This window comes from Natator depressus, chromosome 6 (genome assembly GCF_965152275.1).
Source record: "Natator depressus isolate rNatDep1 chromosome 6, rNatDep2.hap1, whole genome shotgun sequence".
Classification (NCBI taxonomy): Eukaryota; Metazoa; Chordata; order Testudines; family Cheloniidae; genus Natator; species Natator depressus.
In genome coordinates this window covers 2,380,571-2,450,920 of record NC_134239.1, presented here as the reverse complement: position 1 = coordinate 2,450,920, position 70,350 = coordinate 2,380,571, and the positions used below count along the sequence as shown (strand labels likewise).

General features: G+C 53.6%; 1 protein-coding gene across 1 annotated transcript; it reads right to left on the bottom strand.

The window, feature by feature from the left end:
- Positions 1-21,290: 21,290 nt before the first annotated feature.
- On the bottom strand, positions 21,291-40,822 carry LOC141988810 (RING finger protein 112-like). The gene is made up of 13 exons (XM_074954792.1): positions 40,453-40,822; positions 37,185-37,400; positions 36,631-36,768; positions 36,202-36,306; positions 35,848-35,898; positions 34,726-34,782; positions 33,888-33,974; positions 32,899-33,028; positions 32,612-32,742; positions 32,352-32,405; positions 30,505-30,579; positions 24,722-24,994; positions 21,291-21,818 (listed from the first exon to the last, which is right to left on the bottom strand). Exons 1-13 carry the CDS (start codon positions 40,699-40,701, stop codon positions 21,291-21,293), a joined length of 2,094 nt encoding a protein of 697 aa, XP_074810893.1. The 5' UTR covers positions 40,702-40,822.
- Between the last annotated feature and the right edge of the window lie 29,528 nt (positions 40,823-70,350).

Sequence of the window (70,350 nt, the reverse complement as noted above, 5' to 3'; positions counted from 1 at the left end):
TCGTGCCCTTGGCCTGCTCTCAGACCGAGCCCCCCATGGATATACAGTTGTGTCCTAGCGGAACCAATGGGGTTAGCACGTGCTGTCTTGCCCTTCAGGAGTCTGTAACCAGCCGTATCCAGTGACCAAACAACTGAAGCATTGTTTATTTAGCAGCAGAAATGTAGCATAAGAGAAAATGTTGTTAAAACAACAGCCTATTGCATGTCTGTCTACCTAGAGTCCTACCATCCCCTGATGTTAGCCCAGGAACGTCTGGCTTCTCCAGCAGCCTCCTGTGCATGAGTCCAGTTGCCTCCTATTGCTCCCCCACCCGCCCCAAGAGTGGGGCCCCATTTAACACCTTCTGGGGTCCTTTCTTCTTCTGAATTCACAGGCATTGGCCATTCCCAATTAAAACAATTTTGTAGGTTTGCGGGAGACCAGAATGAGAACCAAAGCTAATAATTCTGGCTTTGATAACCAAAGCTAATAACTCTCCCTTTAACGTTGGAGCTGGCGGAAGCTTTTGGGCCCAAACTCCCCTTCTTACCCCCCCACCCCCACCCCCGTGAAAAAGTAGCACGAGAGACAACAAAACAGGTTGAAATTTTTTTGTTAGTTTTGCCAACTTGTTCATTTGGGGAACAAACAAATAACAGCCAAAATTCCAAAAATCCCATGTTGACATTTTCAAAATGGAACATTACCATTTTACCAGTTCCAAATGATGTTCAGTTTTTAAATTTACTTCCATTTTTTAAAATTAAAAATTAAAGAAAAAAATAAAAACAAAAACCCCCTGCTTGAAACTGAAAAAAAAAAACCCTTTAATTTCAGCTCAAACAAAACTTTTCATTTGATCCTAAATGGAATTTTTTCGACTTCTCAATCTGCCAATTTTTTTTTCAATTTTTCAGAACAACCAGATGTCACGGAGTGTGGGGGAGTCAGGGCCCTGCACCCCCAACTTCCTGTGATTCACTGTGACTCTCAGCCAGCCAGGAAAACAAATGGTTTATTAGACAACAGGAACACAGTCTAAAACAGAGCTTGTAGGTCCAGAAAACAGGACCCCACAGTCAGGTCCAAATTAGGGTGGGGTGGGAAGCGCAGACCCAGGTTCTGGGCCTTCCCCCATCTCCCCAGCCAGCTCCAAACTGAAACTGCCTCCAGCAGTCTCCCCCAGACACACACCCTAGCTGCCCCGCCAGCCTTTGTCCAGTTTCCAGGCAGAAGGTGTCACCTGGCCCCAACCCCCTCCTGGGCTCAGGTTATATGCTGGCCATCAAGTATCATCCCTCAGTGAAGTCACACCCTTATATCCCGAAAAACATCTAGTATTAATGCAGACAGTAAACTAGTAAAAAGAACAGGAGGACTTGTGGTACCATAGAGATTAACAAATTTATTAGAGCATAAGCTACTGTGAGCTACAGCCCACTTCGTCGGATGCATAGAATGGAACATATAGGAAGAAGATAGATATATACATGCAGAGAATCATAAAAAGGTTGGAGTCGCCATACAAACTGTAAGAGGCTAATTAATTAAGATGAGCTATTATCAGCAGGAGAAAAAAACTTTTGTCGTGATAATCAAGATGGCCCATTTAGACAGGTGACAAAAAGGTGGGAGGATACTTAACAGAGGGAAATAGATTCAATACGTGTAATGACCCAGCCACTCCCAGTCTCTATTCAAACCCAAATTAATGGTATCTAGTTTGCATATTAATTCAAGCTCAGCAGTTTCTCATTGGAGTCTGTTTTTGAAGCTTTTCTGTTGCAAAATTGCCACCCTTAAGTCTGTTACTGAGTGGCCAGAGAGATTGAAGTGTTCTCCTACTGGTTGTTGAATGTTATGATTCCTGATGTCAGATTTGTGTCCATTTATTCTTTTGCATAGGGACTGTCTGGTTTGGCCAATGTACATGGCAGAGGGGCATTGCTGGCACATGATGGCATAGATCACATTGGTAGATGTGCTGGTGAACGAGCCCCTGATGGTGTGGGTAATGTGGTTAGGTCCTATGATGGTGTCACTTGAATAAATATGTGGACAGAGTTGGCTTTGTTGCAAGGATAGGTTCCTGGGTTAGTGTTTTTGTTGTGTGGTGTGTGGTTGCTGGAGAGTATTTGCTTCAGGTTGGGGGACTGTCTGTAAACGAGGACTGGTCTGTCTCCCAAGATCTGTGATAGTGAGGGATCATTTTTCAGGATAGGTTGTAGATCTCTGATGATACGCTGGAGAGATTTTAGTTGGGGGCTGAAGGTGATGGCTAGTGGTGTTCTGTTATTTTCTTTGTTGGGCCTGTCCTTTAGTAGGTGACTTCTGGGTACTCTTCTGGCTCTGTCAATCTGTTTTTTCACTTCAGCAGGTGGGTATTGTAGTTCTAAGAATGCTTGATAGAGATCTTGTAGGTTTTTGTCTCTGTCGGAGGGGTTGGAGCAAATGCAGTTTTATCGTAGAGCTTGGCTGTAGATGATGGATCGTGTGGTGTGGTCTGGATGAAAGCTGGAGGCATGTAGGTAGGCATAGCAGCCAGTAGGTTTCCGGTATAGGGTGGTGTTTATGTGACCATCCCTTAATAGCACAGTAGTGTCCAGGAAGTGGATCTCTTGTGTGGACTGGTCCAGGCTGAGTTTGATGGTGGGATGGAAATTGTTGAAATCATGGTGGAATTCCTCAAGGGCTTCTTTTCCATGGGTCCAGATGATGAAGATGTCATCAATGTAGAGCAAGTAGAGTAGGGGCATTAGGGGACGAGAGCTGAGGCATCGTTGTTCTAAGTCAGCCATAAAAATGTTGGCATACTGTGGGGCCAAGCGGGTACCCATAGCAGTGCCGCTGATTTGAAGGTATACATTGTCCCCAAATGTGAAATAGTTATGGGTGAGGACAAAGTCACAAAGTTCAGCCACCAGGTTTGCCGTGACATTATCGGGGATACTGGGTTTTTTTTATTTTTATTTTATTTTATCTTTATTTGCGTGAGGAGTTGAAACAAACTTTAGGGGGTTACTAAACAGGAACTGTTCAAGTCAAACAAACTAAAGTTAGCAGCTGACTGGGGGAGGCCCAGCAATCCTGGGGAAGGCAGAGGTGCAGGGGGGCAGAGGCTGATGTCTTTCTACAACATGTGCACACACTATACCTGTGCATGAATATGCCTCTCCTCCTGACACGCTCACCAACCACTGAGCTATTTGCTAAACCTCTTCAGAACATTGTAAATGTAAAGCTGAAGGTAAATGAAACCACGACTTTCCTCTGCCAGCACAGGAGGAATTTGCTTTTTTGTTTTAGAAAAAGATTAATAAAAATATTGAAAAAATTCTTCTCCTTTTATATATTTTAACCTAGTAGAATTCAGAAATTTGGCAGAAAACTATGGTACCCTGGAAAGAACATTCAAGTTCACAACCAGCTGCAAAGAGGATACACACAATGCCTACAAGCAGATAGTAAAATACCTACAAGGAGATTAGTAAAACTCCCATGTAACATTAAAAGGTTAATGCTCCCTATTCCCTACTCCCTCATACCAGAGAACAAAAATCCCCATTGTTCACCCAGCTCAACTAAGCTCTGAAGTGCTAGCTGACAGGTGTCTGTCTTAAGCCATTCTTTTCCTTCCTACTGTATTCCAGAGTGTGGGAGGATAACTACTGGGACTAACTTCTGAGGGCAGAGGTGAATTTTCTGTGCCTTGATGGCTTCCCATCCTGGCTGGAGGCCTCCCTGGAAGGTGTTTTAGTGGAAATCACAGAGCAGGGGCTCACGGTCCAACTGTTGTGTCGATGGTGATGCCCTTTCGATGTGGGCAGCTGCAGCTCTCGCGGTTTCCTGCTGCCCGATGTTGCTACCCGCCTCCCTGCACACGTACATCCTGGCTGTAGTGTCCAGCCCACTACCACCCCCAGCCCCACCCTAACAGCTGCTGCTTAGCTCTCCAGCCTCAGTGACGAAAACTTTACTTCGCTGCAAACAACAATATCAGCCCCTGCCCCAACTTCTGGCCCAGATCGGTTAAGTGACACAGATAGCGCTTTCTGTAGGTCTCCAGGAAGATGTTGGCCTCTCGAGTCAGCTCCTCCTCTAGCGCCGTCATCAGGGTCTCCTCCGGCTCCTTCATCTCCTCCCGGCACCGCTCCAGCAGTGACCTGCGCTTCTCCATGAACTGCTCCGCCATTGCGCTCGGCGTCACCCTCAGACAGCTGAACATGTGCTGGGACAGGGCATCCTACATTGTGTGGGAGTGGAGGGGGGGCCCAAGGCGGTTAGAAGGAGGGGTGTGTGACCCCATCTTACTGGAGGACCCTCTACTTCCCCCCTCCCCTGCACAGCAACTTCCCACCTCCCCTGTGACTGAGATTGGGTCCTGTGTTGTGCCGGGCACTGGCCAAAACTCCCTGACTGAAATCAGAGCCCCCATTCTACACTGGAGTCTCCCATCTCTGCAGCCATCCTGGGAGCCAGACGTATGAACTCCTGTCTCCTGCCCCACAGCCAATAGCCCCTGGGACTGGCCTGGATTTTTCTCTGGGGTTCCCTTAGCTGCGGCCCAGCCCCCCACCCCACAGACTCACCTTCTCCCTCAGAAAGTCAGCGTGGTCTTGGCGGGCCCTGTCCATGGCTCTGTCGTTAAAGGCGTGATGCTCATAGCGCCTTCTGTACGTCTCCGGGAAGGTCTGGGCCTCCTTAGTCAGCTCCTGTGTTGAGCGGGAGAGTAGGGGGCCCAAGGCTGTTAGAAAGGGCAGGTCTGCAACCCTGTCTCACCCATGGACCCTCTGGCTACAACGCAGCAACTTCCCTCCACCCCATTCACTGAGATCAGGGCCCCCCATGCATGGGTTGGAATCTCCCATCTCTGCAGCCACCCTGGAAGCCAGAGATAAGCACTCCCATCTCCTGCCCCAAAGCTTGTGGGGATGGCTGTGATGTTTCACTGGGGGTTCCCCGGGCTGGGGCAAAGCCTCCCACCCCTGACTCACCTTCACTCCCAGAAAGAGAGTGTGGTCTTGGCGAGTGCTGTCCATGACACTCTGGTTGTTGGCATGACACTGATAGCGCCCTCTGAAAGTCTTCAGAAAGGTCTTGGCCTCCCGAGTCAGCTCCTCCTCTAGCGCCATTAGCACGTTCTCCTCCGGCTCCTTCAGCTCCTCCCAGCACCGCTCCAGCAGTGACCTGCGCTGCTCCTCGAACTGCTCCGCCATTGCGCTCGGATCCACCGTCAGACACTCGACCATGCGCTGGGACAGGCCGTCCTGCGTTGAGTGGGAGAGGAGGAGGAGAGAAAGATTGGCCCAAAGTTGTTAGAAGGGGCAGGTGTGTGACCCTGTCTCACCCATGGACCCTCCGGCTACAGAACAGCAACTTCCCTCCAGCCTCCTGACCGAGATCAGGGCCGCAAGTGTACTTGGGTTGGAGTCTCCCATCTCCGCAGCCACCCTGGGAGCCGCAGATATGAACTCCCATCTCCTCCATAAAGCCCAGATCCTGAACAGGATTTTTCCCGGAGTTTCCCCTGGCTGGAGCACTGATCCCTCCCCCCTCCACCCCCAAAGCACCTTCTCCCTCAGAAAGTCAGCATGGTCTCTGCGGGCGCTGTCCATGACTCTCTGGTTGTTGGCATGACACTGATAGCACCCTCCGTAGGTCTCCAGGAAGGTCTGGGCCTCCTGAGTGAGCTCCACTTCCAGCACCATCAGCAGGGTCTCCTCCGGCTCCTTCATCTCCTTCCAACACCGCTCCAGCAGCGACCTGCACTGCTCCACAAACTGCTCCGCCATAGCGGTCGGTGTCACCATCAGCCACTTGACCATGCGCTGGGACAGGCCGTCCTGTGCTGAGCCAGAGAGGAGGGGGCCCAAGGCTGTTAGAAGGTGGGGGTTGAACCCCGTCTCACCCATGGACCCTCTGGCTACAGCACAGCAACTTCTCTCCACCCCCCTGACCGAGATCAGAGCCCCCCCTCTGCATGGGTTGGAGTCTCCCATCTCCGCAGCCACCCTGGGAGCTGGAGATATGAACTCCCGTCTCCTGCCCCAAAACCCACAACCCACGGGGCTGGCCGGGATGTTTCCCTGGGGTTCCCCGGGCTGGAGCACAGTTTCACCCTGTCTCACCTACTCCCTCAGAAAGTCAGCGTGGTCTTGGCAGGCTCTGTCCATGACTCTCTGGTTGATGTTGTGACTCTGATAGCGTCTTCGGTAGGTCCCAAGGAAGGTCTCGGCCTCTCGAGTCAACTCCGCCTTTAGCACTGTCATCAGGGTCTCCTCTGACGCCTTCATCTCCTTCTGACACTGCTCCAGCAGTGACCTGCGCTGCTCCATGAACTGCTCCGCCATTGCACCTGGATCCACCGTCAGACAGTCGGCCATGCGCTGGGACAGGTGGTTGAGTGGGAGAGTAGTGGGAGAGGGGGGACACAAGCTGTTAGAAGGTGTGCGTGTGCGGCCCCATCTCACCCACGGACCCTCTGGCTACAGGAGAGCCACTTCCCCCGAACTCTGTGCCTGAGATCAGGATGTCCGCTGTGTGGGGTTGGGGGTCTCCCATCTCTGCAGCCACCTCAGAAGCTGATACGAGGTCCCGTCTCCTTCCAAAAAAACATAGGCCATGGGGATGGCTGGGATGGTTCCCTGGGGTTCCCCTGCATGGGGCCACAACCCGTCCCTCACCTTCTCCCTCAGAAAGTCAGCGTGGTCTCTGCGGGCTCTGTCCATGACTCTCTGGTTGGTGGTGTGACGCTGATAGCGCCTTCTGTAGGTCTCCAGGAGAGTCTCGGCCTCCTGAGTCATCTCCGCCTCTAGGGCCGTCAGCAGGGTCTCCTTCTCCGGCTCCCTCATCTCCTCCCAGGACCACCCCAGTAGCCACATGCACTGCTCCTTGAACTGCTCCGCCATTGCGCTCGGATCCACCGTCAGACCGTTGACCATGCGCTGGGACAGGCCGTCCTGCGTGGAGCGGCAGCGGAGGGGAGAGGAGGGGCCCAGGCTGTTAGAAGGGGCGGGTGTGTGACCCTGTCTCGCCCATGGACCCTCCGGCTACAGGACAGAAACTTCCCCTCACTCCTGTGACTGAGATCAGGGCCTCCACTGTACATGGGTTGGATTCACCAATCTCCACAAGCACCCTTGGAGCTGGAGATATGAGCTCCCATCACCTCCCCAAAGCCCAAAGCCCATGAAGTTGGCTGGGATGTTTCCCTCTGGGGTTCCCCTGGCTGGGGGCGCAGACCCTTCCACCCCCTTTTAATGTTGCATGGGAGTTTTACTAGTCTACTTGTCGGCATTTTACTAGCTGCTTGTAGGCATTGTGTGTATCCTCTTTGCAGCTGGTTGTGAATGTGAATGTTCTTTCCAGGGTACCATAGTTTTCTATGAAACTTCTGAATTCTACTAGGTAAAAATATATAAAAGGAGAAGAATTTTTTCAATATTTTTATTAATCTTTTTCTAAAATAAAAAAGCAAATTCCTCCTGTGCTGGCAGAGGAAAGTCGTGGTTTCATTTACCTTCAGCTTTACATTTACAATGTTCTGAAGAGGTTTAGCAAATAGCTCAGTGGTTGGTGAGCGTGTCGGGAGGAGAGGCATATTCATGCACAGGTATAGTGTGTGCACATGTTGTAAAAAGACATCAGCCTCTGCCCCCCTGCACCTCTGGCTTCCCCAGGATTGCTGGGCCTCCCCCAGTCAGCTGCTAACTTTAGTTTGTTCGACTTGAACAGTTCCTGTTTAGTAACCCCCTAAAGTTTGTTTCAACTCCTCATGCAAATAAAAATAAAATAAAATAAAAATAAAAAAAACCCAGTATCCCCGATAATGTCACGGCAAACCTGGTGGCTGAACTTTGTGACTTTGTCCTCACCCATAACTATTTCACATATCGGGACAAAGTATACCTTCAAATCAGCGGCACTGCTATGGGTACCCGCACGGCCCCACAGGATGCCAACATTTTTATGGCTGACTTAGAACAACGATGCCTCAGTTCTCGTCCCCTAATGCCCCTACTCTACTTGCTCTACATTGATGACATCTTCATCATCTGGACCCATGGAAAAGAAGCCCTTGAGGAATTCCACCATGATTTCAACAATTTCCATCCCACCATCAACCTCAGCCTAGACCAGTCCACACAAGAGATCCACTTCCTGGACACTACTGTGCTATTAAGGGATGGTCACATAAACACCACCCTATACCGGAAACCTACTGACTGCTATGCCTACCTACATGCCTCCAGCTTTCATCCAGACCACACCACACGATCCATTGTCTACAGCCAAGCTCTAAGATACAACCCGCATTTGCTCCAACCCCTCAGACAGAGACAAACACCTACAAGATCTCTATCAAGCATTCTTACAACTACAATATCCACCTGCTGAAGTGAAAAAACAGATTGACAGAGCCAGAAGAGTACCCAGAAGTCACCTACTAAAGGACAGTCCCAACAAAGAAAATAACAGAACACCACTAGCCATCATCTTCAGCCCCCAACTAAAATCTCTCCAGCGTATCATCAGAGATCTACAACCTATCCTGAAAAACGATCCCTCACTATCACAGATCTTGGGAGACAGACCAGTCCTCGTTTACAGACAGTCCCCCAACCTGAAGCAAATACTCTCCAGCAACCACACACCACACAACAAAAACACTAACCCAGGAACCTATCCTCGCAACAAAGCCAACTCTGTCCACATATTTATTCAAGTGACACCATCATAGGACCTAATCACATTACCCACACCATCAGGGGCTTGTTCACCAGCACATCTACCAATGTGATCTATGCCATCATGTGCCAGCAATGCCCCTCTGCCATGTACATTGGCCAAACCAGACATTCCCTATGCAAAAGAATAAATGGACACAAATCTGACATCAGGAATCATAACATTCAAAAACTGGTAGGAGAACACTTCTACCTCGCTGGCCACTCAGTAACAGACTTAAGGGTGGCAATTTTGCAACAGAAAAGCTTCAAAAACAGACTCCAATGAGAAACTGCTGAGCTTGAATTAATATGCAAACTAGATACCATTAACTTGGGTTTGAATAGAGACTGGGAGTGGCTGGGTCATTACACGTATTGAATCTATTTCCCTCTGTTAAGTATCCTCCCACCTTCTTGTCAACTGTCTAAATGGGCCATCTTGATTATCACGACAAAAGTTTTTTTCTCCTGCTGATAATAGCTCATCTGAATTAATTAGCCTCTTACAGTTTGTATGGCGACTCCGACCTTTTCATGATTGTCTGTATGTATATATCTATCTTCTTCCTATATGTTCCATTCTATGCATCCGACGAAATGGGCTGTAGCTCACAAAAGCTTATGTTCTAATAAATTTGCAAAAAGAAAAGGAGTACTTGTGGCACCTTAGAGACTAACCAATTTATTTGAGCATAAGCTTTCGTGAGAAAGTGTCACAGTATGCATCCGATGAAGTGAGCTGTAGCTCACGAAAGCTTATGCTCAAATAAATTGGTTAGTTTCTAAGGTGCCACAAATACTCCTTTTCTTTTTGCGAATACAGACTAACACAGCTGTTACTCTGAAAGCTCTAATAAATTTGTTAGTCTCTAAGATGCCAAAAGTCCTCCTGTTCTTTTTACTAGTTTACTGTCTGCATTAATACTAGATGTTCGTGGGATATAAGCGTGTGACTTCACTGAGGGATGATACTTGATGGCCAGCATGTAACCTGAGCCCAGGAGGGGGTTTGGGGCCAGGTGACACCTTCTGCCTGGAAACTGGACAAAGGCTGGAGGGGCAGCTAGGGTGTGTGTCTGGGGGAGACTGCTGGAGGCAGTTTCAGTTTGGAGCTGGCTGGGGAGATGGGGTAAAGCCCAGAACCTGGGTCTGGGCTTCCCACCCCACCCTAATTTGGACCTGACTGTGGGGTCCTGTTTTCTGGACCTACAAGCTCTGTTTTAGACTGTGTTCCTGTTGTCTAATAAACCATTTGTTTTCCTGGCTGGTTGAGAGTCACAGTGAATCACAGGAACTTGGGGGTGTAGGGACCTGACTCCCCCACACTGTGTGACATCTGGCTGTTCTGAAAAATTGAAAAAAAATGGCAGATTGAGAAGGCAAAAAAATTCCATTTAGGATCAAATGAAACATTTTGTTTGAGCTGAAATTAAAGGGTTTTTTTTCAGTTTCAAGCAGGGGTTTTTTGTTTTTATTTTTTCTTTAATTTTTAATTTTAAAAAATGGAAGTAAATTTAAAAACTGAACATCATTTGGAACTGGAAAAATGGTAATGTTCCATTTTGAAAATGTCAACATGGGATTTTTGGAATTTTGGCTGTTATTTGTTTGTTCCCCAAATGAACAAGTTGGCAAAACTAACAAAAAAATTTCAACCTGTTTTGTTGTCTCTCGATCTACTTTTTCACTGGGGGGGGGGGGTAAGAAGGGGAGTTTGGGCCCAGAAGCTTCCGCTAGCTCCAATGTTAAAGGGAGAGTTATTAGCTTTGGTTATCAAAGCCAGAATTATTAGCTTTGGTTCTCATTCTGGTCTCCCTCCAACCTACAAAATTATTTTAATTGGGAATGGCCAATGCCTGTGAATTCAGAAGAAGAAAGGACCCCAGAAGGGTTTAAATGGGGCCCCACTCTTGGGGCGGGTGGGGGAGCAATGGGAGGCAACTGGACTCATGCACAGGAGGCTGCTGGAGAAGCCAGACGTTCCTGGGCTAACATCAGGGGATGGTAGGAATCTAGGTAGACAGACACGCACATAGGCTGTTGGTTTAACAACATTTTCTCTTATGCTACATTTCTGCTGCTAAATAAACAATGCTTCAGTTGTTTGGTCACTGGATACTGCTGGTTACAGACTCCTAAAGGGCAAGACAGCACGTGCTAACCCCATTGGTTCCGCTAGGATACAACTGTATATCCATGGGGTCTCGGTCTGAGAGCAGGCCAAGGGCACGACTCCACCCCAGAGGTAATGGGGACAAAGCCTGCAGGGACGCACTGGGGTGCAGCTAGCCCTGTACCCCACATGTCCAAGGGAGGCTACCAGGTGGGGAACCCCATGGGGGAATCCTTCTTCCTCCTTCTCCTGATGGTTGCCCACCATGTGCATGCCTGACCTGCTGGCATCAGCAGCTCCCCTCGCTCCATGAAGAGCTTTGGAATCTTCCATGACAAAAGGTCTCAGAAAGACCTTTGAATGGGCAGGTTCCCAGGGAGGTGATCCTGGGTGTGACAGCCAGGATACTGGGGATAGGTTCCCAGGGAGGTGCATGACCAGGCCACGAGGGATTAGCTGAGATCCACCTGTGCAAATTGCTAGAGCAAACTCCCAGGCCCCTCTGGTGAGTGGAAACCCAGAGCTGTCCCTCCCAGGCAGTGAAAGGAAGGGCAGGCTGTGTGTTTGTCTGTGCTATGAATGGCAGGTGCCAGGGTGCACCCAGAGGTGGTGTCAGAGCAGCAGCGAAAGCGAAACCATGACACTTGGGAAAACAAAGTCTTTCCCTCTCCTAGCCTTATTGTCGGCAACTCCTGGCCTATTTTAGTGGAAACTTTCTCCAAAATTTCAGCTGGAGGCACACACCCCCAGGTCAATGTCTGCAACAGCAGTAGAGGATCCAGTCCCAGAGACCCAGACAGAACCAGTCCCAGAACCAGAACCAGCGGAACAACCAGCACCAGACCCATTGCCAGCACTGAATCCAGTACTTGCAACCTCAACACCCGAGGGCCCCACAGAACCTGAACCGGCAGCAGCCCATAACCCTACACAAGAGGCTCAGCTGGAGCCTGAACCCCAACATAGTGCCGCAGCGGAGAGAGGTTCACAGTCAACGGAAACAGCCCCATCCCCTACATCGCTTCCAGAGGGATCAAGCCTAGGTCCACAATCCAACGCGGAACTGATGTCTCCAGCATCAAGGGAACAGTTCCAGACTGAAGAGGACGCAGATGAAAGCCTCCAGAGAGCTTGGACCACTGCACGGAGCAACCCACCGCCTCTCAGCTCTTCTAATCGATCCAGGTTTGTTGTAGAAAGAGGACTTTTATACAAGGAAATTCTTTCTGGTGGACACCAGGAAGACTGACATCCTCAGAGACAGTTGGTAGTTCCAACTAAATACCGGGCCAAGCTCTTGAGCTTAGCCCATGATCATCCTAGTGGCCATGCTGGGGTGAACAGGACCAAAGACCGTTTGGGGGGATCATTCCACTGGGAGGGAATGGGCAAGGATGTTTCCACCTATGTCCGGTCTTGTGAAGTATACCAAAGAGTGAGAAAAACCCAAGACCAGGTCAAAGCCCCTCTCCAGCCACTCCCCATCATTGAAGTTCCATTTCAGCGAGTAGCTGTGGATATTCTGAGTCCTTTTCTGAAAAAGACACCCAGAGGAAAGCAGTACATACTGACTTTCATGGATTTTGCCACCCGATGGCCGGAAGCAGTAGCTCTAAGCAACCCCAGGGCTAAAAGTGTGTGCCAGGCACTAGCAGACATTTTTGCCAGGGTAGGTTGGCCCTCCGACATCCTCACAGATTCAGGGACTAATTTCCTGGCAGGAACTATGGAAAACCTTTGGGAACCTCATGGGGTAAATCACTTGGTTGCCAATCCTTACCACCATCAAACAAATTGCATGGAACTTTGGGGGCCATGATACGTAAATTTGTAAATGAGCACGCCAATGATTGGGACCTAGTGTTGCAGCAGTTACTCTTTGCCTACAGAGCTGTACCACACCCCAGTTTAGGGTTTTCCCCATTTGAACTTGTATATGGCCATGAGGTTAAGGGGCCATTACAGTTGGTGAAGCAGCAATGGGAGGGATTTACACCTTCTCCAGGAACTAACATTCTGGACTTTGCAACCAACCTACAAAACACCCTCCGAACCTCTTTAGCCCTTGCTAAAGAAAACTTACAGGATGCTCAAAAAGAGCAAAAAGCTTCATATGATAAACATGCCAGAGAGCGTTCCTTCAAAGTAGGGGAGCAGGTCATGGTCTTAAAGGCGCTCCAGACCCATAAAATGGAAGCTGTTAATTATCTCATAGCATTCCCCACCTCCAACCGAAAGCCTAAGGTGTACCATATTAATTCTCTAAAGCCCTTTTATTCCAGAGAATTAAAGGTTTGTCAGTTTACAGCCCAGGGAGGACATGACACTAAGTGGCCTGAAGATGTCTACTACGAAGGGAAAAGTGCTGGTGGCGTGGAAGAGGTGCACCTCTCCATGACCCTTGGGTGTATGCAGTGACAGCAGATCAAGGAGATGTGCACTAGCTACGCGCTAACATTCTCAGTCACCCCAGGACTGATTGAACAGGCATACCACTCCATTGACACAGGTAATGCTCACCCAAATAAAGTCCAACCTTACCGGGTGTCTCCTCAAGCTAAAACTGCTATAGAATGGGAGATCCAGGACATGTTAGAGATGGGTGTAATCCACCCCTCTGGAAGTGCATGGGCATCTCCAGTGGTTCTAGTTCCCAAACCAGATGGGGAGATACGTTTTTGCGTGGACTACCGTAAGCTAAATGCTTTAACTCGCCCAGACAACCATCCAATGCCACGCACAGATGAACTATTAGAGAAATTGGGACGGGAACAGTTCATCTCTACCTTGGACTTAAAGAAGGGGTACTGGCAAGTACTGCAAGATGAATCTGCCAAGGAAAGGTCAGCCTTCACCACAAATCTCGGGCTGTATGAATTTAATGTCCTCCCTTCCGGGCTGCAAAATGCACCCGCCACCTTCCAAAGACTTGTAGATGGTCTCCTAGCGGGATTAGGAGAATATGCAGTCGCGTACCTTGACGATGTGGCCATATTTTCGGATTCCTGGGCAGAACACCTGGAACATCTACAAAAAGTCTTGGAGCGCATAAGGGAGGCAGGACTAACTGTTAAGGCTAAGAAGTGTCAAATAGGCCTAAACAGAGTGACTTACCTTGGACACCAGGTGGGTCAAGGAACTATCAGCCCCCTACACGCCAAAGTGGATGCTATCCAAAAGTGGCCTGTCCCAAAGTCAAAGAAACAGGTGCAATCCTTCTTAGGCTTGGCCGGTTATTACAGACAATTTGTACCGCAATACAGCCAAATCGTTGCCCCACTGACAGACCTAACCAAAAAGAAAGAGCCAAATGCTGTTCAGTGGACCGAAGAGTGCCAGAAGGCCTTTAAACACCTTAAAGCAACACTCATGTCTGACCCTGTACTAAGGGCCCCAGACTTTGACAAACCGTTCCTAGTAACCACAGATGCGTCCGAGCATGGTGTGGGAGCAGTTTTAATGCAGAAAGGACCTGATCAAGAATTCCACCCTGTAGTGTTTCTCAGCAAAAAACTGTCTGAGAGGGAAAGCAACTGGTCAGTCAGTGAAAAAGAATGTTGCGTCATTGTCTATGCCCTGGAAAAGCTACGCCCATATGTTTGGGGACGGTGTTTCCACCTGCAAACCGACCATGCTGCGCTACATTGGCTTCATACCGCCATGGGAAATAACAAAAAACTTATTCGGTGGAGTTTAGCTCTCCAAGATTTTGGTTTCAACATCCAACACATCTCAGGAGCTTCTAACAAAGTGGCTGATGCACTCTCCTGGGCGATGCTCTGGAACTGCTCCCTACGAAGCCAGAGGGTCCTGCACCCCAACTCCACAGTCAGACGTGACTCTCAGCCAGACAGTAAAACAGAGGTTTATTAGATGACAGGAACATGGTCTAAAACAGAGCTTGCAGGTGCAGAGAACGGGACCCCTCGGCTGGGTCCATTTTGGGGGGCAGTGAGTCAGACAACCACGTCTGCACTTCACTCCATGTCCCAGCCAGCCCCAAACTGAAACTCCCTCCAGCCCCTCCTCCCCTGGGCTTTGTTCCTTTCCTGGGCCAGGAGGTCACCTGATTCCTTTGTTCTCCAACCCTTTAGCTCTCACCTTGCAGGGGGGAAGGGCCCAGCCCATCAGTTGCCAGGAAACAGGGTGTCGGCCATTCTCTGTGTCCAGACCCCTGCACACACCTGCCCTCTAGGGCTCTGCAATGATCATACACCCTTATCCCACCCCCTAGATACTTAAGAACTGCATAGGGGAAACTGAGGCACCCCCCACACTATTCAGAGGAAACATTAAGAACAGTCCCACTTCGTCACAGCACTCTCCTTTGAAAGTTTCCCAGAATCAACTGGTTAAAATCGTCCTTGAGATGTGGAAAATATTGTTAGTCTTTCTGTACTTGGTAGTATATTTAGAGGTGCATGTGCCTTATTAACTCTGTTTTTTCCTAGAGCTCCAGAAAGAAATACCAGCAGGCTTTTCACCCTAGCTGAGATTTGGGGGGCGTGTCATAAATATAAATGGGAGGGTAAACCCCTTTAAAATCCCTCCTGGCAGAGGAAAAATCCTCTTACCTGTAAAGGGTTAAGAAGCTAACGGTAACCTCACTGGCACCTGACCAAAATGACCAATGAGGAGACAAGAGACTTTCAAAAGCTGGGAGGAGGGAGAAAAACAAAGGGTCTGGGTCTGTCTGTATGCTGCTTTTGCCAGGGAAAGAACAGGAATGGAATCTTAGAACTTTTAGTAAGTAATCTACCTAGGTATGTGTTAAATTATGATTTATTTAAATGGCTGAGAAAAGAACTGTGCTGAATAGAATGACTATTCCTGTCTGTGTGTCAGACAAAGAAATGGAGGCAGCGAAAGAGGCAGAAAAAACCCAAGAGGCTGCCCACAGGAGAGCTATGGAGGCAAGGGACAAAGAACTAGAGGAGAAGGAAAAAGAGAGGAAGCATGCACTGGAGATGGAGAAGGCAAAGGCTCAGCAGAATATACCAACAAACGCTAGCAATCCTTCTCCAGGTACCACTTCCCATCCCAGAAAGTTCCCCACTTACAAGGCAAGCGATGATACCGAGGCCTTCTTAGAAAACTTTGAAAGGGCCTGCCTTGGGTACAGCATCTTTACCGACCAATACATGGGAGAGCTGAGGCCGCAGCTCAGTGGACCCTTCGCTGAGGTGGCGGCTGAAATGCCTAAGGAACACATGAACAAGTATGAACTGTTTAAAACCAAGGCAAGAGTCAGAATGGGCTAACACCCGAGCATTCCCGTTGATGGTTCAGAGCTCTAAGGTGGAAACCAGACGTGTCATTTACCCGACATGCCTACCACATTGTGAAACATTGGGATGCCTGGATATCAGGAGCAAGTGTTAAATCTCCAGAAGATTTGCCCTTCCTAATGCAAATGGCGCAGTTCTTAGAGGATGTTCCTGAGGAAATAGAAAGATACATCCTAGATGGGAAGCCCAGAACTGTAATCGAGGCAGGGGAGATTGGAACTGTCAAGGTTCCTTCCCCACTCTGAACTCTAGGGTACAGATGTGGGGACCTGCATGAAAGCCTCCTAAGCTTATTTTTACCAGCTTAGGTTAAAACTTCCCCAAGGTACAAATTAATTTTACCCTTTGCCCTTGCATTTCCACTGCCACCACCAAACTTTATATGGGTTTACTGGGAAATGGAGTTTGGACACGTCTTTCCCCCCAAAATCCTCCCAACCCTAGCATCCCACTTCCTGGGGAAGGTTTGGTAAGAATCCCCACCAATTTGCATAGGTGACCACAGACCCAAACCCTTGGATCTTAGAACAATGAGAAAGCATTCAGTTTCCTTACAAGAAGACTTTTAATAGAAGTAAAGGAATCACCTCTGTAAAATCAGGATGGTAGATACCTTACAGGGGAATAGATTCAAAACATAGAGAATCCCTCTAGGCAAAACCTTAAGTTACAAAAAGACACAAAAACAGGAATATCCAATCCATTCAGCACAGCTTATTTTCTCAGCCATTTAAAGAAATCAGAATCTAACGCATATCTAGCTAGATTACTTACTAAGTTCTAAAACTCCATTTCTGTTCTGTTCCCAGCAAAAGCATCACACACACAGAGAGAGCCTTTGTTTCTCCCCCCCTCCAGCTTTGAAAGTATCTTGTGTCCTCATTGGTCATTTTGATCAGTTGCCAGCAAGGTTATCCTAGCTCCTTAACCCTTTACAGGTGAAAGGGTCTTTCCTCTGGCCAGGAGGGATTTTAAAGGGGTTTACCCTTCCCTTGATATTTATGACAGTCCCTGTCGGACAGCACACCTGGTAGTTCTCTGCGTGTCCAGTGGATCAGGGCTGGATGCTCCAGGGGGACACTCAGAGAACACAGGGGGTCAGGGGCTACCTCTCACTAACCGGCCCACACAGGCCGAGGCCTGTGGGGCCCAGGCAGGCAGTGCTTGTGAGGGTGGAGGCTGGTGGTTTCGAGGAGCTGATCCACACTAGCCCCAGACAAAAATGCTTAGGTGGTGGGAGACGTTAGCACGAGAAAGTTAGGAAAAACTGACAGAAGGACAATAAGGGGGTTTTTTGGCAACTGAATCACATTCTTGACTCATATTCAATTTGTCATCCACTGTACCTCCTGATCCTTTCCAGCCGTACGACCACCTAGCCAGTTATACCCCAGTCTGTAGCCCTACCTTTGATTTTTCCTTCTTAAGTGCGGCACTTGGCCCGCGTCTTTATGGAATTTCATCTCATTCATTTCAGACCAATTCTCCAATGTGTCAAGATCACCTTGAATTCAAATCCTGCCCTCCACATAGCTCAGAAGAAACCAGCCACCATTGAGAGCTGGAATGGCCTAGCAAGGAAGCGTGAGGATGGGTGTGTTATAAACACCTAGCTAACTAGTTAGAGATATCTATAGACTATGCTCTGTCCAGCTATCCAACCACGTACCCTCTCTACAATCCCTGTCTCCGGTTACCGTATAAGCTCTGTCTCGAGCTCTATATGCTTTATCTCTATCTCTTTATAGGTAAGGATGGTAGAGATGCCAGTAACCAAGGCTGCCTGACACTTTCTATTTTAAGACCTTGGTTTCAGTTGCCTGTAACTTTGCTGAACTGTAACCACTGGGGCTGAAATTTCCCAGGCCAGGTGTCTGCCTCCATCCAAAGTTTTGGGGAAAGTTTCTCTAAAATGGGTCAACAGTTGCTGAGAATGAGGCTAGGAGAGGGAACGACTTTGTTTTGCCATGTGTCATGGTTACAGGGCTCTCACTGCTCCTCTGACACTGTCTCTGGGTGCGTCCCATTACATGCCATTAGCAGACACACACAGCCTGCCCTTCCTTTCACTGGCTGGGAGTGGGAGGGACAGCTCTGGGTTTCCACTCACCAGAGGGGCCTGGCACTTTGCTCTAGCTCTTTCCACAGATGGATCCCAGCTGATCTCTCATGGCCTGGTCATTCACGTGCACAGGAAACTGCCCCCCAGTATCCTGGCTGACATGTCCAGCATCATATCCTTGGTAACTTGTACATTTCATGGCCTTTCTGGAACCTTTTGCCCTGGAAGATCCCAAAGCCCTTTATGGAGCTAAGGGAGCTGCTGTTGCCAGCTGCTCAGCCAGGGACGTGGTAGGCAACCGTCAGAAGAAGGCGGAAGAGGGATTTCCCCATGGGGTTCCCCACCTGGTAACCTCCCCTGGACATGTGGGGTACAGGGCTGGGTGCACCCTCAGTGCAGCCCTGCAGGCATCATCCCCATTACCTCTCATGGGGTGGAGTCGTGCCCTTGGCCTGCTCTCAGACTGAGCCCCTCATGGCTGGGTAAGTTTCCATTGGGCTGCTGTGAGTTGGCCACTCCAATTCTCTGGCGAATGCCAATGAGAAGGCACTTCCCGCTGTACCCGCTGTTGGTGGGGTTTTGGGTTGCCTGGGGACCCGAGAGGGCAGCACCCCAAACTGTAATGGGAATGATACAGCTGTTACTGAGCTCAGCCCGCTGGAAACACCCGACCCACCGGGCAGTCTCAGAAATGCCAGGTGCCATTGCTCCTGTTCTTATTGCAGGCGGGCTGCCTTGGGCATCCTGAATCTTTCCCCCAGCTCACAGGGCCCCGGGGCTCCTGGACAAAGCGCAGCCGGCCAGAGAGCACCGCCCCGGCCAGGCATTAGCCACAGGCAGGGAGAGGGGATTGACGGAACGTCACTGGAGCAGATCTGGGCACCGAGCCTGGCAGTTCTGATGGCCAGAGCCAGCCCTGCTCCGCCTCCTGGCAGATCTCGGACTGTCCTGCTGCTGAGATACCCTCAGCCATGGATCTTAGCTCAGCCAGTGCCCCTCAAACCCAACCCCCAGCCCCCTGCTAGCCCAGCCCTGGGCTCCTGCTTTCCCCACCACAGCTCTGCTGCTGTAGCTCACCCTGGAGAACAGACTCAAGTGCAGACCCGTTTCTCTCTGATGTTTTCCCTGCCTCCCTTGCTCTCTGCATCCCTCTCTGCACAGAGTAACGGGCTGGCTGCTCCCACCTCAGTTTTTATTTCAGGCTCTGGCTTTGGTCACTGGATGCCCTGGACGTGGCTGAGGAATCTTGGCTCATCTCCCTTGAAATATTTTTGGAGGGGACAGTTGGTGCAAGGGTGGAGCCCTGGGCAGGTTCCCTGGACCCTTGGCCAGGGCCTGGACCCTCAGCACTGGTGAGGGACATTGGGGTATACTGGGACCAAGGTTTGTACTTGGAGTCCATATTTTTGAGCTTACCCTGCGGGCAACCCGCCTGGACAAGAACCAGGTGTGGGGTCACTCTGATGACGTGGATGTTGGCCAAGGTGGGGTGAGAGCCCTGGACGGAGATGTGGGGCAAAGATGGAGGGGCTTCACAGCCGTGGCGGGAATAACTCTTTGGGTGGTAGAGACATGGCTGGTACATAAAAACCCGCAACCCCCTTGCATCTAGAAAGTTGAGCGAAGAGCTGGAATTGCCTTGGCTAGGCAGAGCTCACCACAAAGGCCAGTTGTCCGGCCCGGGACAAGTAGACTGAATGGCAGAGCAAAGCAGCAGCTGGATTCAGCCATAGCCCAACAGGGTTTGGTGGGGGAACCGCCATGGGAGAGCCATGGCGCATACTATAGCGGGAGCAGAGGAGTTCACGGCAGCCATCCATGGTAACCTAGCGACTCCCGTGAGGCCTCCCTGTCCTAGCTGCTGGAACCGCGATTGCTGGGCAGGTGATAGACCCCCAGAGCTGCTCATGGGCCAGAGGCCCTGATTTTCCTGAACTCCCAGAAACTCAAACTGTGAGCAAAGAAGTTGGGGAGCCATGAGCTGAGGGTGGGGGCAGAACAAACTGCGTTCAGGGTCCAACTGTTGGGACTGTGACTGATGCGTCCTGAGGTACACAGCGGTGGAAGGCGTTAAACTGTAAATATACGTCCCCAGTTCAACCCAGCCCTTCCCTTCCCTTTGCTGCCCCCAGCAAAGTTCATTTCTTCAAACCTCTGCAATGGTGAGTGAGTGGAGACTTGCCTGGCAAAGGTGCCCGGCGTGGTTACAGGTTCCTAGATGACTGGGGGCAGAGACAGGAAGGGCTCGACCTCGACCTGGCCCTGGTAGTTGCCGATGCCGCTGGCAGAAGGGTGGCACATACAGCAAAAGTGTAACGTGCTTCCTTGAGTCCAAATGGAACAGGCTAAAGTAGGTTACCCCACCTAAACCAAGCTCCTTGCATCTCGTACGAGCACCGCTGGGCCCCCTCTTGCCGAATCGCTGCCCCTTTGCTTCAGCGGTGAAGGATACAGGGGCATCTGTTTACCTTCTCCTTCTACCCGCTGAAAGTTTGTTTGGCCTGAACGTCAGGAGCACGTTCCCCTCCCGCCGTGGTTTATTCTCCAGCATGATGACCCCCTAGCTTTGTGTTACCTTCGTATGTCCATGGGGCATGCATGAGGCTGGTTTACAAAGTTTAATTGACGTCAACTGAGGTGGACTGACAAATGTACGTCCTACATCTGTCAGAAACTTGTCTGCTGACCCTGCCTTTATTCAGACTTGAAAACGTGTTTTCCATATGCACATATGCGTGTAGCTCCTCACCTCATGACAGGGCCTACATTTCACACAGATATCAATACCGTGTGCTCCTGGGATGCATTCGATGCATTACAAGACACTATTTGTGGCTAAATACCATGACAGCGGTGTGTTAGGTGCAGCGAGTTGGTCCGGCCTCTTAGGAGTTGCTGACACAGGGCACTGAACCCGCTGCCAGCAGGTACCGATGGGCCTGGGTGTCACACAGTCATTGGAGGTTTTCAGGAGCGCGTTGGACCAATGTCCCTTCTTAGAATCTGTGGGCGACGGCTTCCCCGCTGTGGAGTGGTTTGTGGTTGACATGTCTGAGCCACGCTACAGCCCTGTCACTGCATTCATCACCCCCAGATTGAGTTGTGGGGGGCGCTGTTCAGATCAGGTGGGCCCTATCAGACAGCTCCTCAGTGCTGTCCTCGGCCCGGTTCATATCGTTCTGGGCCATCTTCTTACCAACTCCCCATCCCACGCCCCCACCCACGCACGCCCCAGCCACGGCACCCGCCCCAGCACCAATGCCCACCGCCCCAGCTATGCCGAGCGCTGCAGCTTCAGCAGCAATGGCACCAACGGCAATTCCCGCCGCAGCACCTCCGCCCACCGGTGCCAGGACCAGCCCCCCCATGCCAACGCCCGCTGCAATGGCAAATTTCTTGAAGCGCTTCCTGTAGGTCTCCAGGAAGGTCTCGGCCTCCTGCGTCAGCTCCTCCTTCAGCTCCTGCAGCAGGGCCTCTTTCTTCTGCCTCAGCTCCTCCTCCAGCTCCATCCCCAGGGCCTCTCTCCTCAGCAGCATGTCTGTCTGGCACTGCCACAGCAAGTCCCCACCCCACTCTGTGAACTGCTCGGCCATCTTGCTCGGCCTCACCTTCAGGCATTTAAGTGGGTTCCTGGAGTCGGTGTCCTGCAGTAGCAGGGAGAGGAGACAGCCAAGAGTATTAGACGTGGCAAGTCCTGCTTAGACCCTGTGATGAAGTGTGACTGTTTTTAATGTTTCCTCTGAATGGTGTGGGGGTTCCTCAGTTTCCCCATGCAGTTCTTAAGTCTCTAGGTGGTGGGATAAGGGTGTATGATCATTGCAGAGCCCTAGAGGGCAGGTGTGTGCAGGGGTCTGGGCACAGAGAATGGCAGACACCCTGTTTCCTGGCCACTGATGGCCTGGCCCTTCCCCCCTGCAAGGTGAGAGCTAAAGGGTTGGAGAACAAAGGGATCAGGTGCCCTCCTGGCCTGGGAAAGGGGCAAAGCCCAGAGGAGGAGGGGCTGGAGGGGGAGTCAGTTTGAGGCTGGCTGGAGACATGGAGTGAAGGGCAGACGTGGTTGTCTGGCTCACTGTCCCCCAAAATGGACCCAGCTGAGGGGTCTGGTTCTCTGCACCTACAAGCTCTGTGTTAGACCATGTTCCAGTCATCTAATAAACCTCTGTTTTACTGGCTAGTTGAGAGTCACGTCTGACTGTGAAGTTGGGGGGCAGGATCCTCTGGCTTCCCCAGGAGCCCCGCCTGAGCAGACTCGCTGTGGGAAGTGCACGGAGGGGCAGAGGATGCTGAATGCTCCGAGGTCAGACCCAGGAAGGTGGAAGCCGGGTGAGCTGTGTGTCCTGCAGACAGGCTGCTCACAGAAAGGAGACTTCCCCAGAGTCCTGCCTGGCTTCATGGGGAGCAGTTCCAGAGCATCGCCCGGGACCCCGTGACAGACCCCGACCAAGATGGTGGCCCTTGTTGTACAAACACCCTCCAACTGAGATCAGGGCTGCCATCGTGCCAGGATCCCACAACTCAAATTGGACCCCCCCGTCATGCCAGCTGCTACACAGACCAATCCCCCAAGTGAGATTCAGGCCCCACGTCTGCGAGGTGCTGCACACCCCTCACCCCATGACTGAGACTGGGCCCCCATTATGCCGGGTGAGGCACAGTTCTCTGGACTGAGATCAGGGCTGCCATCATACCAGGTGCTGCCCAGAGCCCCCAAAACTGAGTTGGGCCCCCCCCGCAAGGTTTGGGATTGGAGTCTCTCATCTCTTCAGCCACCCTGGGAGCTGCAAATGTGAACTCCCACCTCATCCCCAAAGCCCACAGCCCAGGGGGGTCCCCAGGATGGTTCCCTGAGGTTTCCCCGGTGGGAGGCACAGACCTCCCTCCCCACATTCACCTTCTCCTTCAGAAACTCAGCGTGGGCTGCGCGGGCTCTGTCCAGGGCTCTCTGCATGGTGTGACACTGATAGCACCTTCGGTAGGTCTCCAGGAAGCTCTCAGCCTCCCGAGTCAGCTCCGCCTTTAGCCCCATCAGCAGCGTATCCTCCGGCTCCTGCAGCTCCTCCCGGCACCGCTCCAGCAGTGACCTGCGCTGCTCCATGAACTGCTCCGCCATTGCGCTCGGATCCACCGTCAGACAGTCGTCCATGCGCAGGGACAGGCCGTGCTGCGTTGAGCCGGAGAGGAGGGGAGAATAGTGGGGTGCAAGGGGCTAGAAGGAGTGGGTGTGCGACTCCGTCTCACCAATAGACCCTCTGGCTACAGCATAGCAACTTCCTCCACCCTCCTGACAGAGATCCAGGCCACTGCTCTGCCGGGGTTACAGTCTCCCATCTCCGCAGCCCCCTGAAAGCGGATATGAGGTCTGTGACGAAGTGGGACTGTTCTTAACGTTTCCTCTGAATAGTGTGGGGGTGCCTCAGTTTCCCCTATACGGTTCTTAAGTATCTAGAGGGTGGGGTAAGGGTGTATGATCATTGCAGAGCCCTGGAGGGCAGGTGTGTGCAGGGGTCTGGACACAGAGAATGGCCGACACCCTGTTTCCTGGCCACTGATGGCCTGGGCTCTTCCCCCCTGCAAGGTGAGAGCTAAAGGGTTGGAGAACAAAGGAATCCGGTGACCTCCTGGGCCGGTAAAGGGACAAAGCCCAGAGGAGGAGGGGCTGGAGGGAGTTTCAGTTTGGGACTGGCTGGGGACCTGGAGTGAAGGGCAGACGTGGTTGTCTGGCTCACTGCCCCCCTCAAAATGGACCCAGCTGAGGCGTCCTATTCTCTTCACCTACGAGCTCTGTTTTAGACCATGTTCCTGTCATCTAATAAACCTTCTGTTTTACTGGCTGGCTGAGAGTCCCGTCTGACTGCGGAGTTCGGGGGCAGGACCCTCTGGCTTCCCCAGCACCCCACCTGGGCAGATTCGCTGTGGGAAGTGCATGGAGGGGCAGAGGATGCTGAATGCTCCGAGGTCAGACCCAGGAAGGTGGAAGCCGGGTGAGCTGTGTGTCCTGCAGACAGGCTGCTCACAGAAAGGAGACTTCCCCAGAGTCCTGCCTGGCTTCATGGGGAGCAGTTCCAGAGCATCGCCCGGGACCCCGTGACAGACCCCGACCAAGATGGTGGCCCTTGTTGTACAAACACCCTCCAACTGAGATCAGGGCTGCCATCGTGCCAGGATCCCACAACTCAAATTGGACCCCCCGTCATGCCAGCTGCTACACAGACCAACCGCACAAGTGAGATTGGGGCCCCAGGTGTGCGAGGTGGTGCACACCCCTCATCCCATGACTGAGACTGGGCCCCCATTATGCCGGGTGAGGCACAGTTCTCTGGACTGAGATCAGGGCTGCCATCATGCCAGGTGCTGCCCAGAGCCCCCAAAACTGAGTTGGGCCCCCCCGCAAGGTTTGGGATTGGAGTCTCTCATCTCTTCAGCCACCCTGGGAGCTGCAAATGTGAACTCCCACCTCATCCCCAAAGCCCACAGCCTGGGGGGCTGCCCAGGATGGTTCCCTGAGGTTCCCCTGGTGGGAGGCACAGCCCTCCTGCCCCAGATTCACCTTCTTCTTCAGAAACACAGCGTGGGCTGCGCGGGCCCTGGCCAGGACTCTCTGGTTGTTAGCATGACACTGATAGCACCTTCGGTAGGTCTCCAGGAAGGTCTCGGCCTCCCGAGTCAGCTCCGCCTCTAGGGCCGTCAGCAGGGTCTCCTCCGGCTCCTTCAGCTCCTCCCGGCACCGCTCCAGCAGTGACCTGCGCTGCTCCACCAACTGCTGCGCCATTGCCCTCGGATCCACCGTCAGACAGTCGACCATGCGCAGGGACAGGCCGTGCTGCGTTGAGCCGGAGAGGAGGGGAGAATAGTGGGGTGCAAGGGGCTAGAAGGGGGGGGGTGCGTGACCCCGTCTCACCAATAGACCCTCTGGCTACTGCACAGCAACTTCCTCCACCCTCCTGACAGAGATCCAGGCCACTGCTGTGCCGGGGTTGCAGTCTCCCATCTCCGCAGCCCCCTGAAAGCGGATATGAGGTCTCCTCTCCTGCCACAAAGCCCATAACCCACGGGGATGTTTCCCTGGGGTTCCCCTGGCTGGGGAACCCCAGGGAAACATCCCCGTGCCGGGGTTGCAGTCATCCCACTGCTGTGCCGGGGTTGCAGTCTCCCATCTCCGCAGCCCCCTGAAAGCGGATATGAGGTCTCCTCTCCTGCCACAAAGCCCATAACCCACGGGGATGTTTCCCTGGGGTTCCCCTGGCTGGGGGCACAGCGACACCCCTGGACTCACCTTCTCCTGCAGAAACACAGCGTGGGCTGCGCGGGCCCTGGCCAGGACTCTCTGGTTGGTGGTGTGACACTGATAGCGCCTTCGGTAGGTCTCCAGGAAGGTCTCGGCCTCCCGAGTCAGCTCCGCCTCTAGCCCCGTCAGCAGGGTCTGCTCCGGCTCCTGCAGCTCCTCCCGGCACCGCTCCAACAGTGACCTGCGCTGCTCCATGAATTGCTCCACCACTGCGCTCGGATCCACCGTCAGACAGTCGACCATGCGCCGCGAGAGGCCGTCCTGCGTTGAGCCGGAGAGGAGGGGAGAATAGTGGGGTGCGAGAGGTTAGAAGGGGCGGGTGTATGACCCCGTCTCACCAATAGACCCTCTGGCTACAGCACAGCAACTTCCTCCACCCTCATGACCGAGATCCAGGCCACTGCTCTGCCGGGGTTGCAGGCTCCCATCTCCGCAGCCCCCTGAAAGCGGATATGAGGTCTGTGACGAAGTGGGACTGTTCTTAACGTTTCCTCTGAATAGTGTGGGGGTGCCTCAGCTTCCCCTATACAGTTCTTAAGTATCTAGGGGGTGGGGTAAGGGTATATGATCATTGCAGAGCCCTAGAGGGCAGGTCTGTGCAGGGGTCTGGACACAGAGAATGGCCAACACCCTGTTTCCTGGCCACTGATGGCCTGGGCTCTTCCCCCCTGCAAGGTGAGAGCTAAAGGGTTGGAGAACAAAGGAATCCGGTGACCTCCTGGGCCGGTAAAGGGACAAAGCCCAGAGGAGGAGGGGGCTGGAGGGAGTTTCAGTTCGGGGCTGGCTGGGGACCTGGAGTGAAGGGCAGACGTGGTTGTCTGGCTCCCCGCCCCCCAAAATGGACCCAGCTGAGGGGTCCTGTTCTCTGCACCTACAAGCTCTGTGTTAGACCATGTTCCCGTCGTCTAATAAACCTCTGTTTTACTGGCTGGCTGAGAGTCACGTCTGACTGTGCAGTTGAGATGCAGGACCCTCTGGCTTCCCCAGGACCCCGCCTGGGCGGACTCGCTGTGGGAAGCGCACGGAGGGGCAGAGGATGCTGAATGCTAGAAGGTCAGACCCAGGAAGGTGTGAGCTCTGTCTCCTGCAGACAGGCTGCTCACAGAAAGGAGACTTCCCCAGAATCCTGCCTGGCTTCATAGGGAGCAGTTCCAGAGCATCACCCAGGGACTCCGTGACAACTGGTGGCAGCGGTGGGATGTACTGCACCCCATGGATGGCGCTTCCTGCAGTAAGTGACTGGGGAGCAGTAAAACGAAGGGAGATTGACGGGGACCAGGCATGCTGAAGATTCAGAGAGAGACGGTTTCGGGGGGCGGTTAACCCCTGGGAGTGTGTGACCAGCGAGAAGGACTGTGCAGTAATGGGGTCCCCCTGGGGACTGTGGTGAGCAGTCTCAGGGGCGGAGGAGTCTGCAGCTCGACGCTGGCAAAGAGGTGGTGACCTCGAGAAGGGCTGGCACACTAGGGGTTCTCCCTGGAAACCGTGGGGAGCTGAGAGCTCACAGGCCTGTGAGTCCACAACAACTTGGGAAGAGCGGAGTGATGGCCTGTCACCGTCTCCTTAAGAAGGACATTGTAACCCTGTGCAAAAAGAGAGGGTTACACATTGGAAAGTTCACCAAGGCGCAGTTCATCGTGCAGCTGGAGGAGGATGACCGCTCTAAGGAACAGATTCCTGACCCCAACTGGGGCTATAGAAGGATCTGGGAGCAGCTGGAGTGGGAGCCAGGCATCCCCAAGACTCCTGTCCCCGCCCAGATGGGGGTCTTCACGATCGGGTTCCCCATTGGGGGATCGGAGACGGATGGGATTGGAGCTGAGTCCGAGAGAGCAAGAGGATTGTGAGAGACAGCGAGAGTCCAAGAAAGAGCTGCAGAAGCAGCAGCAGCATGAACTGGTGGTGGGGGAGCGGAGAGGCCTAGGGGACCCCCCAGGGGTGAGTGGGGATAGACCCCGGGGGACCAGTTCCGCAGGGAACCTCAAGACTAAATTGCTGCCCCTGGTTAAGGAGGGGGGGATGTGGATGCCACCTCACTGCCTTTGAGCAGGCTGGAGATTTGAACCAGGGGGACCCTGCAGAAAAGCCCCGGTGTCTAGCTCCCTTGCTGGGTCCCAAGGCCAGAGACTCCATCAGCCAGATGGGTGGGGAGGTGGACAGGCTCCCACTCCTGACCCCAACCTATACGACTGTGTGGAGTTTCCTGGGGTCTGGCCCCTCGGACCCCCAGTGGGAGAGGAAGGTGATGGTCAATGGGGAGACATTCCTGGGGTAGCGAGATCCTGGGACAGAGAGAACGGTTGTCAGGCCCCGGGTGGTGCAGCCTCAGATGCTGAGGGGCTGTGTGCGCTGGGTGAGGGTCCCAGGGACGAAGCCCCTCGCCCTGCCTATGGCCCAGATCCCTGTGCAGACCCAGGAGGGGTCAGGCTGGCTGGTTGTTGGGGTTTTCCAGGATATCAGCTGTGAGACCCTGTTGTGGGGTGACTGTGTCTCTTTGGGGCAGGATCCAGGCCCTGCTCCGGTAACTGCCAAGGGTTTGAATTTGAATCCAGGGAACCAATCGGCAGAGAGGGAAATGGTCAGTGAAAATGCAGATGACCTGGCTGGCAGCGGGGAGGAGCGGCTAGGCTCAGGCTACCTGCCTGCCTGTAACCAGACCCCTGGGGCTGGGTGGGACAGAGAGATGCTCCCCGACCCCGTGCACACGAGCTCGCTGCCTACCCCCACGGGGACAGCAAGGGCAGCGCTGAGCACAGGGGGAGCTGAGACCCCAGCTGAGTGGGGGGAGACACAGGCAGGGCAGGGGATCTGTTGGGAGTGGCAAGGTGCTTGGTAAGGAAAGTCTGGATGAGCCTAGTGAGCTGTTGGCTTTGTGTGGTCAGCAGGGTGGGAAGGCGAGGAGAGTGGAAGATGAGTGTCCCTGGACCTTACCTGTTAGCTGGGTGGAGAAGTGTGACAGGGAAGGAAATGTGCCTGTGTCTGTCAGGGGTATTGACTCGCCTATGGAGGGAGCTACCCCGGTCTCCAAGCAGTTGTCTGTGACCAGCCCTGTGTGCCGGGACAAGGGGAATGAGATCCCAAGCTGTGTGTCTGGGAAAGGAGAATGTGTCTCCGGCTCTTAAAGGGGCCTTTCAGCCTGTGATGGTTGAGGGTAGTGCTGTTGTCTGAGAGCTGGTTCTGGATTCAGCTAAAGCCCAGGAAGGGAAGGGTCCTAAGTTTGTGTCTGCTCGGGAGAATGGCCCTGTAACTAGGTCGCATCCAGTTAGGGTCTATGTAAAATCCCAGAGACCAGATAATTCTGGTGCTTGTATTTTGCCTGTTGCTAGTGTGTGGTTGGGAAAGGGTGTCGCAACTCTGTCTGATCAGGGTGAGATCCTAGCCAGGGCACAAGGAGAGCAGGAAGGTGATGGGATTGTGTTACCTACTGAGGGTGTGGAAACCTGTAGTAAGAAGGAAAAGATTCCTGAACTTGTGTGTGGCAAAGGGAAGGAGAATGCTTCTGACCTTTTATCTAGGGAGTCAGTAAGTTTGCCTGAAAGGGGATTGTGTAGGAATCCACCGGATGGGCCAGAGGTAATTCTGGATGTAAGGGAGACCCAGAAAGAGTCTGTTGTTGCTCAGGAAAGTGTTCCTCTAGAGCAAGCCCTAGGTGAAGAGGGTAAGGGCAGAATTTCTGGGAGGGATGAATTGTTGCACAGAAGAGCCCTAGGGAAAGGAATCCTCATGGAGTCTTTGCAAGCAGTTTACTGCAACTGAAGGGTGTGAAAGTGATTTAATCAAGAAAGTTTCAGTTCCTAACAGCCAGAAATTTTCTGTTGTGAATGGATCCACTGACTTTCCTGTTGAAAGATCCAGTGTGGAGAGCTTTGAGAAGGTCTCAGATGAAGTGAAAGCTGTTAAGAAAGTTAAACAGTCCTATAACCAAGTGGCTGTGTTTGGCCAGCTTGTTGGGGAGAAGACCCAATCCCAGTTTGACCCCCTGGGATTTTGGGGGTGGCCAAAGGGCACAGACCGCAGAAACCTTCCTACATGAGGCCTGCGAGTGCTATTGACCACCCCTGACCTAAGGGAGGGCGTGACACTAGAAGGGCCTGGTGTAACTCCTACCAAGGAATGGGAGAGATGCTGGGGCATCCATGGGAACGTTGATGGCTTCGAACTTCCCCAGGTCACCGGCTAAAGTGACCCGACTCAGTTCGATCTCGAAGGGGGGAGAGATGTGACGAAGTGGGACTGTTCTTAATGTTTCCTCTGAATATTGTGGGGGTGCCTCAGTTTCCCCTATGCAGTTCTTAAGTATCTAGGGGGTGGGTAAGGGTGTATGATCCTTGCAGAGCCAGAGAGGGCAGATGCGTGCAGGGGTCTGGACACAGAGAATGGCCGACACCCTGTTTCCTGGCCACTGATGGCCTGGGCCCTTCCCCCCTGCAAGGTGAGAGCTAAAGGGTTGGAGAACAAAGGAACCTGGTGACCTCCTGGCCCGGGAAAGGGACAAAGCCCAGAGGAGTGGGGGCTGGATGGAGTTTCAGTTTGAGGCTGGCTGGGGATGAGGAGTGAAGGTCAGACGTGGTTGTCTGGCTCACTGCCCCCAAAAATGGATCCAGCTGAGGGGTCCTGTTCTCTGCACCTACAAGCTCTGTGTTAGACCATGTTCCTGTCGTCTAATAAACCTCTGTTTTACTGGCTGGCTGAGAGTCACGTCTGACTGTGGAGTTGGGGGGCAGGACCCTCTGGCTTCCCCAGGACCCCGCCTGGGCGGACTCGCTGTGGGAAGCGCAGGGAGGGGCAGAGGAGGCTGAATGCTCCGAGGTCAGACCCAGGAAGGTGGAGCCGGGGGAGCTGTGTGTCCTGCAGACAGGCTGCTCCCCGAGAGGAGACTTCCCCAGAGTCCTGCCTGGCTTCATAGGGAGCAGTTCCAGAGCATCGCCCGGGGACTCTGTGACAAGGTCTCCTCTCCTGCCACAAAGCCCGTAACCCACGGGGTTGGCTGGGATGTTTCCCTGGGGTTCCCCTGGCTGGGGGCACAGCGACACCCCTGGACTCACCTTCTCCTTCAGAAACACAGCATGGTCTGCGCTGGCCCTGTCCAGGACTCTCTGGTTGTGGAAGGTGTTGGCCATCTGTGCCGGGAGGACAAAGCTGGGGTGAGCCGCAGTTTATGGGGCCCCAACTCCACCTAGGGGCTGCAGTTTCCACCGCAGCAACCTCATGGAACAAGCGACATCGCTAGCCCGTGTGGTAGCTGCTTGGGGCTGCTGGTGCCGCCACTTTTCAATTCGATCCCCGCAGCAGCCCAGCCTCGGCTCCCTTCCTTGCCCCGACCTGCACTTTGCCCTTGTGGCCCTTTCCTGGAGCCGAGGACTTTGGAAACCCCTGTCCCAGCCGGGCTCGGCCTGAGGCGCATGCCCCAGAGAGCATCAGTGACAGCGGCTCTCGCAGGTCTGGTGGGATTTCGGGTTTTTTTATTGATTTCCAGGAGGCAGGTGAATCTCAGCTCTCCTTTGGGGGTGGGGGCTGGGTTAAATCTTGTGGACTCTGGAACAGTCTCTGCTGTGCAGCTGTTGTGGAGTGGCTATTGTGGAGTAGTTATTCTGTTCTAGCTGGGCCGGTCTACTCCCCCCAGGCAGAGAAGCTCCCTGCATCCGATTCTCCTCACGTAGCTCCTATCGCCCAACAGAACTTGACAGACGATGTCAAAGGGTCTGTCTACCCTGGGTCCTGCCCGGCTGCGGGGGAAGGCGGCGTGACTCGGACCTGGAGGGCTCGGTGAGGGCTGTGCTGGGACGCTGCCCGGCTGGCAGATCAGACCGAAGGAGCCAGGGCAGAAGTTCTGCTCAGCCGGCCCGATTCCCAGCTCCCCAGAGGCCCCGTGACGCCGGGTGGAAAGGTCCGCGCTGCCGGCCGCAGCACAGGGGGTGGGCTGGGGGGCATGGCTGGAGCACGCTGTGCCATGGTTACGCCCCAGAGGGGCCAGCAAACAGAGCCCCTGAATCCACCTTGTCCTGCCCCCTTCCCCTGCCACTGTGTGTGCCTCCCATGATGCACTAGGGCCATGGTACATGCACCAGGAGAGGAGATGCTGGTGCATCGTGGGAAATGTGGTTCACAAGATGCCTGAATCTCCTCTCTACCCCCAGCACTCAGGTCAGTCTACACCTCCCATGCTGACCTACAGCGATGCTGCACCGCACCCTCACCAGGAAAGGATACCATGGCGCTTGGTGGGAGATGTAGTTTGGTTGCTCTAACCTCCCATTCTCCTCTGTGGGCTGGTCTCATGGGAGGTGCAGTGCAAGCTGCGAGACCAACCCACAGAGGAGAATGAAGAGCCTGAACTACAATCCCCATGACGCAGCAGCTGCAGCAGGGTCTTATCTCTTGGGGAGAGGAGGGTGGTGTCTGGTACCTGCAGTGCATCATGGGATGTGTAGTTCCACCAGGGGCCCAACCCGTAGAGGAGAATGGAGAACGTGAGGCACAAGAACTACAGTTCCCAAGAGCTGTGGCAATGGCCTTTCCACACAGGAGATATTTTGGGGTTTTGCTGGAAACTCCAAGTTTTCTGCAGGAAAAACACCCCCATTTTCAGACCTGCTCTAAAAAACTTCTCTCATTTAAACACCAACAGGAGTTGCCTGGGGAAAAACAGGGTTTGGTGCTATGGGTCTCAAGGATTGGAGACGTGTCTGTAGGTGGGATGAACACTCTAGCACCAGCAGCTCTCCAGGCTAGTGAAATTCTTCTACCCGGGAGTCCAAGAAAATCAGATTTCACCCAAACTCTTTCCCAGTCACCTCCCGCAGCATGGACCTAGATCCCAACATTGCCCCAACCCTGACGTGGACGGGTGAGGGGACACACCCCATAATCGGGTCAGAGACAGAGATGGTACCTGACAGGGAGAGGAGAAGCCGGAGCGATGGTTCTTCATCACATCAGATAAGTTCTGAAAAGGAAAAAAAAGAAATCATCACGTCACAGACTCCACAGGGCTTAGAAAGGCTGGGAACATGGGGACGGCTCACCTGGCTCTGAGATGCAACCACCTCTGGGGTGGGGCAGCTGGGGAATTGGGGGCATTGGGGTCATCACTGACTGCAAGGAGAGAGCATCCCCTTCCTGCTCCCTCCAGCACAGCTGGCCAGTCCCCACCTTTATCTTGGCAGCAAGCTGTGTCCCGGTGAGCATCTCCCCATGCTGGTCCAGCCGGACATGTTGACCCGCCGTGCTCACCAGGGCGGTGACGTAGTCCCTCAGGCTCTGCCGGAATTTCTCACCCATGTCTGCAAAGGGGAGAGAGACGGATGATGGTGGGGGATAATATAGGGCCTGTCGGATCCCTCTTCTCTCTACCTGCCACGCACAGGCATGATCAGCGCCCCAGTCACATTGCTCTGCACAGGGCAGGGGGCTTAGAGCTGCTGTCCTGGGTCCGTTACCTCTCAGCCTTCCCTCGTTCCCCATCGTGATCCGCTCGCCAGGGAAGGGCATCAGGTAACAGCGGCTGCTGCTTCTGCTCAGCGCTTCCAGGGCCTTGGGGTGTTTGCAAGGGGATCTCGCCTCCAGCTTCTGCCGGGACAGGGGCAATGGTTAGATTGACACACAAACACTTGTGTTAACATTAGCCAGACCTGTCAGGCAGTCAGAGAGGGTTTGGAGGGGCCCGGCCTCGTTTGCGGTAGATGTTGGAAGGGGGGCAGTGAACAAGGCAGGGGACGGCAGGAAGCGAAAGGAGTGTCCGTCAGTCCCAGTCTTCCCGCTCCAAGCCCCTGTCTCCCCACCCCAGGTCCCAGTCTCTGCAGTCTCCTTGTCCCACCCTGCTCCTTTCACTCCCCCTAGCCTGTTTTTTCTCCTCTCGCCTTTGCAATCAAGCTGCTTCCTCCTCCACGCTGCCTGGGCTCATTGAGTGTAGGGCAGCGACAGGTGCCCAGCCTGGAGCAGCAATTGCAGGGAAAGTCCAGCTTTGCATCTGCAGCCCCCGGCTGGAGGTTTTTCCTTGCAGATGGATTCTTTGGAGACGTCAGCGGATAAACTCACTCCCAGTGTTTCTCAGCCTTGTTGTGCTGGTGACCCCCTTTGGCCTTAAAAGACAATCTGGACCCCTGTACTTCAAAAAAAATGGTGACTTCCACCTTGAACTCGGACTTCAGCTTCAGCTCCGGCCGCCGTGGGCTGAAGCCGATGCCTGAGGCCCGGACGTCCAGGGCTGAAGCATGTAATTTAGCTTTGCAGGGTCCCCTATGGTGCGGGGCCGTGGACAAATATTCTGCTTGCCACACCCTAACTCCAGCCCTGCACTTGGGACCCTCCGCATCACACAACCTCCCTGCGGTCCCACCTCCCCCAGGTTGGAAACACTGGAGCCATCATCCCTTCGAGGGGAAAGGCCCCATGTCCCATTCCTCCATTCTCTGAGTCCCACAGTCACCTTTCGGACGTGTTTCAGATGCTGCTTCCCACCGTCCGTTCCAAGGACCGGGGAGCTGCTCCAATCCCGCACCAGCAGGTCTAGATGCTGCAGGGGAGACAGGAGGGGAGTGAGGGTCTCTGGGGGTGGGGGGATGCTGGGTTGGGGAGAAGGTTGATGTCTGGAGGGAAGACCTCAGCCCCGAGGGAATGGGGCAGGGGGTGCATGGGGCAGGAGCAGGCTGTGGAGTGGGGGAGGGGTCTTCAGCATATGCTCAAAGTACCCCTCCATTTGGTAGCATCGTCATGAGCCAGGTGCAGAGCCAGTAGCCCACCCTCAAAGTCCGTGGGCACTCGGCAAGGATATGCGACATCGGCTGAAGTTGGCCACAGCTACATCCCTGGTCATCAGAGAAACCCCATCTGAAGAGACGGGCCGCACAATTGCCCTGTCCTGTTAGGAACCAGCTCAGGTGCCTTGGCAGCTCAAAATCTGGTGGACCAATGGTGGGGTCAGTGATTAATGATGGTCATCGCTGACCACTCATTGCACCGAGGCGATTGCACTGTCATGTCCTGTAGTGGCAGAAATGACCCTGAAGGGTGTCTACAAGACAGGGGAGATGGCAGGGAGCCGAAGAGGCCTGCGTACAAAGGCAGGTCGCTGTTCTCACGGATCTTGGCCAGCGGCATGACGGAGGCCCCCTCAGGGTGAATATGGGGAGGTCCTGTGTTTATAAGTATTGTCAGCCGCAGCAGCGGAGTTACCCATAACGTCCCTAGCCCAGTGCCCACAGGGGAGGGGTGCCGTGTGGGGATACCCTGGGCAGGGCGGGTGAGGATGGCAGAAGCCGTCTCACCTGAATGGGCTCCAGTCCGTACGCTTTTCCCACCTCTTCGGCCACACGCACAAACATCTGTAGAGCAAAGAGAAGGGAGGTGGGGGACGAGTCTGGGTCATGGGAGGCATTTACACTGCGGGGTCATCCTGAAGGTGAACAGAAAGGGGCCTGATCCCCCCCCCATCCCCATCTGAGCCGCTCCCTGTGCCCATTGCAGAGAGCGAGGCCCAGCGAGAGCAAAACGAAGCTGGAGAGAGATGGAGATATTTTCCACGGGGTGGAAAGAGAAGTGGGATGCACCCGGCCAAGAGGGTGGTGGGGGCGGCTGTGGGATCCTGTGCCCCACAGAGGAGCCAGTCTCATTCCAGGGTTCCCTCCTTCACTCCAGGGCGCCCCGTGGAGGTGGGAGGGGTCAGTGAGCCCAATGTGAGGTCTTTTCCCTGAGGGGTTCCTGAGATGTACCCTCCAACCCACAGAACCCCATTGCCTCAGGCTGACAGACGCCACCAGCACTGTTTGCCAAGCCCCGGCGGTGACACCACGGCTCTGCTCGCACCTCCAACAATCTCGGCCACGTGGCGATTACTCGAGCTCTCCCTGGACTGCTCTAGCTCCACGTTAACCAGGTTTCTGCCCCCACTGGACCCAGGGCCATGTGGACAGATAAAAACCCTCCCAGAGCCAACCCCTCCCCCGCACAGAGAATCCCCGCTGGGGTGCGGTGCAGGGGCAGGACACGCAGTATGTCGCAGGTGGCAGTGACGTCGCTAAGGGTGTGACAGCCAGGGGCTCGACCCGCGGGGCTGGGGCTGGGTAAGAGCAGAGCAGATCAGGGGGCAGAGCAACCGCCCAAGGCCTTGGCCCCAGCAGACTTCCCACCGACGGCGGAGCTGGGCTGGAGGGGAGGGAGGGGTCCTAACTTTGACCCAGTGGCCCATGCCGGACACCTGGGAGCAGAGAGCCAGGCTGGGCCATGTGGTGACAGTGCTGACTCCAGAAGCCCACGTGACCATGGGAGAGTCAGTTTCTTTATCTGGGCCTCAGTTTCCCCACAGGACCCATGGGGATGGATAATAACCCTGTGGGGCTAATGGGAGAACCTGGCCCAGCCATGTTCTGTGTCAGGCTGCCTGGCCTCACCTCCAGGTATTCTAGATCCGTGTCGTTCACTTTATTCGAAATATTCAGTATCTGCAAATAGTCAGGAGACAGACAGAGCTACAGCAATGAGCAGGGACGGCCGCCCCAGGCACCTTCCCAGCCACGTCACCCGCCCCGAGCACAGCGCCCCCTAGTGCCACAGGGGGCATCGGGGCCAGCCCGGCCTGCCAGGGGAGAGCGCCCCCTGCTGAGCCCCTGCCCCGCTCCCTGCAGCACAGCGCCCCCTAGCTCTTCATGGGGTATTGGGGCCAGCCCGGACTGCTGGGGAAATGTCCCCTGCTGAGCCCCCAAACTGTGCTGTGCAGCACAGCGCCCCCCCGGGGACCCCCCAACCTGGTAGGAGCTGAGCAGCATGGACAAGGCGGAGAGTTTGATGCTGGTCTCCTTCTCCATTGCAATGTCCATGGAGCCCTCGGTGTCCACCAGCAGCACGGCCACCTGGGGGCCAAGAGAGAGAGCCCCAGGTCAGCTCCCGGCTTTCTCCAGCCACCCACGGCCCCTCCGCCCCCAGAGCCTGCCCCCTGCTCCGCCCCCATGGCATCTAATTTCTGCCCACCCCAGTGTTAGCTCCCTCCTCTCGCGCCTCTCCATTCCCCCCCATTATGTCTCCATCAGGTTCCCCTGGGGCCTCCTTCCCCATGTCTCCATCCTTCCCTATTTCCCCATTGCCAGTGTTCCCAGCCCTTTCCCCCATTTCCCTTCTCCTAGCTTCCCCATGTCTCCTTCCCCCTTTTCCTATGCACCCCCAATGCCCCCACTCACCTTCCCGCTCTCGGTGGGGACCCAGATGGGCTGACTCCACGCCCACACCCCGTTGGTGACTCGCTCCTCATCCGCGCTCCACTCGAACCCCTCCAGGATCTCGTCCTCCTGGCCCATCCACGACCCGTCCCTCACGTCCTGCCGGAAAGGAACATGGAGGGAGAGGGGTCAGTGCAGGGTGGAGGAGAAGAGTGACTGGTCCCCCCACACCTCCAGACTGTAAGCCCTGGGAGGGGGCTGGGGGTTAATTGTACTAGGGTGGGGTGGGGAGGAACACAGGGCGATGGGCGTGCTCAGATTCTGACAGATAAACAGTCAGAGACACACAGACACGCTGCATTCCAGACAGACACACAGACAGAAAGACAGACATGCTCGGGTTCAGACAGACAGACAGACAATATTACCAGACAGAGTTCCAGGCAGACAGGCTGACCGACATGCAATGAGGTGTGTGTACTCCCACACACACGTGTGCAGCTCTGAGCCCTCCAGCAGGGGGCAGGATGGGGCCGCTCACACCCCAGCTCGCTCCTGTTCCCGTTCACACTCACCGGGCTCTGGAGCCGGCGCAGCAGGTAGTTCAGCAGGAAGGATTTGCCGCAGCGCTGCTCCCCGACGATGGACACCACGCAGATGGGGGCATCCCTCGCCCCACCCTGCTCCAGGCAGTGTCTCAGGGCCTCCTCGTCCAGGATCAGGTTCTCTTCCTCATCCAGACGCACCAGCTGCACCGGGCGCTCCGGCTCTGGCTGAGCCCCCGGCCCCTGCTGCAGGGAGAGAGCAGGGTCAGAGCTGGGACCCCACCCCTGAGCCAGCCAGTGCCCTGCTCCCTGCTGGATCAGAGCCTTGTGCCCCATTCTACCCCCTGAGCCAGCCAGTCCCCTGCCCTGGGGCTGGATCAGGGGCAGCACTCCCTGGAGGGGATCTTCAGTGGGATTCTACCTGTCCCTGGAGGAGAGCGAAGGTGAGACAAGACGCTGATGATCAACAAGTGGCTCAGGCAGTGGGGCTAAGGTGGGCGTGGGGATGTTCGGCCACGGGGAGGCGTTCACGGACAGAGGACTGGTCTCCTGGGACGGACGCCACCTGAACAGGGTGTGGGATAGACTTCCGGGGTGGAGGTTGGCACAGCTGATGAAAAGGGCTTTAAACTAGGAACTCTGGGAGATGCTCATGGAACCTCCAGGCCTGATTCTCACACTGAGCGGGAGGCAGGAGGAGAGGGCGCAGCAATGGAGAAAGGAACGACAGAGGGCAGGAGAACAGATGAGAAGAGGAACGATAGTGCCAAGAGCACCAACACTGAGAGTCAGGTGGCCGATACCGGCAGCAAAGCCAAGTGGAAGCAGTGAGGTGTCTGCCCAGCAATGGGATGAGCCTGGGTGACAAAAGGGAAGGAACTAGAACTATGGATGTGGGACAAGAAACCAGACACATGGGTCAGTAGCAGCCATGACCGGGGTACAGGAAAGAAAGACAAAAGGCAGAGGTGGCGGAGTAGCATTGTGTGTTAATGACGAGCTGGAGTGGAAAGAAATGAGAAGGGATGAAATGGGTGAAAGAGAATCTTTTTGGGTCAAAATCACTGTGGGGAAGAAAGGTACCAGGGGCTCCCCTGGGTGAGTGTCTTGGGTCTGCTACAGACCCCCAGGATCCGGTTTAGATATGGATGGAGACCCCTTTCATAGCTTGAATGAAATAAATACCACTGGGAATTGTGTGATCATGGGAGAGTTTAATTTTCGTGACAGAGATTGGAGAAGTGCTGCTCATCATGGCAGGGCCCAGAGAATCCTGGAGGTGAGACAGCTGAGAGGTTTTTTCATCAGTGACCAAAGCAACAAGAGGTGATGCCAGTTTAGATTTAGTATTGGTAAGTAGCGAGGACCGCACTAAAAAACTGGCTGTAGAGGACAGCCTTGGTTCAAGTGGCCATGAGCTAATTCCGTTTAACTAAATGGAAGGATAAACCAAAACAGGTCGGCAGCTGGCGATCCTGGATTTCAAAAAATTAAGGGAATTAGGCAGGGAAGTGACCTGGCCTGCGAAGCTGAAGGATCTGGATGTGGACAGGGTTTGTCAAAGATGCAGGAACTCTCTGGAGTCTGCATCCAGGAAAATGCCCATAGGGAAGGGTTGCTGACCAAACTGGGTGAACCAGGATTTCAAAGAGGTGATTAAGAGAAAGCAGAAAGCCTCCGAGGAATGGAAACTGGGAGGAATCCATGTTGGGATAAAATGAGAACTGCCAAAGGCCAAGCAGAATTTGAACTTGCAAAAAAATTAAAACCAACAGGAAAAAGTTCTTTAGCCTCATAAAGAAAAAGAAGACAAAGAAAGAAGAAGTGGGACCGCTAAGAGCTGAGGATGGGGTGGAGATAAAAGATACAGGCTGCATGGGCCAACACCTAAAGATATGGGCATGGCCTCAGTTTTTAAGAAGCATAAGGAGAAGCTTGTGGCCAGACAGCTAATGAGAACAAGAATACGGGAGTAGAAATTGTCACTGAATTGGCTGAAACGGAAACCAGAGTCAAACACCTTAATGGGTGCAAACTGGGGGGCCTGGATCATCTCCATCCTCAAATGTTAAATAAATTAGGACATGAAATTGCAAGCCCAATAGCAAGGATTTCTAATTAATCTGCAAAAGTCAGGGGTAATATCTAGGGTCCTACCAAATTCACAGCCATGAAAAACGCCTCCCAGATGGTGAAATCTGGTCTCTCCCCCTGTGTAATTTGATTTTTTGAGTGCTTTTACCCTAAACTATACAGATTTCACGGGGAAAACAGCATTTCCCAAATTGGGAGTCCTGACCCAAAAGGGAGTTGTATGTGTGTGTGTGGGGGGGGGGGGTCGCAAAGTTATTTTCGGTGGGTCACAGTATTGCCACCCTTAATTCTGCACTGCCTCCAGACCTGGGCGGCTGGAGAGCGGCGGCTGGTGGCCGGGCACCCAGCTCTGAAGGCGGCATCCCGCCAGCAGCCGCGTGGAAGTAGGGGTGACAATACCGTACCAGGCCACCCTTATTTCTGCGCTGCTGCTGGGGCGGCTCTGCCTTTAGAGCTGGGATCCCAGCCAGCAGCCACCGCTCTCCAGCCGCCCGGCTCTGGAGGCTTCTCGACTGAGCTTGATAAGTTTATGGAGGGGATGGTCTGATGAGACTGCCTACGATGGCATGTAGCCCAAATGCGAGTGCCAGTAGCAAATATCCCCAACGGGCGGTGATGGGACACTAGATGGGAAGGGCTCTGTGTTACTACAGACCCCCGGGTGTCCGGCTGGTGGGTCTCACCGACATGCTGAGGGTCTAACTGATCGTCATATTTGGGGTTGGGAAGGAATTTCCCCCAGGTCAGACTGGCAGAGACCTGGGGGGTTTTCGCCTTCCTCTGCAGCATGGGGCACGGGTCATTTGCAGGTTTGAACTAGTATAAATGGTGGAGTCTCTGTAACTTGAAGTCCTTAAACCACGACTGGAGGACGTCAGTGACTAGCCAGAGGTTCTGGGTCTATTACAGGAGAGGGTGAGTGAGGCTTTGTGCCCTGCAGCTTGCAGGAGATCAGACTAGATGATTATGATGGTCCCTTCTGGCCTACCAGTCTGAGTCTGTGCGTCCCATTCCCCACCCCCTGAGCCAGCCAGTCCCCACTCTGGGGCCAGATCAGGACTGGCTCCCTCTAAAGTGGAAAAGGCCCCATTTCCCATTCCCTGCTCCCCTGAGCCAGGCAGTCCCTGCCCTGGGGCTGGATTGGGCCCAGAATCCCCTACAAGAGAAAGCTCCTTTTCCCCTTATCCGGCCCGTCTGGTCTCACCGGCTCTGGCTCTTCCTGCTGAGGCTTGGTGATTTTCTCCACCAGGTTTTTGAGACGTGTGTCTGGGATCATCTTGTCCCTGGAGAAGGGAGCCCGGCACTCCGGGTAGCAGTGCCCCAGGACTGAGCCCTCGCTCCAGTGAGTCAAGAGGCAGCCCTGGCAGAAGTTGTGGCCACACTCAATGGAGTCGGGGTCGTTGAACACGTTCAAGCAGATGGAGCAGGTGACGTCCTCCCAGAGTTGCTCCATCCCCCTGATCCTGCAGGCTTGGGGAGATTCACTGGGTCAGGAGCTAGCACATGGGAACACCAGGGCTAAGATGCTAGTGCAGAGGGGCTGGGAGCCAGGACTCCTGGGCTCTATTGTTAGTTTTCACCACCCGGCTGGGTAAGTTTCCATTCGGCTGTTGTGCCCTGGCCACTCCCATTTTGGGGCAGGGCTGGCAAGTGTCTCTCTGCTCTTGGCGTTTTGGGATTCCTGGGGGGCCCGGGAGTTCAGGGAATGATACAGCCATTGCTGCCCCCCCCACCTCCCAGTTCAGCCCGCTAGAAGCACCCGACCCGCCAGGATGTGGGTTCAGCTGTGGGGTGAGATTTTACGAGCCGGCCAAGGGGCCTCGGAAACGCCAGCTGCAGTTGGTCCAGTTCTTATTAGAGGGGGGCTGCTTTGGGCCTCCTGAATCTGCCCCCCACCCCCGCTTACAGGGCACTGGGGCTTCTGGATAAACTGCATCTGGCCAGAGCAAACCATGCCAGTGCCCCTGATGTCTGACCCACAGCCTCTGCTAGCCCAGCCCTGGACTACCCCCCCCCAGCTCTGCCGGTGCCCCTCACTCCTAACCTGCAGCCCCCTGCTAGCCCAGCCCTGCCCCCCAGCTCTGCAGGTGCCCCTCACTCCTGACCCCTAGCCCCCTGTGAGCCCAGCCCTGCCCCCCCCAGCCCTGCCGGTGCCCCTCACTCCCAACCCGCAGCCCCCGGCTAGCCCAGCCCTGGGCTCCCTCTTCCTACAGCTCTTCCCCTGGAGCTCACCCTGGTGAGCAGACTCCAGCGCAGACCCTGAGGTTAATTCAATTTCTCCAGTTGCCTCTGGGTGTCCCCCATCGCCTCCCTGGCTCTCTGCGTGTCTGGTTCTGCACAGAGCCCGGCTGGCCGCTTCCTGCTCAGTTCCACTTTCACTCTCTAGTTCCGTAACCCGGAGCCATGAGCGAGGCCGGGCTCTTGGGGCGGCTCCCTAGACCGGTTTGGTTCTGCAGGCCCCCAGTAGCACTGGAGGGCGAACGGATCTGAGTCCTCGTGCCAGTTCCCTTGACCCAGAGGGGAAAACGGGCACAGTTCGAGGAACAAGGGGCCCCACCCAAAGGGCCCTGGGAGACTAGAAACAACCATCTATGGGGCTGGAAGGAAAGTTCACAGTCTGCTCCCCACATGTCCCAGGCCTCCTGCCCAGGCCCTGGTTGCACTGCAGTAATATCACGGGTCAGACCTTCGCTCTGGCGGTGCCCACATGTCCTCAGGCTTAGGCACCCGCCAGCAGCCCCCCATCAGCTCCTCTCCCTCCCCCCAGCGCCTCCTGCCTCCCAGCACCTGCCCCTGCCACGGATCAGCTGTTCCGTGGTGCTGCGGGGAGACGCGAGGGCCCAGCGCGCTCAGGGGAGGGGGCAGGAAGAAGGGGCAGGGGCAGAGCAGGGGTGGGAAAAAGCAGGGCAGGGATGGGACATTGGGGGAAGGGGTGGAGTGGGGGTGGGGCATGGGCAGAGCCACCCTTGGCAGATTAGAAATTCAGCACCTATGCCCTCAGGCTCTAGGGGGGCAGGACACTTCTCCCCAGCATTGGTCCGCCTAGTGGGTTCATGTCCTCCGAGTATGGCCAGTGAGGCCTCTCATCAGGCGACGTCTCCCTGCCCAGTCCCCCACCCCGCTCTCCCCAGCCACTCACCAGGCTCAGCTGCAGTGTTACATGGGGCACGGCCAGCGTCCGGTATCCCGACTCTGGCCCCACGGCTCCTCCTGCAGATCGACCCTGGATCCCTGGTCTCCGCTGTCCCAGCTCCCGGCTCTGCACAGCCCCAGCTCAGCCTCCAGCCCAGCTCAGGCTGCTGATTTCCCCTTAACTCTGCCCTCTCCTGGCTCAGGCAGCTCCAGCTCACACAGAGAACAGGCCTCTGCGCTCCTGACTCCCTCATTGGCCTGCCTGCCCTGTCAATCAGGCTGACTGGGAGCTTTGGCCTCTCCCCATTGGTACTTTCTCTTCAGTCCTTCCCCTTTCTTTTGGGACAGCGCCAGCCAAAACCCCCACTAAGTTTGGCACATGGGCCGAGCCTGGGCACATTCCCTGGACTCTTGCCCAGGGCCTCTCCCCTCAGCACTGGTATATCGGGGGTTGACCTGGGGAAGGGAAAATTGGTGACACCCCCAGAACTCCTTACACAGCTGGAACCACCCACTGGAGACCCCCAAACAAGGCGCTACTCACAGCACCTTGCACCTGTCCTCACTGCCCGGCTCCAAGCTCGGACGAGCTGCAAAACAGCCAGTGAGGGGGCGGGGCAGAAATTTCCCATCCAAGCAGTTTCTGGACTGGAAACCGGGATTTTTCCAGACTGTGACATTTGCCTACCGAACGTATCAGACAACAGTGACCGTTGGAAAGACGAGTCGACGTCCCGGCACGTGTCTGTTGGGAAACGCAGCAGTGGCAAGGCCTGGCACAGTTTGGCAGAATCCAATTTTTACTTGTCTTATAATTCTGATGGATTTTGAAGCATATTTTAATTAATATAATCTGGTCATTGGGAAGTTTAGACTTGAAATTAGATGAAGGTTTCTAACCATCAGAGGAGTGACGTTCTGGAATAGCCTTCCAAGGGAAGCAGTGGGGGCAAAAGACCTATCTGGCTTTAAGATTAAACTCAATAAGTTTATGGAGGAGATGGTATGATGGGATAACATGATTTTGGTAATTAATTGATCTTTAAATATTCATGGTAAATAGGCCCAATGGCCTGCGATGGGATGTTAGATGGGGTGGGATCTGAGTTACTACAGAAAATTCTTTCCTAGGTATCTGGCTGGTGAATCTTTCCCATGTGCTCAGGGTTCAGCTGATCACCATATTTGGGGTCGGGAAGGAATTTTCCTCCAGGGCAGATTGGAAGAGGCCCTGGAGGTTGTTTGCCTTCCTCTGTAGCATGGGGCACGGGTCACTTGCTGGAGGATTCTCTGCTCCTTGAAGTCTTTAAACCGCGATTTGAGGACTTCAATAGCTCAGACATAGGTGAGAGGTTTTTTGCAGGAGTGGTGGGTGAAATTCCGTGGCCTGCGTTGTGCAGAAGGTCAGACTAGATGATCGTAATGGTCCCTTCTCACATTAATATCTATGAATCTATATTTTCTCTCAGTTTTTACTGATTTACATTTTCACAGTTGTGAGCCCTCACTGTGTGGTGTTATGTGCGGCTGTTCCCCAGCTGCTCTATCCCAGAGGTGGCTGCAGCTCAGTGCTTGGTGAGCCATCCCTGTGCGACATTATGCATGGCTGCACCCCACCTGCCCTGCCCCAGAAGTGGCTGCATCTCCGCCCCGGGAGCTGGGTGACTGTTACCCAGCACTGGGAGAGTTGAATATTTGCTGAGGGTTTTTGTTTCACTTCCAGAAATCCCGCATTTCTGAGAAGAGGCAGCTGCTGGGGTGTTATCTCCGGAGGGAGAAGTAGTGGTGACTCCCTGAAGGTGTCGAGCTGACGAGGAGCTTTCTCTCCACTAGGGCTCTGGCCAAACTGTTTAGGTCCAGGGGAGTCACAACTCCAGCACTTCCAGTGCCCATTAAAGCACATGCGTTTCCACCAGACCTGGCCAAAGGGCCCATGGGGGGAGCCGAGGAATGAAGGGTCCCTGCCCAGAGTGGGGTTCTCAGAGCAGCTGTGCCGACCAGGCGCTCCTTAGGGACACGCTGGCAGTGATGTCTGGGCAGGGAAGGGCTAACAACTCATCCTGGCTTCATCTCCCGCCGGTCTGGATGCCCCACACTGAGCTCCCTGGCTCGCTCTGCATGTGACTGTTACCCCAGGGCAATGCCAGGGAATCGTGTCTCCCTGTGCTTAATGTGCTTTCAATGCAGGGAGAACCACTCCTTAAACTCCCCTGGGTTTGCAGAGAGCCTGGCACATCAGCTCTGAGAGGGGTGCAAGCTGGCCCCAGTCCACAAAGTGGTGCTAACTCTGATCCCTGCTATGGGAATCTCACTTCTCAACATCCCAATGTCTTCGCTGTGGATCCCAGGCTTCGAGGCCAGAGGGCAGCGATCATGCTATGAAGAGTTGCAGAGCCATCGGTGAGAGCTGTCAGGTTTAAATGTGGTTTATCAGTAGCTGGCTGTGACACCCTCCACCGGGTCTGTTTCCTGTCTCACGCAGGAGGAAACCGAAAGCAGTGTGGGAACTGCTCTTTCCGAGAAACAAGTGGGTTAGCAGAATTCATACTGGCTGCAAAACAAGATAGCAAACAAAGCCCACAAAAAGCCCTGCCCTGTTGCAATGCTTCTCAGGGGATGTACAACCAGCACTGAGCAGATGCTGGGGTGGGGTGGCTGGGTGACAGCTGCAGAGTCACACAGCGGTTTTCTCAGTGAGGACCTTGCTGTCACGAGAGGTTGTTCTGAAGCTGACAGCTGTAGAGGGTTTATTTCACAGAGCTGGAGACAGAGATTCGAAAGAGTCCAAGAGAAGGGCTGGGAACACCAGGTTACCGACAAACATAAACTTCAATGCTGAGCCTGCCTGTATTACCCAGCTCCTTTCCTGTCTAATAAGGGATCCCGATGCCCGTGGCCTGGCTGGCCAGGGAAGAGGGGCTGGTACCCACCTCTCATGGGACCCTCCTATGGCCAGAGCATCACCTCTGACCATGACAGATCCCATCTTGGGCCCCTTATTCTTCTCTTATACAGCCTCAGACTGCTCAGGTCCAGGGCATTCACTTCAGCTCAGCCCCAAGAGTCCTGATTCAGAGTCTTTCCGTGGGTGCTTTTCCCTTTGTCCATGCGCAGGCCTGAGGCTGGTCCTGCCTGTAAATGCGGGGCCGGGCCAGGCAGGAAGGTGTCGATTGTTCTCACTCTCGTCTGGGAAGATGTAGCCACTCTTGGCGCCTTTGCCAGGCAAGTCTGCACCCACTTGCCAGCACTGAGGTTTGAAGGGATGAAGTTTGCTGGGGGCAGGAGAGAAAAGGGACGGGCCGGGTTGAACTGGGGACGTATATTTACGGTTTAACGCCTTCCACCGCCGTGTACCTCAGGCTGCATCAGTCACAGTCCCAAACAAATGGGACCCTGAACACAGTTTGTTCTGCCCCCCACCCTCACCTCATGTCTCCCCAACTTCCTTGTCCACAGTTTGGGGTTCCAGGAGATCAGGAAAGTCAGGGTCTCTGGTCTGTTGGCAGCTCCGGGGCTCTGCCCCTGCCCTGTGATAGTGCTTCCAGCAGCTAGGACAGGGAGGCTTCACCAGTCGCTCGGCTGCTGTGAGTTCCTCTGCTCCCGCTGTAGTACGTGCAACGGCTCTCCCGCGGCTCCTCCCGCACCAGACACTGTGAGCTAAGGCAGAATCCAGCTGCTCCTTTGCTCTGCTGCCGCTCAGTTACCCAGACTGCCACTGGGCTCGCCCATCGGCTATTCCCGGGCTGCACAACTGGCTCCCCTGGTGACATGTGACTTGCCCAGGTGGCTACAAACCCCATCTTCTTGCTGTGACTTTGCAAAGAAGAACAAAGGCCAACAAGAGAGAGAATATAAAGGGCCTTAGAAGCCCCTCCATTTGGTCTGCAGCTGGCTCAAGAGATGGACTCTCCACCCGAAGGAGATGCCTGAAAGAAATTGGAACAAAGGACAGTAACCGCGGGGGGTGTGAGTGATTGCTGGACAGAGTCCAGTCTGTGAAAAAAACTTATCGGAACATCTCCAGCGTGAGAATTCATCTATGATCAGTTTCTTAAATGTATTGGCTTAGACTTGAGTATTTGCTTTATTTTACTTGGTGACTTACCTTGTTTTGTCTGTTCTTACTTGGAACCACTTAAATCCTACTTTTTATATTTAATAAATTCACTTTTGCTTATTAATTAACCCAGAGTAAGTAATTAATACCCGGGGGAGCAAACAGCTGTGCAGATCTCTCTATCAGTGTTATAGAGGGTGGACAATTTATGAGTTTACCCTGTATAAGCTTTATACAGGGTAAAACTGATTTATTTGGGGGTTGGATCCCATTGGGAACTGGGTATCTGGGTGCTGGAGACAGGAGTACCTGCTAAGTGGTTTTCAGTTAAAGCCTGCAGTTTTGGGGGATGTGGTTCAGCCCTGGGTCTGTGTTTGCAGCACGCTAGTGTGTCTGGCTCAACAAGGCGGGGTTCAGAAGTCCCAAGGTGTAACAGGGAAAACGGGCTTGGAGGTAGTCTCAGCACCTTAGGTGACAGTCCCAAGAGGGTCTCTGTGTTCTCTACGTTTTGAATCTAATTACCCTGTAAGGTATCTACCATCCTGATTTTACAGAGGTGATTCCTTTACTTCTATTAAAAGTCTTCTTGTAAGAAAACTGAATGCTTTTTCATTGTTCTAAGATCCAAGGGTTTGGGTCTGGGGTCACCTATGCAAATTGATGAGGATTTTTACCAAACCTTCCCAGGAAGTGGGATGCAAGGGTTGGGAAGATTTTGGGGGGAAAGACGTGTCCAAACTACATTACCCAGTAAACCCAGATAGAGTTTGGTGGTGGCAGTGGAAGTCCAAGGGCAAAGGGTAAAATAGTTTGTCCCTTGGGGAAGTTTTAACCTAAGCTGCTAAAAGTAAGCTTAGGAGGTTTTCATGCAGGTCCCCACATCTGTACCATAGAGTTCAGAGTGGGGAAGGAACCTTACAACAGGGTAATTAGATTCAAAACATAGATAATCCCTCTAGGCAAAACCTTAAGTTACAAAAAAGACACACAGACAGGGATAGTCATTCTATTCAGCACAACTCTTTTCTCAGCCATTTAAAGAAATCATAATCTAACACACACCTAGCTAGATTACTTACTAAAAGTTCTAAGACTTCATTCCTGTTCTGTCCCCAGCCAAAGCAGCATACAGACAGCCACAGACCCTTTGTTTTTCTCCCTCCTCCCAGCTTTTGAAAGTATCTTGTCTCCTCATTGGTCATTTTGGTCAGGTGCCAGCGAGGTTACCTTTAGCTTCTTAACCCTTTACAGGTGAGAGGATTTTTCCTCTGGCCAGGAGGGATTTTAAAGGGGATTACCCTTCCCTTGATATTTATGACATGCCTCCCAAATCTCAGCTAGGCTGAAAGGCTGGCTGAGATTTCTTCCTGGAGCTCTAGGAAAAACAGAGTTAATAAGACACATGCACCTCTAAATATACTACCAAGTACAGAAAGACTAACAATATTTTCCACATCTGAAGGACAATTTTAACCAGTTGATTCTGGGAAACTTTCATGGGAGAATGCATCAACCACTTTGTTAGAAGCTCCTGAGATGTGTTTGATGTTGAAATCAAAATCTTGGAGAGCTAAACTCCACCGAATAAGTTTTTTGTTATTTCCCCAGGAAGTGGGGTGCAAGGGTTGGGAGGATTTTGGGGGGAAAGACGTGTCCAAACTACATTTTTTCAGGAACCCAGGTAAAGTTTGGTGGTGGCAGTGGAAGTCCAAGGGCAAAGGGTAAAATAGTTTGTACCTTGGGGAAGTTTTAACCTAAGCTGCTAAAAGTAAGCTTAGGAGGTTTTCATGCAGGTCCCCACATCTGTACCCTAGAGTTCAGAGTGGGGAAGGAACCTTGACAACCATAAAGGAGCCTCTGTAAGGCCTGGAGGCAGAAGACATGGACCTGAGTGTGCGAACACTTCAGGCCCGGCCCTCCTTCCTTCAGGGGTAGATGGAGAACCCCTACAGGTTTCCAGTGCATTCCTGACCAGAAGAACTCCAGAATCAACGTCCGGAGGTTGGTCAGGAAATCCGGGGCTGGGACCAGGGTGTTGAGCCGGTTCCAGAGCATGTACAGGACTTGTTGATTAAGCACCAGCGCTCTCCCTCGAAGGGAGAGACATCGGAGTAGTCCCGTCCATTTCCAGAGCCGCTCTATCACCCCGCCCTCTAAATTTTGCCAGTTCTCCAGCGGAGAGGGATGCGTGGCAGAAAGGTAAACGCCGAGGTAGAGCAGCAGACCCACGCTCCACTGGATGGTCTGAAGTGCGGGTGGGAGGGAGCTCGGCTGCCGCCAGTCCCCTACCTCCAAGCCAGAGCTCTTGACCTAGTTCACCCGGGCGGAGGAGGCTGCCGAATAAATGGCCTGGAAAGCCTCCACCCGCACCAAGTCTCCCGGGTCCTGGACCACGAGGAGCACATCATCAGCGTACGCCGACAGGACCAGCCGCAGCTCCGGCTCCCGCAGCACCAACCCTGTCAACCTCCTGCAGAGGAGACAGAGGAAGGGCTCGATCTCCAGAGCATACAGTTGGCCCGAGAGGGAGCACTCCTGCCGTACACCTCGCCCGAAGCTGACCGGTTCGGTCAGGGTCCAGTTGAGCCTAACCCGACACTCTGCGGAAGCGTACAGCACCCAGAGAAAACCCACAAACTGGGGTCCAAAGCCAAATGCCTGCAGAGTGCTCAGGAGGTACTCGTGGTCCACCCTATCAAATGCCTTCTCCTGATCCAGGGACAGGAGGGCGAACAACTGACTGTCTCTACACCCAAGTTCCAAAAGGTCTTGGACCAGAAATAAGTTATCAAAAATGCTACGGCATGGGATGGTGTCGGTCTGGTCTGGGTGGATCACGTCCGCCAGCACGGACCCTAGCCGCAGCGAGATTGCTTTTGCTATGATTTTGTAGTCCGTGACGAGGAGCGAGACGGGACACAAATTTCATAAATTGCGGAGGTCCCCCTTCTTCGGTAGTAAGATGAGCACAGCTCGCCTGCATGAAAGAGGGAGGGCTCCGCTCTGCAAGGACTCGACCCAGACAGTGATTAGGTCTGGGTCAAGGATATCCCAGAACGCGTGGTAGAACTCCATGGTCAGCCCTTCCATGCCCGGAGATTTATTAGTGGGCATGCGACGGAGGGCTTCCAAGAACTCGGCCAGAGTGAGAGGCAGCTCTAGCCAGTCTCGGTCGCCCGCGCTGACCATAGGGAGCTCCTTCCAGAGCACTCTGCAAGCGCTAGGTTCAGTCGGATCCGGGGAGAAAAGACTTGCATAGAAGGCTCGGGCCCTCCCACACATCTCCGCAGGATCCGTGAGGGGGGTGCCGTCTTCTGCCAGGAGGCAGGTGACATGTTTCTTGGCCCCCCCTCGTTTTCTCCAGGCCTCAGAAGAAGCGGGAGCCATGATCCATCTCCCGAAGGAGGCGGATGAGGGATCGAACAAAGGCACCCCGGGCCGGATGGTCCTCGAGGGCCCGGAGCTCCTCTTGCTTCTCCCGGCACGCTCTGCAGAGGAGCGGGTCCTCAGGGCTGGTGGCCAGACGGCTCTCCAGCTCTAAGACCTCCCGTTCCAACTGCTCTATCGCCGCATTTCTCCATCGGCTGGTGCCCCGGGTGTAGTCACGGCAGAGAAGCCGGGCACGCACCTTCCCTAGGTCCCACTATCACCGCGCCGGGGGAAAGGCATGCCGCTGCCCTCACCAGACCAGCCAGAACTCCCGGAAGGACATCATGAAGCCCTCATCCTCCAACAGGCTGTTGTTAAAATGCCAATAGGCCGGCCCCAGCCTCTCCACACAGAGGGAGGCTGTCACGGTGGCTAGGTGATGATCAGAAAATGGGGCCGGCCGAATGCTGGAGGAGTGGGCTTGTGAGAGATGGAAGCGTGATAAATAAATGTGGTCCAACCGGGAGTGGCGCGACCGATGGGCCTCCACCCGGACAAAGGTGAACTTGGAAGTGTCATCCGGGTGGTGGTCACACCAGACGTCAACTAGGGAGTGATGTTCGACTATCTCCTGTAGGACATTCGCGGTGGCCAGGCTCTGCTCGGTCCCCGAGTGGTCCTGCTCCTCGAGGGTGTTATTTAAGTCCCCTCCCAGGACCAGGCACTCATGAGAATCTAAGGTGCCAAGGAAGGCGGACGCCTGCTGATAGAATTGCAGCTGCTTCTGCCCTATGTCGGGGCATAGATGTTAACGAGGTTGACCACAAGCCCCTCCATACGGACCCGGAGGTGCAGCAGGTGGCCCGGCACGGCCTCGGTGACCCCAGCACCTCGGGATGTAGGTCGGGGGAGAACAGGGTCGCCATTCCTGCCTGTTGAACCGTGAAATGGCTAAAGTAGACCCTGTCTCCCCAATCCAGCAGTCAGCTGTCTTCAGCGGTCAGGTCCTTATGGGTCTCCTGCAGGAAAACCACAGAGTACCCGCCCTCCCGAAGGAAGGAGAGCACCTGGGACCTGCTGAGAGCCATCCTACAGCCCCGGGTGTTCAAAGTTGCAATGGTGAGAGGTGCCATGAGGAGGGCTGGGGGGGGATCCTCGCTGGTGGGGATGCTCGCAGCCCCCAGCGGGCTGCACAGCAGTCTGTGACCTATCCCATAGGTGAATAATTGATCATGGAAAATGCGTACCCACCAGCAGGCCGCAGCATCCCGCTTCCCGGTCCCTTTACCCTCCCCCATGAGGGCCCTTGTGGTCCAGAGGATTTGATAAAAGTCCCCCCATCGCTGGACAGCAAGCTGTACCTTGTTGCGGGAGCCACGAACATTTCTTAAAAACTCCCACAACGCCTTTCACAACTTACAGGGGGATGGGGTTATGGTTTCTTGGTTATTCCCCGGCGGGGTCCTTGGTGCAACCCCGTGGCCCACTGAACTGGGCAGGCAGGGTGCGGACCCTCGACGGGGCACCTGATGGGCCGGAGCTACTAGGCCCTCCTTGAACCCTGAGCCAATAGGGGGCGGCGGAGGGAAAATAGCAGCTCCTAGTGGATCGGGGCAGGAGAACACAAAGGCTGCTCCCTGGGGGTCATCAATTGGAAAAGGGAAGGAGACAGCCCCAGGGGCGGCAATTACAGCGCAGGAGGTGGACTGGATAGGGGTAAGGGCGGGGGCAGGGGTAGGGATGAGATTCTGGGTTTCGGAAGGCAAGCAGCTGGATGGTGGCGCCTTCCGATCAGGCTCAAGGGTTAAGGGGGTGGGGAGGGGGCTCTCAGTGATACTGGGCACGGGCTCTATGGTGGACTTAGCGGCCACAGCATCAGGAGATGGACTATCTTCTGTGGGGCCCCCGCCCGGGAAGGAAGTCGATTGCTCCACACCTACGGGGGATACCTCTGGTGAATCCAGGATCTCCTCGGAGGTGGGAGCAGAAGCAGCAGTTAGGGGGAGGGAGCATGGGAAAAAGGGGGGTGGAGTGAGGTCGCCCAGATTGAGGTTCACTGACAAAAGGTCGTCCTCCCCCTGGGCGACCGGGGTCAGATCCAGGGCCTCGATCTCCTTAAACATGGAGGAGAGGATGCCTTCCGCCACCCCGGGGATCTCCCGCTGGCACCCGCCTTGACAGTCACCTTGGGGTTCACGGGGGCTTCGGGTGGTGTCGGGGCAGAAGGGGCCTCCTCGAGGGTCTCAGAGGGGAGGGTCTCCCATGGAGGGGAGACACTACCTTCCAGTGCTGCCACGTCTTCCCCAGCTGGCACCAGTGGATGGAACGCACTCATGGGCAAAGCAGAAGGTTCGGCATCAGTGTCCCCCCTCCTGGTCTTCCTGGGGGCCTCCGCTTCAGATGGGCGAAGCGGAGCTTGAGCCTTTCACTTGCCTCGTTTCCTCTGACTAGGGCCCAGCCCTCCATGGCATTGTCTGGGGGCTGGCTAGCAGAGGTCGTGTCAGGGGGTAGAAGTGATAACTCAGGGACTTGGGGGGGTGGGGGGGCAGCATTAGAGAGGGAGGAGTCCCCCTGGGGTGAGCTCTATCCCATGCCCGGCAGTGTCTCTGCCACACTCTCCTCCATAGGCTCCGCCAGATTTCCAACAGCGAGGGCGGGGCTTTCCCGCTCATCTGGGCATTATAGGGGAGGTGCCCCTTAGGCCTGAGCGGGAGTAGTGGTGGTCTGAGAAGGGGAGGGGGGTTTCAGGTACCGGACAGCCAGGGGCGTCGGCAATGACGGGGCCGATGTCCTGCCAGGTCTCGGGGATCCCGGGTGCCCCTCCTTGTTGGGCCAAGGGGCAGTCCCTCCGGGCGTGCCCTGCCGCCCAGCATAGGTAGCACCGGGCCTCCCCTGTGGAATAATACACCCAGTAACGGGTCCCCCGGTGGGGGACTAGGAAGGATCCCTCGAGCACCTCTCCGTCACGCGCCGCCGGCGGCAGTAGAAGCTGCACTTGCCGGCAGAATGAGAAGATGTGCCGGAGGGTGAGGTCCTTGTAGTCCGACGGAAGAGGGCTAATAACGGAAACGGGTTTCCCCAGGGTGGAAAGGGCAGGTAACAGAGCTTCATTGGGTAGAAAAGGAGGGACGGAGGTCAGGACTAGGCGGACGCCCAGGTCCTCTAGCGGCTCCAGGGGGACGAACACCCCCCACCACCACCATCAGGCCCTTCTCCACCGCCTCTTGGGCCGCGGCCTCCGATGCCAGGAAGAAGACGACCTTTCCGTACATTTTGGAGGCCATCACAGTGGTCAAGGGCCCCACCACCCTCACCAATACTCACACGTAGGTCTCCACGTGGGGCGAGGCGGGCACCAGGAGGCATCAGATGCCATGCTTCCTTGTTATGGTGGGAAAGGGGCCCCGGTCGCTATTGATGATGGCAGAGGCGGTGGGCTGGAGAGACGACAAGGTGGCAGGTGGGGGGGCTGCTGCCTCCCGGGCAGACGCTGTGGGGGCCGAGGGAGGGCCACCCGCAGAGCTAGTGGAGGGGACAGTGGGGAGGGATGCCGTGGCCGGTGGCGGGGCTACGGTAGTGGGAGCAGCCCCTGCCATGCAGGGCCTGGTGGTTTTAGCGGGGCCCTTCCTCTTCTTCTTACCCTGGCCTTTCCCGCCGGCTGGGGGGCTCCCCCAGAGTCTGGGGAGGCGATGGGCATGGCAGCAGCGGAGGTTACCCCGGTGCCCTCCGCTGCCGATGCCCCAGCAGGGTCAGTGGCAGGTGGTTTGGCTTGGGGGTGGGATGGAGGGGCAGATGGGGGAGGGGCAGCTGGGGCTGCTGGAGGGGTCTCACCTCTCCCACCTCTCGCCATCGTGAGCAGGGAGGGAAGGGGAGACACCAGAAGAGGGGATGGGGGGAAGCAGATCGGTCACTCCTCCCCACTAGGCTGCAGGCAGGGGAGGAAGTCCGGGGGGGCCACGGGAACCCACGTGCACTTATACAGAGAGTCCTATCTGGTTGGCTGTTGCTTCTGGCCCAAACGGTAGAATCAGGACGAGCAGCTGAATCCAGAGGCAGATGTGCAGTGATGGTAAAAGTAGTGTTGGGGGTTGGGGGACACAGATGAATCAGGGGGCAGCTCTGTGCCACACCCCCTGTGTCCCTACACACACAGTCAAGACACAGTCAAGGCTTTCCCCCACACGAGAGCACAGTTCGAAAGTTACTCAGTCTGAAAGCCCTTTCCCAGTGGTCTGGAGAGTATCCGGGGGTTCAGATGATTTTTCCTCCTCTCTCTCTCCCTTCTCCCTCTGTAGGCTTTCAGTAATTTCGCACTGCACAGCTTCACAGTTCCTGCATCCCACAGATTCCAACGCAACCCTCTGAGCAAGCAGATAAGAGTCTCTCTCAAGTGACAACTGTAGGAGGTCTTGAGGCTGGGGTCTTCCACTCCCCTGTCTGGGGAGTGGGCCAGCAGGCCCTCAGCAGGCCCCCTGTCCCCCGGGGGGCCGCAGCTGGAAACGTAGCAGCGTCCAAGGGCGGAGGAGGGGCTCGCAGCCAGCTGACCAGCACCCAAGCGGCAGCAGAAAAGGGAGGGGAGGGATGGCGTCTGGCCCAGCTGCGGGGGCGGCTGGGGCAGCAGTAGCAGCAGCGGCAGGGGCAGGGGGAGGGAAAGCCCCAGCCTAAGAACAGCCGGAGTGATAGCAGCGTCCAAGGCCGGGGGGGCCTGGCCGGCCGCAGGCCAACTAAGCAGCAGCAAAAACAAAAAAGAAGCGGGGGGGAGAAAGGGGGAGTGTCTGGCCCGGTCGGGGGAGAAGTTGAAATGGCGGCAGCAGCAGGGGCAAAAGCAAGGAAAGCCCAGGCCAGAGGGCAGCAGGAGAGTGTGAGAAGGGAGCCTTCTTCCCTGTAGAGGGAAGAAAGTTTGCTATAAATTAATAAAAGCACCTGAAGCCAATTAAAGCACCTGAAGCGAATTAGAGCACCTGAAGCCAGTCACCTGATAAAACCCCCCTGCTTCAATGAGACAAGGGAAAGAGTTGAAGCAGAGGGGATTGGTGTTGGAGCAGAAAGCAGTTTGGAGGAGTTGAAGCAGAGTGGATCGGCGTGAGAGTAGAGAGCAGTTTGGAGGAGTTGAAGCAGAGTGGATCGGCGTTGGAGCAGAGAGCAGTTTGGAGGAGTTGAAGCAGAGGGAATTGGCGTTGGAGCAGAGAGCAGTTTGGAGGAGTTGAAGCAGAGTGGATCGGTGTTGGAGCAGAGAGTAGTTTGGAGGAGTTGAAGCAGAGGGGATTGGTGTTGGAGCAGAGAGCTGTTTGGAGGAGTTGAAGCAGAGTGGATCGGTGTTGGAGCAGAGAGTAGTTTGGAGGAGTTGAAGCAGAGGGGATTGGTGTTGGAGCAGAGAGCTGTTTGGAGGAGGTGAAGCAGAGCGGATCGGCGTTGGAGCAGAGAGCTGTTTGGAGGAGTTGAAGCAGAGGGGATTGGCGTTGGAGCAGAGAGCCGTTTGGAGGAGGTGAAGCAGCGTGGATTGGCATTGGAGCAGAGAGCCGTTTGGAGGAGGTGAAGCAGAGGGGATCAGCGTGGGAGCAGAGAGCAGTTTGGAGGAGTTGAAGCAGAGGGGATCGGTGTTGGAGCAGAGAGCCGTTTGGAGGAGGTGAAGCAGAGCGGATTGGCGTTGGAGCAGAGAGCCTTTTGGAGGAGTTGAAGCAGAGGGGATCAGCGTGGGAGCAGAGAGCCGTTTGGAGGAGTTGAAGCAGCGTGGATTGGCTTTGGAGCAGAGAGCCGTTTGGAGGAGGTGAAGCAGAGGGGATTGGCGTTGGAGCAGAGAGCCGTTTGGAGGAGGTGAAGCAGAGGGGATTGGCATTGGAGCAGAGAGCCGTTTGGAGCAGTTGAAGCAGAGGGGATTGGCGTTGGAGCAGAGAGCAGTTTGGAGGAGTGGAAGGAGAGTGGATTGGTGCTGCAGCAGAGAGCAGTTTGGAGGGAAGCAGAGGAGAGTTTGGAGAAGTGCTGCAGTGGGCTAAGAAGACCAAGACCCTGGGTAAAGGGACACCTGGTTTGTGCAGAGGGAGGGCAGGAGAGGCAAGTAGCCCAGGGGAAGGAACTGCTAGTTCTAGTGGTTTACCTCTATCCCTAGGGCCCCTGGGCTGGGACCTGGAGTAGAACTTGGGCCCAGCTCCCTCGCTCTCTACTCCCCTCTTCTAGGACACTAGTGGGGCAGTTAAAGTGGTGGTGTGTTGTATAATTTCCCCAAGCCAGTAACAAATGTGACAGTTTCACCCTGGGGTCACAGACAGGCTCCTTAGCCAGGTTGGGCAGGGATGGTGTCCCCAGCCTCTGTTTGCCAGGAGCTGGGAATGGGCGAAAGGGGATGGATCACTTGATGATTCCCTGTTCTGCTCATTCCCTCTGGGGCTCCTGGCATTGGCCACTGTCAGCAGACAGGAAATTGAGCTAGATGGACCTTTGGTCTGACCCAGTATGGCCGTTCTTATGTTCGGATTGTTAGTCACCCTGCACATGGCACACAGGGCCCTTTAGGGAGCACAGAGAACTGAAGGTTCAAGCATGGCCCATTCTGGTCAGCCAAGAGACCAGCCAAGCTGCAGTGAACCCCAATCTGACCTCCTGGGTCAGTCCCCAGGTGAGAGCCCCAACTCCTTCCAGCGCCCAACCCGTATCCCCCACCTCACCTCTCCCTAGTCCTTTGTTGTAGAGCTGGGGGTGCTTCGCATCTTCCCTGCTGAGAGGTGGGGAAATCCATCTCCCTCTGGGGCACGGGTTGCCAGGTGACAATGGCCAAGTGGTTGGATTTCCCATCGTCTTAGTGGATTCTCCACTGAGATGGGGTCGGCCCGCCCTATTCCAGTTCCCCAGCCCAGCAGCGAGGCACCAGTCCCGCCTCAGGGCTTGTCTACACTTGAAATGCTGCAGAGGGTCTCTCATCAGCGTAGTTAATCCACCTCCCCGAGAGGCCGTAGCTGGGGTGAAGGGAGAATTCACCCAATGACCTAGTGCTGGCAACACCCGGGGTTAGGTCAGTTTAACTTGCCTGGGGGTGTGTGTGGGTTTTTCACACCCCTGAGTGACATAGTGATACCAACCGAATTTCCCAGCGCAGACCAGGGCGGTGTCTCTAGCCTGCCCTGAGAGCAAACAGTCCTTTCACACACATGGGATAACAATGCGGCATGCAGGAGAAACTGAGGAACAGCTAGGGACCATAAAAATATTTCAGAAAATTCCCACTTTGTCACACTTGGTCTGGGGAGTCACTGCTGTGCATGGCATGATGGGGACCCAGATTTTGGTCGGGGAGGAGGTCTGGGTAGTGCTGAGCATGATGCAGGGACTGATCTCAGTTGGGAGGGTGCATGTCTGTGCCCAAGGGCCCTGATCATGGTCAGTGTCTGTACAGCGCCTGACACAATGAGGTCCCCAGTCTCGGTCAGGGGGGGTCTGTGCAGCACCTGGCTCAATGGGCAGTGCCTGCACTCTGCCATCCCACAGCTAACACCAAGCCACGGAGCCCGAGGGAGGCTGTGGCGGTGGCAGGACTGGCCCTAGCAGGAGGAGGCACCGGCTGCTGCGGGGCAGGTTGCGGTTGCTGCCAGGAGGAGACAGAGTTTGCAAAGCCGATTTATTGACGATCTTCAGAGCACAAGTCCTGAGATCAGAGTGGCTACGAGGCCCTTCCCTGTCAACTTCCCAGTCACCCAAGGGGGGGGGGGCTGCAGAGCTGCAGGAAGGGCTGGATATAACCCCCCACCCCCTGCCCTCCCCACCCCTGTAGCACCCCTGTTCTTCCATCCACCAGCCTCTCCCAGCCACGTCCCGCAGACCCCAGCAACGTGGGACCCACCCCCAGTGCTAAGGGGGGGGTCTATACACACCCCAGCTGGTGGGGGGATGCCAGCTCTGCTTTCTCTGCAGCTCATGCTCAGGATGGGGGTGCTGCTCCCATGTTATCTGTGCTGGGGGGGTTGGCAATGGGGCAGGTCACAGGCCCGTCAGCAGGAGCCCAGCAAAATGGGCTCCCAGGCCCCCTGCTCTAACCCACCAGACCCCACTCCCCTCCCAGAGCTGGGGATAAAACCCGTTTCCCTCTCATGCCATGTCCTGCTGCAGTGCTGGGGCAGAGCTACCACCCTTGTTAGGTTTGTTTTCTCTGGAATTAAGCTCAGGTTAAGTTTAACCCTCTCAGTTCAGCGGGACCAGAGCTCAGAGAGTCTCCCCCCATCCTAGTGTGATTTGTGAGATGTCCCAGAATGCACTGCTGCGGGGCGAGCTGCTTTCTCTATCAATGAGACGCGGAGGAAGATCAAATTAGAACATCACCCACGCGAGCCTTTTTTGAGAGTCGGGGAGGAAGGGCCGATATTTGCAAACAGAACAATGGGCCAGATGATTTCTAGGAGTCCCAGGGCTGCCCCCCAAGCCAAGAAGCCCACCTTGCAGGGGCCACTAGGGTCACCTCTGGACCCAGCGCACAGCATGTCGTCTTTGATCCAATGGCTGCATTTCCCAAAGTGTTCTCTGCAGGTCGGCACAGTGATGAGGGGAACCTGCAGCTCCTGAAGGGTCTTGGGTGGCTTCAGTGTATCTGGAACGAGAGAGCCGGGGATGGAGCATAGTGGGAGGCCGAGGGAGCTGGAAAGGACAGGAACGTACTGGGGAAAATCTCTCCCAGTGTAACAGACTGGCCAAGCGCGTGAGCTACATCGCCGTCTAGGGGCTGCAACTCACAGTGCACAGAAACGTCACAGATTCTTTGTGTGTGTGTTTGCACACGTGCAGTTTCGCTCTTGTGGCTACACAGCCCTGTGTGTTCAGAGCTCCAGGGGAGGCCTCTCCGACTCTGAAGGCATCAGCCACCCCCAGGAATGGGGCTGAATAGCAGCCCCCTCAATCGCCCCTTAGATCCATCACACTCCCATCCCCCCTCACGATCACAGCCCCATCCAATGCGGCCCCAGCCCATGACCCAGACTTTTCCCCTGCTGGGAACGGGGTGGAGAGGCCCGGCAGGGCGATGGGGCAGATGGTGTCCGTGAAGGTGACAGGTTCCGTCAGCTGCACGAGGGCGATGTCGGCGACAGACGTGTTCTGGTTGTAGTCGGGGTGGACGACGATGCGACGCACGGGAGAGGCGCTCCCGGTTGGGTGGGAGAGCTGGTACTCTCCCAGGTGCATGCGATACGCAGAGGCAGGGAAAGAGCTGGAGAGGAGGGGCAGAAAATACCGATCAACCCCCCCTTCTGGCCCAGGCCCCTTCCCCACTCCACCCCTTCCCCTAAACCCCCACCCATCTCTTCCACCCCCTCCCACGAGCGACACCAGGAGCCAGTGGGATGGAGCAGAACGGGGTGGGGTGGGCTGCGCCTGGGTCACTCGCTTTTGCCAGCACCAGGCGCTCCGCTAACCCCCCAGGCCAACCTGGACCTCACATCCAGAAGCACGGGTCCCCCCAAAGCACAGGGCCCGGGGCAGTTGCCCCAGTCTATCCTATGGATGGGACGGCTCTGGCTAGCGTAACACAAGGTAGCTCACATTGACCTGACTCTGGAAGTGTCTTCCCTTACCTTTTGCTGCTGCCGATGTAAGTGCCCCACTGCGCCAACTTAATAACTCCACATCCGCGAATGGCGTAGAGACAAGGTCGATGTAATTAGGCTGATGCATGTCAATGGTGACACTGCGCTGCTTACGTCAACTGTTAATGGCTTTCAGGAGCCTTCCCACAATGCCCCACACTGACAGTACAATCGATACAAGCCCTGCAGACAAGGACATGCACCGCCGACACAAGGAGCAAAGCATAGCCACGCACAATCGATGTAATTACTGCGGTGGCCGCATGCTGACGTAGGTTAGCGTCAGTGATGCTGATGTCTTATCAGGCCTGTATGTTTGCCTGAGGTAGACTTTTTTGTCCTTTTGACTTTTGATACTTTTATATACTTACTAATATAAGCAGAGTCTGAATGAGCTCTCCCCTGACATCTAGCGGTGAGCTGTGCAAAAGGACTTCAGGAGCTGATCTCGTTTGCATGGACACACCCACCCTGCCTAAGTGCTCAGCATGATGGGATTGCTTGCCCAAATGATCACTTGTGTCTGGTGTTGGATCCCCAGTCTCCTTGTTATTGGGGCAGGAGTAATAAAGGGTTGTGTTACCCTTGTTGTGTGAACCGAGGGCAGCAGAACTGTACCTGGCATACCCTGATGGAGGGACTCACCCTCAACTGAATGGCACTCGCTAGGCAGGGGACAGGGGTTCCAAAGTGCCATGAGAAGAAAGGGCTGGTGGTAGGTACTTGGGTCTGGTAGACACACCATTTGCTATTTTTCTTTCCATGGTGTAATAAAAGAGATAATTAAGACTCTTTTGAGAGTCTTGTTACGTGCTGCAGAGCTAAAATCACTGATAACCAGGTCTAATTAATAAACTTTCTTTGGGTCAGTGTTTCTATTGCAAGAGACTGCCCAGTGTGCACCCGCAGTGGGGCTCCCTGACTAACAGCTAAAATCCCTGAGATCTGTGTGAAGTGGGGGACCCTGAAGACATCTTGGTGAGTGGCCAGTAGGGAAGCTGGCAGAGAGGGGTGGCAAATGACCATTGGGGCAACTAGCGAGTGCTTGAGCAGCAGAGTGTTTGAGGTGCCTCCTTCTCCCCCCACTTCCATCCAGGGTGGGAGGTGAACTCAGTGGCTGAACCTCTGAACTCTGGGACTGCACTGGCCAAAGACAGCAACTGTGAGTGGGGTGCAGAGAAGGGATGGGCACGTTAAAGGGACTTTTGGGTTGCTGGACTTAGGAACCTGAGGGGAAAAGGACAGTGCCCAACTTACTTGGGGGTGGGTCTTTTCTTCATGGTTTATGTTTATGAATCCTAGTTGCAATGTTTCCACAAATTAATGCAGAGTTACTTCCCTCCTTTTGTTAAAAGGTTTTACTACACTCAGGCTCTGTGCTTGCGAGAGGGGAAGTATTGCCTCTCAGAGACACCCAGGGGGTGGTGTGTAATTGTCCCAGGTTACTGGGTGGGGGCTCAAGCCGGTTTTGTGTTGTATTGTTGAAAAGGAACCTCTAGCTATTAAACCAGGCCCTTGTTGCTGCTGGCTGTACCTGGCAGAAGGGTGACACTGATCTGTGTGAACAAAGAACCAAGACACTGTGTGTTCCTTCTGCCTAACTAGCTGGGGGTTTTAGCACAATGAGAAAAGATAAGAAACAGAGTTCAAGTGTTATCAGGTATGGTGGGAGTGGAACTTCCCCAGGCCACTGGCTAAAGTGACCTCACTCCATTCGGTCTCAAAGGGGGCAGAGATGTGATGAAGTGGGGATTTTCCCTTGTTATGTTATATGTGAGTCTTACTGTTGAGCCGATGAGAGTTTTACTGTTTTGCATGAATATGGTGTGTGGCTCAGTTTCCCTGTGTGCTGCACCAGTTCCTCGGTGGTGGCAATAGAGGTGTGTGACTTTGGCTGAGACCTCTGGGGCAGGTGAGGCTGCTCCAGCTACCTGTGCTGTGACCAGTGCCCTTCGTAACCTGAGACCCATGAGGGGGATGCAACCAGGTGATGACCAGGAAGTGAGGCAAAGACAACGAGGAGGAGCAACGGGGGTGTTGGAGGTTGGGTCTCTGGAAGTTGGAAGTCTGCTTGGGGGGACTGGAAGATGGGGAGTCCCCGCTGCCTGGTCCAGGACTCCCCAAGATGGATTTGGCTGAAAGTCACTGATGTCTGTGATATCATGGTCTGTTCTATGCTGTGTTCCTGTCAACTTATAAACTTCTACCAGCTGGCTGAGAGTCACGTCTGACTGTGGAGTTGGGGGGCAGGGCCCTCTGCCTTCCCCAGAGCCCCGCCCAGGCGGACTCATTGCGGGAAGTGCACGGCTTGGAAGGGGATGCTGAATGCTCTGAGGTCAGACCTAGGAAGGTCAAAGCTGTGTAAGCTTCTTGCCCTGGCACAGGATGCTCAGAGAGAGGAGGCATGCTTTCCCAGAGTCCTGACTGGCTTCGTATGGAGTAGTTCCAGAGCATTGGTCCGGTGACTCCATGAAAGTGATTTGTCAGACAGAGCCCAAAAAACATAACCCTCTGGTCTCCCAGAGGATATGAACCACCTTTGGGTTATGGGGTCCCACAAATAGGGTGTAATGTTACCATGTGTAATCATAATGGTACCTCCATAAAGGAAAATCCCTGAGTGTGCAGTTATGTACATAGAATCATAGGACTGGGAGGGACCTCGAGAGGTCATCTTGTTTGGTCCCTGCACTCATGGGAAGACTATTCTCTAGACCATCCCTGACAGGTGTTTGTCTAACCTGCTCTTAAAAGTCTCCAATGATGGAGATTTCTACAACCTCCCTAGGCAATTGATTCCAGTGGTCACCCTGAGAGCTAGGAATTGTTTCCTAATGTCCAACCTAAACCTCCCTTGCTGCAATTTAAGCCCACTTGTCCTATCCTCAGAGGTTATCAGAGTGGGCATAAAGTCTCTGCTGGGATGTTGGGTCGATGACAATTTAACCACTTTGCAGAATGTAACCCTACAGGTAATATGAATACCAAGCTAAAAAAAAATACAAGTTTGAGCTGGCCACAGCCAGGAGCTGGAAGTACTCTCTGATGGGTGAATGTACGGAATCCTCTGTGGAAACAAGTGCAACCCACACTCTCCAATGTGTCCTTTCAGACCATTATATGGGTGGTGCACCCCAAAGAACGGTGGGTGGACTGAGTACATCCCAACTGCAGCACATACACAGAAGGGTAAAAGCAGCAATTTAGTTGGTGGGTGAGGGGACACACATGGAATCGTCGCCGGAGAAGGGATTCGCGGGCAGCAGGAAACACAGGGTTGTGTGCGTGGACCCTGGGGGACAGCTGGGTACCCAAATAACTGATAAGCCAAAATGTGAAACTTCAACAACAAATCAATGAACTACTGGCTCAGCAAGTGTCTGCAATGGTGACAGGATGGAGAAGGGCAGCAGAGGTGAACTGGCAGTTAACTCAATGGACAGGAAACCTGGTAATGTGGGTGGGGGATGGTTTCAGAAGGCTAACCTGGTGGGAGGTGTATATGCTCAGCTAGCAATGTTAATGAATGTCATGAGGGACACATGGGCGGAACGATGTCCTTCAGCTTTAAATCGTGAAGCTAGTCCATATTTATCCACACTTGCCCGACACACCCATCTGCATGGAAAATAACATCCTCCACCTGTGGGTTTAGCACCTGTGTTATAGTCACCATGATACTTTGGAACAGGACGGTAACAAAGGTGGTCCCCAGGAGCCCTATGGGAGTAAGGAGAAAGGGATTAGCTCACTGGGAACCATTGGGGGATAGAGAGGGAGGGTTGAATGGTGTAAGTTGAACAATAATCAAGTTGAGCAATGTATGTCCATGAAAGATATTTGGATGTGCCCCTCCTCAGTGGCCACAGAAGAGGAGGATCAGTGGCTGTTGCAAAATGGGAGTGATTAGGGTGTTGTATATGGGGTATGATGTGTTTTGCTGGGAATGTACACGATCCTGTAATATAACACTAGGGGGCACAATTACACCAGCACATGACAAAATTACACACATCTACACACTGCCATCAGGACTATGGTGCATGAAAAGGGGTGGCTTTTGAGAGTGGTAGTGGTGATAATGTCGTATTCAGGCCTGTATATTTGCCTGAGATAGAATTTTGGGTCTTGTTTTCCCATTTGACTTTTCATATTTTTATATCCTTCCTAATATGTGTGTGAACAAAGACACTGCGTGTTGCTTCTGCCCAACCAGATGGGTTTGTTAGTACAATGAGAAAAGATAAGGAATAGAGTTAAAGCATTGCTGGGTTTGGTGGGAGTTTAATATACGAGTGTACACTTGCAGGACAGTCCTGCCTCAACTCCTCTCCGGAGATAAGGTCAAGCTACCAGTTGGGAGGGGCGAGTGGGATGGGGTGGTGGGGTGGCATAAGAAACACTAAAAGCCAAACAAATGCCTGGCCTTGTCCAGTACACAACCTCACTCCTTACCTCTCCCATGGGGTACAAAAGAGGTGGTACCAAAGCCCCCAGACTCAGGACTCTCCAGAACAGAATATGACCACAAATTTTAAGGGGGTGAGACCCATGGTGTGCGCTACAGGTATAATTAAGCCTGCTAAGAAGGGGGAGGTGGGGAAAAAGGGGACAAGGGGAAAAGGCTCTGTCAGCAAGCAGAGCTATTGATATGCTTGCTTGATTAACCCCAATAAATATTGCCTTGCCTGCACTTTGGATGTTGAAATGCCAATCATAATCGTGGGAAACCCAGCCTACCCCTTCCTACCATGGCTCATGAAACTGTACACAAGCAGCCTGGAAAGCAGTAAGGAGCAGTTCAGCCATAGGCTGAACAAGCGCAGAATGGTGGTGGAATGTGCCTTTGGACATTTAAAAGGTCGTGTGCGTTGTTTGCTTCCTAGGTTAGACCTCAGTGAAAGCAATATCTCCATTATTATTTCTGCCTGCTGTACGCTCCATAATATCTGTGAAACAAAGGAAGAAAAGTTTCTTCCGGGGTGCGGGGTTGCGGCAGATCACCTGGCAGGCGATTTTGAGAAGCCAGATACCAGGGGAAGAAGAAGAGCCCACCGAGCAGCTCTGCATCTCCATGAGGCTTTGAAAACCAGTTTCAGCAATGAGCCAGAATAATGTGACACTTATCTGTGTTGTTCCTTACCAATCTGTCCTATTCAGTGCATTTTCTCCCTTGTTGATGCCACCCCCACTAACCACCAGGTGTGGAATGAATAAAGAGCTTTTTCCCCCCTCAGTCTATTTTGTTTTATTATGGACACAAACATACAGACAGCAAAGAAAAGTAAGAGAATCTTGAGCAAAAGGGCTGATAACACTATGAATCAGTGACCTGTCCTCTTCATTATTTACCACATCCCCAAATTTTGTGTCATCAGCAGACTTTCTCAGGGATGATTTTATGTTTTCTTCCAGATCATTGATAAAAATGTTAAATACTGTAGGGCCCAAACCAGATCCTTGTGGGATGCCACCTGAAATAGCCCAGCTCAATGATAATTCTCCATTTACAGTTACATTTTGAGGCTGAACAGTAGCCCAATTTTTAATCCATTTAATGTGTGCCATGAGAATTTTTTAATCAGAATGTCATGTGGTATATTCATTACTATCACCTTCCCCTTTCTTCCAAATGTTAGATATTATTTTTATTATTATTTTTACAGGTGCCTTCACTTCCCCTCTAAACCAGGTCAATTTGTTAACTAGTACAACCTTCTTCCTCAGTTGTGATATTGTGGCTTTTTGGGAATCTAGTTAGGTGTTCTTAAATGATTCCCAATTATCATTCACGTTTTTCTGATTAAATTTTTCCTCCCAGTTGATTTGGCTCATAATTTGTTTTAGCTTTGTGAAATTGGCCCTATTAAAGCACTATTAATGCTCTGGACTCTATTCCGCTCGCACATTAGAAATGTGATCAAGTCATCAATAACCATTAACGTTTAGTTCTTGTGATCCATTCCTCTTTATCTATTAGGACAAAGTCTAACATAGAATTCACTCATGCTGGCCACAACACTTTTTGAGTTAGGACATTGTCTTCTGTTATGTTCAGACATTCCAAGGATGTTTTAGTCCTAGCTGTCATAAATATAAAGGGAAGAGTCAATCCCTTTAAAATCCCTCCTGGCCAGAAGAAAAATCCTCTCTCCTGTAAAGGGTTAAGAAGCTAAAGGTAACCTCGCTGGCACCTGACCAAAATGACCAATGAGGAGACAAGATACTTTCAAAAGCTGGGAGGAGGGAGAAAAACAAAGGGTCTGGGGCTGTCGTATGCTGCTTTTGCCGGGGACAGAACAGGAATGGAGTCTTAGAACTTTTAGTAAGTAATCTAGCTAGGTATGTGTTAGATTATAATTTCTCTAAATGGCTGAGAAAAGAGCTGTGCTGAATAGAATGACTATTCCTGTCTGTGTGTCTTTTTTGTAACTTAAGGTTTTGCCTAGAGGGATTCTCTATGTTTTGAATCTAATTACCCTGTAAGGTATCTACCATCCTGATTTAACAGAGGTGATTCCTTTACTTCTATTAAAAGTCTTCTTGTAAGGAAACTGAATGCTTTTTCATTGTTCTAAGATCCAAGGGTTTGGGTCTGTGGTCACCTATGCAAATTGGTGAGGATTTTTACCAAACCTTCCTCAGGAAGTGGGGTGCAAGGGTTGGGAGGATTTTGGGGGGAAAGATGTGTCCAAACTACATTTCCCAGTAAACCCAGATAAAGTTTGGTGGTGGCAGTGGAAATCCAAGGGCAAGGGGTAAAATTAATTTGTACCTTGGGGAAGTTTTAACATAAGCTGGTAAAAGTCAGCTTCGGAGGTTTTCATGCAGGTCCCCACATCTGTACCCTAGAGTTCAGAGTGGGGAAGGAACCTTGACACACCTCTGTGTGACATTGCACGCCATGTGCTTTATGAAAATATGCTTGTGAACATGAATATGACATAACTGAAATATGCTTTATGTGAAATGTCCCATGTAACATATCATTAGAAAGGTTATAATCTACTGCATGTGTTCATCCTATTTGTTTGCATGTATTATTTCTATGTCTGAAATTAGGAAAATAAGGTCTAAACTTGTACTACTGATGTAGTCATATTAAGTGGAGGCCATTAATGGTGCTTCAGAAACAATGAGTTGTAAATGACTATAATTGTAAAGGCATCCGATGAAGTGAGCTGTAGCTCACGAAAGCTTATGCTCTAATAAATTGGTTAGTCTCTAAGGTGCCACAAGTCCTCCTTTTCTTTTTGCAAATACAGACTAACACGGCTGCTACTCTGAAACCTGTAAGTGACTTTGTTTACCTGCAAGCCTTCCTGGGTATGTGTGGGCCAGCCTGGAAAGAATGGAAACTGGGGTCTCACAGAGACATGTGACCATGTCACCTAACACTGAAATCCATCTTGAATTTGATACTTTTCCCCAGGGGGGTGCGGTTTCAAAGAAAGGTTTCCCACCTTAGGGAAATTCTATGTAAGACAGGGGAAGTAAACAATGGGGGTCTTCAGATGGCTTAAGAGATGGCCTCACCTCCTGAAAGACAAAGCACCGGGAAACAAGAGGATTGCAACCACAGGGGTGGGAGAGAACAGGCTGTACCCAGGTCAGAAAAGGCAAGTGACCTGAGAAGGATTTTACCTGAAGTAACATTTAAGGTGAGAAGTTATCATTAGTAACAAGTTTCTTAGTGTATTAAGCTTAGACTTGTGTGTTTTGTTTTATTTTGCTTTGTGACTTACTTTGTTCTGTCTGTTATTACTTAAATCTGACTTTTATACTTAATAAAATCACTATTGTTTATTAATAAACTGAGTGTAAGTAATTATTACCTGGGGGGAGGGGGCAGTTGTGCATATCTCTCTTTCTGTGATATAGAGGGCAAATATTTATGAGTTTACCCTGTATAAACTTTATACAGAGTAAAACAGAGTTGCCTGGGCTTCAGACTCCCAGAAAGGCAGTACACTGGGTGATGGGAAAGTCCCTGTTAACTGAGAAGCTCCATTGCTGAGTGAATCTCAGTGTCTAAGGAACTCCAGAGGGGTGTGGCCCATTCTCTGAGTCCATGCTGGGACTGAACTGGAGCGTCTGGCTCAGCAAGATAGAGTTGAAGGGCAGCCATGCTGGCAGGAGGGTTGTTCTCAGTGGTATCCCAGTGCAGCAAGTGTCAATCTCAAGGGGGTCTCTGTGAGAGAACCTGCCACAGAATGAACAGACAGGTAATGATCAAGTGATCCATTAAATCACATATTCTCAGCTTCTGGCAAACAGAGGCTAGGAACAATATCCCTGCCCATCCTGTTGATGGACCTGTCCTCCATGAACTTATCTAGTTCTTTTTTGAACCCTGTTATAGTCTTGGCCTTCACAACATCCTCTGGCAAAGAGTTCCACAGGTTGACTGTGCGTTTGGTGAAAAACACAAGTGTTTTGCTGAAGTAGTTCCTCCTAGAGACAGTTCCAAAGAGGGGGCAGGAGTGCCGTTCCTGTGGCTCTGTGAGAAGTGGAGGTAGCGGTGGGATGCTGAATGCAGTAGGAGTATTGTGACCTGCAGCAGTAAAACTAGGATAGTCAAAGGAAACAGCAAGAGAATGGCGAAAACCAGCTCCCTAAGAAGGATATCGCCAAACTGTGAAGGCATGGAGGTTCAACATGGTGCAGCTGATTTCATGGCTGAAGAGGGTTGATTTAACCGAGAAGCAGGTTCCAGACCCAGGCAGGGAGCCAAGAGGGTCCGAGAACAACAGAGGCAGCAGCAGGGACTTGCTGGCTGGGAGAGGGAGCAAGCTGAGACCATGCGAAGCAGCTAAAATAGGAACTGGAGATGGAGAAGGGGAGGGACAGGAGAACCCAGAGAAGGGTCACTGGGGAAAGGCCCCAGATGCCAGTTGTACAGGGAACCTGATACCAGATTGTTGCCCCAGTTTAAGGAGGGGGTGTGGGGTATAGATGCTGATAGAAGCAGTCCCGAGTGTGAAACACTAGCTTCCCCCAGGAGGTGTCATCTCTGGCCCACCAAAAGACTTTGTTAATTGTTTCCCCCCAACCCATGAAAAGGAAACGTAGAGGCATAGGCGATGCATAGGTGGGATACGTCAAGTTTGGCCTGCCATGGGAGCCCGGGCAGGGAGCGGCGTCGGTGGGCCGCCACCGCCTCCTCCAGCCAGGCGCTCTCTCGGGCAGCTGCCACAGAGAGCCACCCAGCATACTGGGCAGGGGGTGGGAGGGACACAGCAGGAGTTGGGGCTACTGGGTTAGAGCAGGTGTTTTGGGGATTCTGGATTCTTTGCTCATCCCCTTGTCATGCACCATGGGGTCACAGACAGGCCTCTTAGCCTCTCCAGCCTATCTTCCACCCAGACAAATTGGACTTAGTGATGAATGGTCCCAAAAATCACACCACACTCAGGCTCGTTGCAGCCCCAGGACACCAGTCACTAACCCCAGCTCAATTGGTGCCCTAGATCCTACACCAAAGACAACGCCTGTAGCCTTGTTGAGATTCCCAGTGTTCACCCACCGCACCCCCACTCACTTCTCCCTCCCTGCACAGTTCAGCGATATCCTTCTTAGGGAGCTGGTTATACACATTTCTCTTGCTGTTTCCTTTGACTACCCTAGTTTTAATGCTGCAGGTCACAATACTCCTACTGCATTCAGCATCCCACAGCTAACACCATCTCTCACAGAGCCACAGGATTGGTGCTACAGCCCCAGCTTTGGAACTGTCTCTCGGAGGATCCCCTTCAGCAAAACACTCAGGTTTTTCACACAACACACAGTCAACCTCTGGAACTCTTTTTGCCAGAGGATTTGGGAAGGTCAAGACTATAACAGGGTTCAAAAAAGAACTAGATAAGTTCATGGAGGAGAGGCCCATCCATGGCTATTAGCCAGGTTGGGCAGCGATGGCGTCCCTAGCCTCTGTTTGCCAGGAGCTGGGAATGGGCAACAGGGGATGGATCACTCAATGATTCCCTGTTCTGTTCATTCCCTCTGGGGCACCTGGCATTGGCCACTGTCGGGAGACAGGACACTGGGCTAGATGGACCTTTGGTCTGACCCAGTGTGGCCATTCTTATGTTCTTATGTTTGGTTTGTTAGTCACCTGGCACACGGCACATGGGGTCCTTTCGGGAGCACAGAGAACTGAAGATTAAAGCACGGCCCATGCTGGTCAGCCCAGTGTGATGAAGTGGGATTTTATTCATTCTGTTATGTTGCATGTGAGTCTTACTGTCCTAAACTGATACTGTGTGTGCCTCAGTTTCCCTGTGTGCTGCACCAGTACTTAGGTGGTGGGAATTGGGTGTGTGATTTTGCTGAGGCCCTCGGGGCCAGTAAGACTGCCTAGCTATTTGCACTTATGTAACTTGAGACCCAGGAGGTGGGGTGTGACCAAGTGACAACTTTGGTCCAGGAAGTGAGACAAAGAGAAGGAGGAGGAGCATGAAGGGGGTTGTCAGGGTTCCCTCCCCACTCTGAACTCTGGGGTACAGATGTGGGGACCCACATGAAAGACCCCCTAAGCTTATATTCCACCATCTTAGGTTAAAAACTTCCCCAAGGCACAAATTCCTTTCCTTGTCCGTGGGCAGTATTGCTGCCACCACCAAGTGATTTAAATAAACATTCAGGGAGGGGCAACTTGGAGCCCTATCCCCCCAAAATACCCCCCAAACCCCTTCACCCCCTTTTCTGGGGAGGCTTTAGAATAATATACCAACCAATAGGTTAAACAAAGTGAGCACAGACCAAATCCCTGGTATTTTAGGACACTGAAAATCAATCAGGTTCTTAAAAGAAGAATTTTATTATAAAGAAAAAAAGTACAAGAAGCACCTCTGCAAAATCAGGATGGAAGATAACTTTACAGGGTAAATAAAAAGATTTAAAACACAGAGGATTCCCCTCTGATTTTGCTTCCCAGTTACAAAACAGGAGAGCTGGCTGTATTTTAAAGAATCCTTATTGA

Bases quoted from the DNA above. Each gene is read 5' to 3' on its own strand.
- LOC141988810 (XM_074954792.1), bottom strand. From the start codon at position 40,701: ATGGAGCAACTCTGGGAGGACGTCACCTGCTCCATCTGCTTGAACGTG. The intron at 35,899-36,201 runs GTTGGGGGGTCC...GACTATTTGCAG, and splicing joins TGCTGCTCAGCTCCTACCAG to ATACTGAATATTTCGAATAA. The intron at 32,743-32,898 runs GTAACGGACCCA...TCCCCTTTGCAG, and splicing joins GAACGAGGGAAGGCTGAGAG to ACATGGGTGAGAAATTCCGG.